At 38.8% G+C, this 66,777-nt stretch overlaps 5 gene segments (V, D, J or C); all 5 read left to right on the top strand.

Annotated features, from left to right (window-relative positions):
- The first annotated feature begins 10,659 nt into the window (after window positions 1–10,659).
- LOC127546368 (immunoglobulin kappa variable 1-39-like) lies at window positions 10,660–11,356 on the top strand. The segment is given in 2 exon segments: window positions 10,660–10,725; window positions 10,899–11,356. Coding segments are annotated over 2 exon segments (507 nt in total).
- An 11,557-nt stretch (window positions 11,357–22,913) lies between these two features.
- LOC127547561 (immunoglobulin kappa variable 3-11-like) lies at window positions 22,914–24,073 on the top strand. The segment is given in 2 exon segments: window positions 22,914–23,008; window positions 23,229–24,073. Coding segments are annotated over 2 exon segments (552 nt in total).
- Window positions 24,074–39,287: 15,214 nt separating this feature from the next.
- Window positions 39,288–40,022, top strand: LOC127547547 (immunoglobulin kappa variable 1-6-like). The segment is given in 2 exon segments: window positions 39,288–39,368; window positions 39,545–40,022. Coding segments are annotated over 2 exon segments (513 nt in total).
- Window positions 40,023–44,832: 4,810 nt separating this feature from the next.
- On the top strand, window positions 44,833–45,597 carry LOC127546369 (immunoglobulin kappa variable 3-15-like). The segment is given in 2 exon segments: window positions 44,833–44,996; window positions 45,197–45,597. Coding segments are annotated over 2 exon segments (456 nt in total).
- A 12,920-nt stretch (window positions 45,598–58,517) lies between these two features.
- LOC127546370 (immunoglobulin kappa variable 3-11-like) lies at window positions 58,518–59,182 on the top strand. The segment is given in 2 exon segments: window positions 58,518–58,599; window positions 58,800–59,182. Coding segments are annotated over 2 exon segments (438 nt in total).
- The last annotated feature ends 7,595 nt before the right edge of the window (window positions 59,183–66,777 follow it).

Below are 66,777 nucleotides of genomic sequence, written 5' to 3' on the forward strand. Positions count from 1 at the left end.
AACCTATTATATCTGAGAGAAAGAATGGAGGGGGATGAATATAGTGGGTATCTTACTGCCTTCAGAATTGGCTTTAAGTGAAAAATCTTAAGACATATTCAATCTATGGTGAAACTTCTCCCATCTCATTGAAAAGTGAGAAGGGAAAAGTGGAAAGGGAAGGAATAAGCTAAGCGGAAGGGAATACGGGAACTGGGAGGGAAAGGGGTAAGATAGGGGGAGGAACTCTAAGGCGGGGGAGGGACACTAAAAAGGGAGGGCTGTGAGAAGCAAGGGGTGCTCACAAGCTTAATACTTGGAAGGGGGGGGAAAGGGGAAAGAAGGGAGGAAAGCATAAACGGGGTTAACAAGATGGCAAGTAATACAGAATTGGTCATTCTAACCATAAACGTGAACGGGGTTAAACTCCCCCATAAAGAGGAAGCGGTTAGCAGAATGGATTAAAAGCCAGAATCCTACAATATGTTGTTTACAGGAAACACACCTGAAGCGGGGAGATACATGCAGGTTAAAGGTAAAAGGTTGGAGCAAAATCTACTATGCTTCAGGTGAAGTCAAAAAAGCAGGGGTAGCCATCCTGATCTCAGATCAAGCTAAAGCAAAAATTGACCTAATTAAAAGAGATAAGGAAGGACACTATATCTTGCTAAAGGGTAGCATGGATAATGAAGCACTATCTATATTAAACATATATGCACCAAGTGGGGTAGCATCTAAATTCTTAAAAGAGAAACTAAGAGAGCTGCAAGAAGAAATAGACAGTAAAACTATAATAGTGGGAGATCTTAACCTTGCACTCTCAGAATTAGATAAATCAAACCAGAAAATAAATAAGAAAGAAGTCAAAGAGGTAAACAGAATACTAGAAAAGCTAGATATGATAGATCTCTGGAGAAAATGTAATGGAGACAGAAAGGAATACACTTTCTTTTCAGCAGTTCATGGAACCTATACAAAAATTGATCATATATTAGGACATAAAAACCTCAAACTCAAATGTAGTAAGGCAGAAATAGTAAATGCATCCTTTTCAGACCACGATGCAATGAAAATTACATTCAACAAAAAAGCAGGGGAAGTAGACCAAAAAATAATTGGAAACTAAATAATCTCATACTAAAGAATGATTGGGTAAAACAGCAAATCATAGACATAATTAATAACTTCACCCAAGAAAACGATAATAATGAGACATCATACCAAAATGTATGGGATGCAGCCAAAGCAGTAATAAGGGGAAATTTCATATCTAGAGGCCTATTTGTATAAAATAGAGAAAGAGAAGGTCAATGAATTGGGTTTGCAATTAAAAATGCTAGAAAAGGAACAAATTAAAAACCCCCAGTCAAACACTAAACTTGAAATTCTAAAAGTAAAAGGTGAGATCAATAAAATTGAAAGTAAAAAAAACTATTCAATTGATTAATAAAACTAAGAGTTGGTTCTATGAAAAAACCAACAAAATAGACAAACCCTTAGTAAATCTGATTAAAAAAAGGAAAGAGGAAAATCAAATTGTTAGTCTTAAAAATGAAAAGGGAGAACTCACCACTAACGAAGAGGAAATTAGAGCAATAATTAGGAGTTACTTTGCCCAACTTTATGCCAATAAATTCGACAACTTAAATGAAATAGAAAAATACCTCCAAAAATACAGCTTGCCCAAACTAACAGAGGAAGAAGTAAATATCCTAAACAGTCCCATCTCAGAAAAAGAAATAGAACAAACTATCAATCAACTCCCTAAGAAAAAATCCCCAGGACCAGATGGATTTACATGTGAATTCTACCAAACATTTAAAGAACAATTAACTCCAATGTTATATAAACTATTTGAAAAAATAGGGATTGAAGGAGTCCTACCAAACTCCTTTTATGACACAGATATGGTACTGATACCTAAACCAGGTAGGCTGAAAACAGAGAAAGAAAATTATAGACCAATCTCCCTAATGAATATTGATGCTAAAATCTTAAATAAAATATTAGCAAAAAGATTACAGAAAATTGTCACCAGAATAATACACTATGACCAAGTAGGATTTATACCAGGAATGCAGGGCTGGTTCAATATTAGGAAAACTATTAGCATAATTGACTATATCAATAACCAAACAAACAAAAACGACATGATCATCTCAATAGATGCAGAAAAAGCATTTGATAAAATCCAACATCCATTCCTAATAAAAACACTTGAGAGCATAGGAATAAATGGACTTTTCCTTAAAATAGTCAGGAGCATATATTTAAAACCATCAGTAAGCATCATATGCAATGGGGAAAAACTGGAACCTTTCCCAGTAAGATCTGGAGTGAAGCAAGGTTGCCCACTATCACCATTATTATTTAATATCGTATTAGAAACACTAGCCTCGGCAATAAGAGTCGAGAAAGATATAAAAGGAATTAGAGTAGGCAATGAGGAAACCAAACTATCACTCTTTGCAGATGATATGATGGTATACCTAGAGACCCCAGAGATTCTACCAAAAAGCTATTGGAAATAATTCATAATTTTAGCAAAGTAGCTGGCTACAAAATAAATCCCCATAAATCCTCAGCATTTTTATACATCACCAACAAAACCCAACAGCAAGAGATACAAAGAGAAATTCCATTCAGAATAACTGTTGATACCATAAAATATTTGGGAATCTATCTACCAAAGGAAAGTCAGGAATTATATGAGCAAAATTATAAAAAAGTCTCCACACAAATAAAGTCAGACTTAAATAATTGGAAAAATATTAAGTGCTCTTGGATCGGCCGAGCGAACATAATAAAGATGACAATACTCCCTAAACTAATCTATTTATTTAGTGCTATACCAATCAGACTTCCAAGAAAATATTTTATTGATCTAGAAAAAATAACAACAAAATTCATATGGAACAATAAAAAGTTGAGAATCTCAAGGGAATTAATGAAAAAAAAATCAAATGAAGGTGGCCTAGCTGTACCTGATCTAAAATTATATTATAAAGCAGCAGTCACCAAAACCATTTGGTATTGGCTAAGAAATAGATTAGTGGATCAGTGGAAAAGGCTAGGCTCACAAGACAGAATAGTCAATTATAGCAATCTAGTGTTTGACAAACCCAAAGCCCCTAACTTCTGGGAAAAGAATTCATTATTTGATAAAAACTGCTGGGATAATTGGAAATTAGTATGGCAGAAATTAGGCATGGACCCACACTTAACACCATATACCAAGATAAGATCAAAATGGGTCTATGACCTAGGCATAAAGAACGAGATTATAAATAAATTAGAGGAACATAGAATAGTTTATCTCTCAGACTTGTGGAGGAGAAAGAAATTTGTGACCAAAGATGAACTAGAGACCATTACTGATCACAGAATAGAAAATTTCGATTACATCAAATTAAAAAGCCTTTGTACAAATAAAACTAATGCAAACAAGATTAGAAGGGAAGCAACAAACTGGGAAAACATTTTCACAGTTAAAGGTTCTGATAAAGGCCTCATTTCCAAAATATATAGAGAACTGACTCAAATTTATAAGAAATCAAGCCATTCTCCAATTGATAAATGGTCAAAGGATATGAACAGACAATTTTCAGAGGATGAGATTGAAACTATTACCACTCATATGAAAGAGTGTTCCAAATCATTATTGATCAGAGAAATGCAAATTAAGACAACTCTGAGATACCACTACACACCTGTCAGATTGGCTAAGATGACAGGAAAAAATAATGATGAATGTTGGAGGGGATGCGGGAAAACTGGGACACTAATGCATTGTTGGTGGAGTTGTGAACGAATCCAACCATTCTGGAGAGCAATCTGGAATTATGCCCAAAAAATTATCAAATTGTGCATACCCTTTGATCCAGCAGTGTTTCTATTGGGCTTATATCCCAAAGAAATACTAAAGAAGGGAAAGGGACCTGTATGTGCCAAAATGTTTGTGGCAGCCCTGTTTGTAGTGGCTAGAAACTGGAAAATGAATGGATGCCCATCAATTGGAGAATGGCTGGGTAAATTGTGGTATATGAATGTTATGGAATATTATTGTTCTGTAAGAAATGACCAGCAGGATGAATACAGAGAGGACTGGCGAGACTTACATGAACTGATGCTAAGTGAAATGAGCAGAACCAGGAGATCATTATACACTTCGACAACGATATTGTATGAGGACATATTTTGATGGAAGTGGATTTCCTTGACAAAGAGACCTGAGTTTCAATTGATAAATGACGGACAAAAGCAGCTACACCCAAAGAAAGAACACTGGGAAACGAATGTAAACTATCTGCATTTTTGTTTTTCTTCCCGGATTATTTATACCTTCTGAATCCAATTCTCCCTACGCAACAAGAGAACTGTTCGGTTCTGCAAACATATATTGTATCTAGGATATACTGCAACATATCCAACATATAAAGGACTGCTTGCCATCTAGGGGAGGGGGTGGAGGGAGGGAGGGGGAAAAAAATCGGAACAGAAACGAGTGTCAATATAATGTAATTATTAAATAAAAAATTTAAAAAAAAATAAAAAAATAAAAAAATAAAAAAATAAAAAAAAAGAAATTATTTAGTTCCCAATTATTTTTTGGTCTACTTTCCCCTGGCTTTTTGTTGAATTAATTTTCATTGCATCATGGTTAAAAAAGATGCATTTACTATTTCTGCCTTACTGCATTTGAGTTTAAGGTTTTTATGTCCTAATATATGGTCAATTTTTGTATAGGCTCCATGAACTGCTGAGAAGAAAGTGTACTCCTTTCTGTCTCCATTTACTTTTCTCCAGAGATCTATCATATCTAACTCTTCTAGTATTCTATTTACTTCTTTGACTTCTTTCTTATTTATTATGTGGTTTGATTTATCTAATTCTGAGAGTGCAAGGTTGAGATCTCCCACTATTATAGTTTTGCTCTCTATTTCTTCTTGCAGCTCTCAATTTCTCTTTTAAGAATTTAGCTCCTACACCACTTGGTGCATATATGTTTAATATAGATATTGCTTCATTATCTATATTACCCTTTAGCAAGATATAATGCCCTTCCTTATCTCTTTTAATTAGCTCAATTTTTGCTTTTGCTTGATCTGAGATCAGGATGGCTACCCCTGCTTTTTTGACTTCACCTGAGGCATAGTAGATTCTGCTCTAACCTTTTACCTTTATTCTGTATGTATTGCCCTGCTTCACTTGTGTTTCCTGTAAACAACATATTGTAAGATTCTGGTTTTAATCCAGTCTGCTAACCGCTTCCTCTTTATGGAGGAGTTTACCCCATTCACATTTATGGTTAAAATGACCAATTCTGTATTACTTGACATCTTGTTAACTCCTGTTTATGCTTTTCTCCTTTCCTTCCCCCTCAGCCCTCTCCCCAAAATTAAACTTGTGAGTACCACTTGCTTCTCCCAGCCCAATCCCCACCTTAAATTTCCTCCCCCTATCTTATTCTTTTCGTCACAATTTCTGTATTCTCTTCCATTTAGCTTATTCCTTTCCTTTTCACTTTTCCCCTCCCACTTTTCAATGAGGTGGTAGAAGTTTCACTATAAATTGAATATGTCTAAAATTTTTCTCTTTAAGCCAATTCTGATGGCAATAATATACACACTATGTTCATTCCCCTCCATTCTTTCTCTCAGATATAATAGATTTCCTTTGCCTCTTTATGAGATGTAGTATCCCCACTTTACTCTTTTCCGGGTACAATTTCCTTTCTACCTCTAGTTTCTAGAACAAGGTATCCATGTATTCTTTATTATCTCTATAGCAGAAATATAGTTCCCAAAATTTCTTTTTCCCTTTTTAGGTTTCTTTTGAGTTCTATATTTGTAGATCAAAGTTTTCGGTAAGTTCTCATTTTTTCACCAAAAATTGGTGAAATTCGCTTATTTCGTTGAATGTCCATCTTCTTCCCTGGAAAAAGATGCTCATTTTGGCTGGGTAAGTTATTTTTGGTTGCATATCAAGTTCCTTAGCCTTTTGGAATATCATATTCCAGACCTTTCAATCCTTTAATGTGGACACTGCTAGGTCTTGAGTAATCCTTATTTTGGCTCTTCTATATTTGAATTGATTTTTTCTAGCAGCTTGCAGTATTTTTTTTTAAGATTTCAAAGTAATGGAAGCTCTTTGCCCCTAAAATTTGTGCTTTAAAAAACTATTCAAAATTTGAAATAAGAAAGATCATTTCCATATAATCCAATAGTACATACACTTTAAAAATGTACATTTTCTGAATCTCCATTTGATACACTTTGATTTCAAAAAATTATATGATAAATTTGAATCACTTAATTTTCTATTTGTCACAATTTTTTGTACTCTCTTCTAAAGTGCCTTCTTTGTTCTTTAGTACTTTTTTGATTTTTTTTTTAGAACTCTACCTAAATTAATCTATTTATTCAGTTCCCTAACAATAAAACTGCCAAAAGATGTTATTATACAGGTATTATACAGGTAAAAAAAAAATTAATCTGGAATGACAAAAAATCAAGGAAATTAATGAAAATAAATTCAAAGGTAGATGGCCTAGTCATACTAACTCTAAAGCTATTATAAAGGAGTGGTGATCAAAACCATTTGGTACTGGCTAAGAATTAGAATAGTATATCAGTAGAATAGAGTAGATACACAAAACAATTCAATTACTATAGTAATTCTCAGAGTCTTATCCTCTCCAAGTTAAACATTCACATGCAAAAAAGTGGTGTCACCAAAATAAGATTATTATCACAAGATTAAAAGTCATCAGATTCAAGCAGGACTTCTCTAGTGAGAACAGTTTGTTGCTAATTGGGAAAGAAAGCAAAGTCAACACGTTGTTGACAATAGTGTAGCAGAATTGGAATGGACAATTTTCAGAGATTTTGTGTACAGCACCACATTTATTCCTCTGAGCCAGAACTCTCCCAAACTCAAGATCAATTGGACATAAATGATGGATAAATGCAGAATTTGTTAAACGAGAAACAAGAATTCCAAAGTATTTTCCAGTAGAATAGGTCATATGTCTCTACAAAAGAGTATTTCCCTTTATCAAAATTAAAGTGCAAGCAAAGCTTATTCATGGCTCAGTAAGAAGGCAGATGAAATTCAGTTTTACACTGACAGTAATAAACCAAAGAGCTTTTGTGGAACCCTGAAAACTATTTACAGCCAAAAATTTACAATGCCTCTCAATTACTCATGGCTCTTGGAGCCATCTGGGCCTAATGACAAGATATAGAATAAAATGACTGGAAATGGCTCTGAATGCAGTGAGAGAACTTGACTTTTTAAGCAAAGGTCTTTAACAGATTTCAGTATGACTGGAACAGTGCCCAATCAATTAGTAAGTCTAGGTAAGAAATGAGGCAGAGAGTGACCTCTTTTACCTTTTCAAAAAGAAAAAGTTTCAAAGCTCCCAAGTTAAGGAGAAAATATTGGAAGCAACATAAAAAAAAATAAATATCATGGCGGTACAATAAAGATTTCACAAGACTTAGCAGCTATTACCTTGAAGGACCATAGGTCTTGAAACACTGTATGCCATAGAGCAAAATAACAGGAGTTATAACCAAGAGTAACTTACCAAGCAAGGTAACATATAATTGTGAATGGAAAAAATAAGTTAACATTTGATGAACTGAAAAAATTTAGGTTTTTGTAGCCAAAATCCCAGAACTTAAGAGAAAAGTTGATCTATCACTTTCAAGAAATTTGAAGATAAACATTAAAGACTAAATATAAGAGACTCAATAAGGTTAAATTGTTTACCTCATATATATGAAAATATTTGCAGTACTTTAATGAATGCCATTATTATTTGGGTAGCTTGAAAGTAAGGCTAGGATTGAGCTAAGGATGATGGGGTGATCCTTAAAGAAATACACCTGTATAGCAAGAGATAATAGAAGTCATAAACAATAAGAAGTAATTATCTCATAAAATGAGGCCTAAAAGGATAAAACTAGTAAGGAGGAGAGCAGGTAGTGAACTACCTGTATGCATATTATATGTATATGCTGGGAGTGTACACATAATATACAAACATATTGTGTATTCACATATATACACATACATATCTGTGTATATATGCATATATGTGTGTGTATGTGTACATATATGTGTAAATATCTTCTACATTCAGGAAGAAACAAAAGGCCACAGGATGCAGTCAGGGGAATAAAGGAGAGACATTTAGAGCAGTGATCAGGTTAAGGAATAAGAGGACAAGGTAGTAGCAAGTAAAACAGAGGAGTGAGGAGAGATAGGAGAAGAGTATTAAGAAAAAGCAGGAAAGAGGAAAATATACAAGTAATTGTAACTTAGAATATGAATGGAACAAATTTACCATAATATAGAAATGGATAGCAGATTCAAAATTTGAATTTCACAATGTTGCTTCTAGGAATAGTATAAAATTATTTTAAAATAATTAATAATATTAAATTATTTTTCTTTTTTACAATTATAATAATAATAATGCAGTTCATTTGGAAGAGCAAAAGGTCAAGAACTTCAAAGAAGCCAGGAATAAAAGATATAAAGGAAGTAGATTCAGCAGACTAAGATCATATCTTATATTATAAAGGAGATCTTTGTTGAAGTGTAAAAAGGATAATTTCAATTATTTTGAACTAAAATTTGTAATATAAATGAAATATATGTGGTCAAGAATAGGAGAACTACAGAAAATTGAGGAGAAAATGTTCACAGCCAATCCCTCACATCAGATGAGATGGAGTTAGGATACTGCTGTGGTGTAGGAAATGATACATTTAGAAATATGGAAAGACTTTGACCTATGAAGGAAGATGCTACCCATCCTTTAAGAAACAGATGAAAGGTAGAAATAAGCAGAGTATGGCTATATATATATATATATGTTTATATGTATATGTGTGCGTGTGTGTATAATTGCAGCCTTCTTTAGAAAAGAAAAGAAAAAGGAGAGAAAAAAATAATGCAGCAAAGTACACAACAGAGAGCAAAAGAAAATCCACAAAGAAGCAAAGAAAACATCGGCTGCTCTGAAAAAAATATAAAGTACATATAACATAGATTTTCTTGTCATGAAAATTTATTGATTTATATTGAATCTTCTATAGATTACTGTGTTCATGGCAAGGTTTTTCTTTTTTTCTTCATCATTTTGTATTTAAGTTTAAAATAAAAAGAATTATTGAAAAATCCCAGGATTAATCTAATTCTACTTCTTCTATGTAAATTGAGGTGTATTCTAACATTCAATCTAAGTTTTTGAGCTTTTGCTCTTCCAAATACTATTAATAATTGTAAAGAGTTATAAGACTACAAGTAATTCCCCAATTGATAAGTTGTCAAAGATAGGAACAGGCATTTTTTCAATGAAGCAGTAAAAGTATACAGTCACATAACAAAAATGCTCTAATTCACTATTGACTAAGAGAAATAGAAATTAAAACAACTTTGAGTTATCAGCAAATCTCTTTCAGAGTAGCTAACATGATAGAAAGGGAAATGACAAGTGTTGGAGGGCAGGGAGTGGGGGGAAATTGGAACCTGATTTACTACTGGAGGAACAATAAAGTGATCCAAGAATTTTGGACAGCCATCTGGAAATGTGCCCAAGAAATTATAAAACTATGTAAACATTTTGAGCCAGCAGTGCTTCTCTTAGATCTATTTACCAAGGTAATAAGGAAAAAAGGAAAAGATCTGTAAAAGCTAAAATATAGTAGTACCTGTCTTTGTGGTGATAAAGAACTAAAGATTGAAGATATGTCCAATGACGGAATCATGGCTCAGTGAGTTATGATAGAAGATTTTGGTGGAATGTTACTGTCTTATAAGACATGATGAGTCAGATGATCCTAGGAAAATATGGAAAGACTTCTTTGAAATGATGAAGAATGAAATGACTAGAAGAAAGAAAATATTGTCCATTGTACAAGGAATAATGTTCTATAGAAAACTTCGAATGACTAAGACTTTTGAGTATTATGAATACTCATGTAGGCAACAAAGAAGCTATAAAAGAAAACATTATTCATATATAAAAATAACTAATAATCATAAATATGTATACTGTTGTGTGACATATGAATATATACTTATATATACATAATTATGTTTAATGGTAGCTTTCTATAGACTGAGTTAGGAAGAGAAGGAGAAAAATGTGAAATGAAAAGCAAAGAACAAAAGAAAACTTAGAAGAAAATGCAGAAAAACAGGATAACTTTGAAAACAATATTTATTATACTTTCAAAAAAAGGAAATGGTTTGAAAGGGAAATTCATGTATTGAATCTTGTTTTCATGATGTGTCCCATACATAGAAATGTTCCTTTTTGTGTCTCTCTAAATTAAAGTTCAAAATTAGTAAAAGCTTAAAAAAGGAAAACAGAATTAACAAAAATTACAATAAAACATTGATAACAAAACTAAATCAATATATAGCGCAAAGGGGATTTTAGTCTGATACCACTGTTTGGGGGAATAGACAGGATAATATATCTTTTATGAGTTGAATTTATCAATAGTCTAGCTATTTGAAAGGAAAGCTCTTAAAATCATTCTGTCTTTCTACTTCCTCTTGCCTACATCTGTTGATTTGCATGTCTCCCCAGGGACAGTCACAATTGCTAGGACCCAGATAAATGCCAGCTCATGGGTGAGGTCTCTGCTCAGCAGCATCCAAGGCCAGGGGAGGAGATGGGGGCCCAAGCTCAGCTCCTCTGCTCTCTGCTGCTCTGGATCTCAGGTGAGGGATCCTGCACATGCTCATTGCTTTCTGACCTTCTCTGGGATGTGTCTGGGGCAGGTTAGGAGAGAGGAAGAAAATTTGCTTTTTCCCTGTGTTTATTCATTCTGAATTGAAAGTCCAGGATAATGAAGACATATGGATGGTGTTTTATCTTTTCTTTTTGATTCCAGGTTCCAGAGGGGCCATTGTGGTGACTCAGTCTCCAGAATTTTTGTCAGTGTCTCCAGGAGAGAAAGTCATCATTAAGTGCAAGACCAGCTCGAGTGTTAGTAATTACATAAATTGGTACCAACAGAAGCCAGGAGAGGCTCCCAAACTCTTAATTTATCGTTCAACCACCCTGCAGTCCGGGGTCCCTGCCCGGTTCAGTGGCAGTGGCTCTGGGACAGATTTCTCCCTCACAATCAGCAAAGTGGAGGCTGAGGACGCTGCAGTCTATCACTGTCAGCAGTGGTATAGCGATCCTCCCACAGTGATACAGCCCCGAACAAAAACCTGCCCAGCAGATGCTGAGGGAGGTATCACTGCCCCAGGGGCATCTCCTTCCCCTCAGCTGGGATGGGGGCATCTTGTCTGGGCTGCCTCGGGGGAGGTTTCTAGGTCTCAGAGGAAGATGCTGGGGCTGTGAGAGTTCTGACCTTGTTTCTTTTTCAGACAAGAATCACAGAGTGACATAAAACTAATAAGTGGATGACACCCAAAGGTGGCTTCTCTGACCCAGACCTGAGCAATAATTCTGTTTCCAAATCCCCACACATGTTCTTATAGCCTTTGTTTGAAGACTTCCAGTTCAGGGGGACAAGGGAGTTACGTGGGGCAATAGACAGAGTGGTACTGTCAGTAAGAGCTGAATTCAAAGCCAGTCTCAGACACTTTCTGGCTGTGTGATGCTGGGCAAGTCACTTCGCTTTGTTTCAATTTTATTATCTGTAAAATGGGAATCTTAATAGCATCTACTTCCTGGGGTGGTTGTGAGGATCAAGTGAGGTAATAAATGTACAACATGTAGCAGTGTGCCTCGAAGTAAGCACTTTAGGAATGTTACTTATTATTATTACCATCATCATCATCATTACTCCCTCCAATACTGGGTCATCAGTTACTCTTCTAGACAGTTCTCATTGCCAAAGAGTCTGTTCTTACGTCCAAACTCTGCCTCTCTGCACCTACCCCCTTTATTCACATTTCTGGCCTTTGGTGCTGGGCAGAACAAGTCCCACCCCCATCCTCGTCACAGCCCTTTGGATACCTGCAGACAGTTATTCTATACCCCATGTTGGGCCTTCTCCAAGCTCAGCCTCCCCTGGCTCCTTCAGACAAACTTCCTGCCTCTGAGCCTCTGGCCCTTTCCCCATCCTGGCTGCCTCCCTCTGCCTGGACACAGCCTGTCTCAGGCCATGCTCCCACGGGGCAGCCAGGGGGGAAAGCAGGATTCCAGGAAGCTCTGAACAGGACAAGCCTAGAACAGCTGGGAACCTAGAAGGGTGTTACCGGCCTCCTACGGATGGTTACAAAGGAGAGACACACGTCAGGCACGACTACTCTGCAGATTCAGTTTGTTGGACTCTGTTTGTGGTTTCATTAAAACCGAACACCAAGAAAGTGTCACAGTCTGTCAGACACTCGCTGCAGTCTGGGCCTTCCATTTCAGCCGTTCTTGTCCATGCAGTGAGACCCCTTTAGTCACATCCTTCCTAAGTTCTTTGGGAGGGTTCCACCCAAACCACTGGGGCACTTCTCTATTTTTCTAGACATCATCAGTCACAGTTGAGCTTTAGAATCATTCAACAATTTTGCTTTTCTCTTGTCACCTGCCATATTTGTGAGCTCACATTTTGGATAAGATACTTAATTCTTCCCTTTCTTAAGAATTCTTTGTTTCCATTTGTTCTTCTCTGTCATATGTCTCTTCTTTGACTCTCTAAGCACCACTAGGAAAATATGAAATATAAGTGCTGCAATGATGTAAATGAAAACAAAAAACATCCCAACAAAGCTGAATGCTTCATTCTTGCAATTATTCTAACTTAGGAGAGGAGGTGAGAAATTGACTCTTACCCTTTTGTGTTATATTGTGCTAATTTACTTGTTGATTTTTATTGAACTATGTCTCCTGTATTATTTTTTAGTATTTGTCATACTCCTTTGATTATAGGACTACCCAGAGATACATGTGTAAACAAATTTAAAAAGAAAAGATATAAATAAATTTAAGTCAGAATATATTACTCATAATATGGAATTTATGGATATAGCTATGTCTTCATTGAAAAAAATTTATAACTCTGCCCACAATTTTTCTTTAGTATTTGTTTTCAGAGGAGTCTTAGAAGAATTGGATGGGATTTCCTTTTGAATTAATATAAAAAATTTAGCAAAACATAAATCTAGAAATATTTTTAAAACTCAGAATAAGCAAAATTACCATCTAATAGAATTTATAAGTAATTATAATGCCACCTTTTGAAAAAAATCCTACTACCCGTATACATTGTATAAATGAAAAAGCCAAATGAGAATGTCAAAATACCTCTATAAAGCATTTGAAAGAGAAATGTGATTTAAGGATACAAGTGTTCATGATTTCAACAGCACCTGAGTGACATTTATACATATCATGTGAGGTCTGGTTCAAAGTAATGGAAGATCTCTGCATATAAATAGGGCTATCTCTTTTGTATATGTACATGTCAATTTAATATTTCATTCCCTTCTTGTTGCATGCAAAACAATTTTTTTTTCACATTTGTTTTTAAAACTTTGAGTTCCAATTCTCTCCCTTCCTCCCTCTTCACCACCATCCCTCTTATTACAAGGGCACATATGAAGTTAATGCAAAACATTTCCATAAAAGTCATGTTGTTAAAGAAAACATATACTCCCCATCCTCTTAAAAACTGAAGAAAAATAAAAATTGCAAAAGTTTATTTTAATTTGTATTCAGACACAGTAAATTCTTTCTCTAAGTATGGATATCATTTTCATCATGGGTCATTGTATTGTTAAGAATAGCAAAGTCATTACCAGCAGATACTCTTATATTATTCCTGTTAACTTTGTACATAGTAAATGTCACTTTGCATTTCTAGGTTTTTCTTTGAGGATCCTGCTCATCATTTCTCATTGCCCCAAAGAACTCTGTCTTAATCACATACCACAATTTATTCAGCCATTCTCCAGTTAATGGGTTTTTTGACCTGGGGGAAATGGTACTGTAAATATTTGTATTTATACAAATCTACATTTCTTCATGTAGATCTTTTTCTTCTCTTTCGTTTTTAATTATCTCTTTTGTGATACATGCCTAGTAGTGTTATTGTTGTATACATGGTTTTATACCCCTTTGGGCATAGTTCCAAATTTATCTACAGACTGGTGGACTCATTTCACAATTCCACCAACAATGCCTTACAGTCTCATTTTTCCTATATTTCCTCCAATACATGTCATTTTCCTTTCTGCCTTTTTTAAAATAATTTTTTATTGATAGAATCCATGCCAGGGTAATTTTTTACAGCATTATCCCTTGCACTCACTTCTGTTCCGATTTTTCCCCTCCCTCCCTCCACCCCCTCCCCCAGATGGTAAGCAGTCCTTTACATATTGAATAGGTTACAGTATATCCTAGATACAATATATGTGTGCAGAACCGAACAGTTCTCTTGTTGCACAGGGAGAATTGGATTCAGAAGGTAGAAATAACCCGGGAAGAAAAACAGAAATGCAAGCAATTTATATTCATTTCCCAGTGTTCTTTCTTTGAGTGTAGCTGCTTCTGTCCATCCTTGATCAATTGAAACTGAATTAGCTCTCTTTGTCGAAGAGAACCACTTCCATCAGAGTACATCTTTAAACAGTATCGTTGTTGAGATATATAATGATCTCCTGGTTCTGCTCATTTCACTCAGCATCAGTTCATGTAAGTCTCGCCAGTCCTCCCTGTATTTGTCCTGCTGGTCATTCCTTGCAGAACAATAATATTCCATAACTTTCATATAGCACAATTTACTCAACCATTCTCCAATTGATGGGCATCCATTCATTTTCCAGCTTCTAGCCACTACAAACAGGGCTGCCACAACCATTTTGGCACATACAGGTCCCTTTCCTTTCTTTAGTATCTCTTTGGGGCATAAACCCAGTAGAAACACTGCTGGATCAAAGGGTATGCACAGTTTGATAACTTTTGGGGCATGGTTCCAAATTGCTCTCCAGAATGGCTGGATGTGTTCACAATTCCACCAACAGTGTATCAGTGTCCCTGTTTTCCCACATCCCCTCCAACATTCCACATTATTTCCTTTCTGTCTTACTAGGAAAGCTGTACTTTAAAAAAGAAATCTAAACTTGAACATAGGAAAAATGATTTTCATACATTCTAAAAAAAAAACAAAAATAATATATTCTACATGAAATGCTGAATCTCCCTTTCATACTCCTAGATTTGAGAGCAATTTGAAACTATGCTCAAAAAGTTATCAATCTGTGCATACCCTTTGATCCAGCAGTATTTCTATTGGTTCTATATTCCAAAGAGATCTTAAAGGAAATAAAGGGATCCACATGTTCAAAATGTTTGTGGAAGCCCTTTTTGTAGTGGCAAGAAACTGGAACCTGAATGGGTGTCCATCAGTTGGAGAATGGCTGAATAAGTTATGGTATATAAATGTCACAGAATATTATTTTCCTATAAGAAATGATCAGGGGGCAGCTAGGTGGCACACTGGATAGAGCACCAGTCCTGAAGTCAGGAGGACCTGAGTTCAAATCTGGTCTCAATCATTTAACACTTCCTAAATGTGTGACTTTAGGCAAGTCACATAACCCCAATTGCCTCAACATAAAAAAGAAAGAAAGAAAGAAAAGAAAAGAAAAAGAAATGATCAGGAAGATTTTAGAGAGGCCTGGAGAGACTTACATGAACTGATGCTACGTGAAATGAACAGAACCAGGAGATCATTGTACACCACAGCATCAATATTACATGACGATCAATTCTGATGATGAAAGTCCTGTGGCTTTCAAACAATGGGATGACTGCTGTCAGTTCTAATAATCTTGTGACAAAGAGAACCATCTCCACCCAGAGAGACAACTGTGGGAACAGAATGTGGATCACACAATAACATTCACTCTCTCTTTGTTGTTGTTGTCTTCCACAATTTATTAGACCATTCCCCAATTGATACACATATCCTCAACTGGAAATGCATGTGTTTCCCTCCTCTCATCTTTGTTTAAACTAAGCAATATTCTGACGATCCAAAAAAATGATGCAGGCATGCGTCTTACATCAGTAATGAACAATTTTTAGTCTAGGATAAAATGATCAATATCTTCTTTGTGTGACTTTATTTAGTGCTTATCATGTCCAGCTCTTCCTAAGTCTTTTCTTTTTTAAATGTATTTATCTATTTCTTTAAAATTGAGGGGGGCCCTCTCTTAGTTGTTGTTGACAAGATTCTTGCCAGAGTCCTCCATAATAGGCTGGTCCTTCACCTGGAAAATAGTCATCTACCTGAGAGCCAGTGTGGCTTTAGCAGGGACTTATTATTAAAAAGTAAAAGAATTCATCAGTGGAAAAATAAATAAAGTATTCATTATCTGGAATGTGTTGCTTTGTGGCCGTATAAATGGAATTTATATGGTGCTTTAAAGTTTGGAAAGTGTTTTTAAAATATTAACCCTTCATCCATACAGCTGCACTGAGAGTTAGATGCTATTTTTATGCCCAAATTAGAACTGAGGAAGCTGAAATAGATAGAGGATATGTGACTAGGCCAGGCTTTCAGAGCTAATAAGGGTTGGAGGCTGCATTTGAACTCAGACCTTCTGCTTCCAGATCCAGCACGTTATTCACTGCACTACCTGGCCATCACAAGGCAGATATGGTTGACAAGTGAAGATTTCAAAATAATGGAAATTCTCTTTTCTGAGGGCACGTGTCTCATCTATAATTCAGCCTCTGTTCTTGCAAATATCCAGCTGTGCAATAGGTATTCTCTTGGAGCAGGAGAGAAAATACCACCCGGAGGCTATGGAGGACATAAGGATGGGAGCCAGGGATCAGGGTCTGGCTCTGGGACAGTAACGCTCATAGTCTGTGAGAGGGATGGGCCATGTGCAAGGGGAGGGGCAAAAACAGGACATGGTCATGGGAAGGAACAATGGGGGACAGCAGCAGAGCACAGCCAGGACCCTGCCCCAGTAACAAGTGATAGGCCACAGGGAGCCCCTGGAATTCATTAGGTAGGAAGGATGACACAGTCAGACCTGAGTTTCTGAAAATACTCACAGTGTTAGCTGAATGGAGGATGGATTAGGGTGGGGAAAGGATGCGCAGGCAGCTTCTTCAGCAGCTCTGGCCATCTTGATGGTGACAGGGCAGAGGAGAAAGAATATCCATGAGATATTGCAAAGGGGAAATTAATAGGTTTTGGTGACAGCTTGACCCGTCCAGCAGGTCACTTACATGTGGGTCTCGAGGTGGACAATGCCTGTAAGGCTAATGCCTGTAAAGGAATGGGGTTAGAAATGAGGAGGGAGACGAGTTGAGGTGGAGCAAGGTCTCTCATTTATTGAACGAAAAGGGTCTTAGTTACATATGATTTCTGGGTGGGGGGTTGCAATGTAAAGAGAAGAATGTCAGACCACATGTGTGGCTGACATCCTGGGGCATACTCGTTATCTAGTTCCTGGGCGGAGATGACTGATTTCCTGGGACACACATCTTATCTCAGGAATTTAGGGTGTTTGCTAACCGTATCAGAGTTTACGCACAGGTAGTCACGTTCTTCTTGGCTTCTTTGTTTCCTGGGGTGCCCGTAGGCACTAAGGTATAGGAGAGTCTTTTATGCATGGTTTCTAGCATGTCCCCCTTTTTATTTATATATGGGTGGGAGGCCTGTCTTAGGCTATGTGGCCGGTGTCCATATTCAGTACCCAAATAATCCGACCTTAAAGGCCAGAAAAAAGGCAGGACCCCTGTCTTAGGCTATGTGGGCGGCATCCATCCCAGCACCCCAGCATCAAACTTCCGGGGTGTGCTTCTGGAGAACGGGCCCACAATAATCCCGTCATTGGCTCACCCACGGCCGGCACAGCGGGACTTCAACCGAGTCCACAATCTGCGATACCAGGGGTCATTCATAACCATGGTAGAAAATTGTAAAGCTGCACCAGGCTCGTTGATGTTGAGGTTTTCATAAGAATCTGCCTTAGGAAGGCATTGATAGTAGATTTGAACTTTCTTCTGAACAGCTGCATCAACCTGACACTTAACAAAACCAGTTAACTTAGCAAACAGCCAAGGTCCTAAAGAAATAAGAAGAATAGCCACGAACGGTCCCGGAAGAGTAGGAAGAAGGGTTGTCAGCCAGGGGGATTTTAACAAAATAAGGGATTCTAAAACTAAAGCATCCAACTTCAATCTGAACTAGTAAGATAGGGGGTGGGGCAAAAGTGCTTAAGGCAAAGTGAATAGGAGCTAGGCGTTCCCATTCTTTCAGGTATTTTGAAAAAAATATACCAGTTTCCCAATGTTCTATCTCTATCTCCCCTTTTTTTCTCACAGAAAGGAATTATCAAATGACCATTCCCCATATAAATCCCAAGAGCAAATCAAAATCCCTATACATAACAGACTAATACAGTAGCATTTCCTAAAAAGGCCTAAAAAGCCCTCAAACATAACAGCAATAATTACACAATTTTAACAAATCCCATCCCAAGTCTTAAACACACAGTAATAGATGATCCAGGCAAGGTTTAACAGTCAGTCATCAACCATTCCCAAAGTCCCTCATATCAGTCCAAAGTACACTCGATGCAGGGTCCAGTCCATGGTCTCATGTACAAACTGCTGCTTCAGGCTGTGAAGTGATAGGAGGTTCTCATTCCTTGCAGAGTGGGTGTGTGCCGTGGTGACAATCAAAGCTGATCAAAGCTGATCCAGGTTCCAGAAGCAAGCCAACATCTGTAATTTGACCAAAATCTAGAACAAAAACACAAATCTAGCAAATAAAGATTAGATCAGTCTCAGATAGACTCAGTTCACCAAACTGCTGCAAAACATGAGGAGGCCAAAATAAATTGGCCAGCAGTTTCCTATGTGAAGAGATGAGTTTGCTTTACAGGCCAAGCAAATGGCTGCAGTCTTACAGACCTCTGTTAATTGTCCACTTATCATGTAGAAACCTTAAAGGAACAAAACACCAATATCCAGTAACAGACAGATGACCAGGCGAAATACTCAGTTGCCCAAGCATTTAGGATGCAATGATTACATATTGCCAGACTGAAAATAGCAAGGCATAACATAATTGAATTGCATTAACAGTTCTACTGACCATTGCTCTGATCAGAGAGATCAGTTACAGAAGGAAAAATGCAAGAACATAACTATAACATAACATAAGCAGTTGAGTTTTAACAGCTTATCAATCAATTGTCCCAGTAACTGTCAGAGGGTGGAGCTTTAAAACTCCCAAATAGCATTAACTAATTAACTCTAAGCCCCAAAACTTTTACCTCCAATAACAGATGTCATTAATCAAATTTCTGATAAATCTTAAACAAAGATTTATCATAACTTTACAGTAATAACAGAAAGAAATTTTGTCTCAATAAGTTCACAACTTAGAACAATTATCATATCTGAGTAGATGTTACATAAGTGAACATTATACATACAAATCATTTTGCTTTTAAAATACCCAATACATAGAAAAAGATCCCAAATTGCATATTGTCCATAACAGAAACATTTTCAAAAGGACAAAAAAAAAAAACTATTATGTTCAGAGGCTCTTTAAATAACCTCAGGATGACCCAATACAATCAATTTAAACTTATACAAAAGACCCAATTCCACAAAAAAAAAAATTCAAGGTTTTTTTTTTAACATAGCAATTAAACTCTTAGAAATATTTCTACCAAAATATGGATCACATTTATGACCATATCTCTTAAAATATTTGTATCAAGAAACAAATATTCAATCAATTAACCTAAAAGTAAGCATGTCCTTAAAAATCACAGGTTGCTGCACTGTCGCAATCAGATAAGAAAAAAACGGCAGGAACACACTTTAGAGGGGTGAGGGGAGAAGAGGATTCCATGTGGCCACCCTTCCTCCACTCTGACCCCCTAGAAAAAAAATTTCCCTCAGGTTCCCCACTCGATTTCCTACATGGGGATCCTTTTCAAGATTTAACCCATCAGTTTTCCAATATCAGGTTTCTTCCCAAATCCACCCATTTCCAACTTTCTCTTTCCTTCTGACTACATACTTAAACAAACAATCTCCTTAAAGAACTTTCCTTCCCAGATGCTCCTTTGGTAAAGTAGCAGAAGGCAGTGGGGGTGGGAGGCTCCCTCCCCCATCTCTTCACCTACTCCCAAAAGTCTTCCTTTCACCTTCCTAAAACCATGCAAACCTCTAATTTCCCCTACAAATCAGTCCTTCCTAAATCACCTGCATTCCTCTTTCCTTTTCCCTTCAAAAACTTGTAAGATTCACACTATAGTGAATAACCCAAACCTCCACAAAAACTCACACATGTCCAGCAGGGCTGGTTTTAAAGTAATAACTTATGTTAACAAATAACTCAATATATTTCAGAAGGTAACAAACTGAATCAAACTAAGACAGTTAAAAAGTTTTTCTTCTACCACATTCCTTCTAACAACTATTAGCATCTTATTTCCAGAGCTTTTTATTGCCCAGGCCAGGGTAAGTTTGAATTTTATTGCTCTTTACTCTAGTAAGCTTTGTTTCAAGGGGGAAAAAAAACCTTTTCTGTCCTTAAAATAGCTAAATTCCATGTACTTACAAAATTAGTACAACAGGTTAAAAGTTTTTAAATCACAAGCAAATTTTCAAACAACCAATTCCCAAATTTCTTAATCATTGTTCTTAAAACTTAACAAAGCTTTTAAATCAGCAAAAACAAACTAGGGGCTTTTTCCAGGATTCCCCACCCTCAGAGAGAAGTTTGTTTCCCTTTTTCCCTTCCAGAATCCAAAGGGGCTTCTGTGAACTTCCAAGCCCATTTAGTGCTTTACTCTGCCTTCACAGAGAATGCCTAGATATTCCATTCAAACGTCTTTCCTTTAAATGTTAGCATAATGCTGTATATTAACTTTCCAAACTTTCAAATCCCTTTCAATCTATTTTTTTTTCTTTTTATTTCTTCCTTTCTCTCCCTTTTCTCCCTTTTTCTCACAGGCTGCTGCAGTCAGCCAGAGACAGAAGAGAGAGAAGATTTTTCAAACTTCTTGATATTTTCTAAGCCTGCACACAGAGGCTGAATCCTTATCTCTTACAAGCTTGCTACCTTTTAACACAGACACACACAGACAAACATGGAGCTCCATTTAAAAAAATTTTTCCAACCAATAAAACAGACAAATCACACAGAACATAGAACACACATCACACAGACTACACAGTTACAACATTAAACAAACATATAACACATAACATACCCAGAGGATATTTTCCAGCGTCCCAGAAAATACCCGTCTCAGAATTTTTAAACCTGTCGGTATTTAGAAGGTTTTTTACTTTTTCAGTTAAGTCTTGCTTAGCTGTGGTGAGGTCAATGACCGGGGCAACAGGGGGGTTAAGTATCGGGGCAGTAAGAAGGGGCAAGCTGTAAGGAGGTGGAATATACCCTGCGGCCTTGCTTTCTAATTCAGCAACGTCTGAGGCGCTAAGGGCATCCTGAGTTTCACTTTCATTTTTCACAGGGAGTTTAGGTTCGGCGGCTGGGAAGACGGGGTATGCGAGATTGCTTTCTACGGGGGGAGTCCCTTCTTTGGGAAGTGGGGGGTAGATAGACTTGACGGAAGGGATCTCAATGATCCCTGACGGAGGTCGTGAAGACGGCTTCCCTGTTTTTTGGAGAGACTGGATGGATGCCGCACGGAACAAAGAGGAGACAGGACTCTGCAGAAATGAGTAACTGTCGTGTACCCCCGTCAAGGGAGGCATATTCTACAATGTCATTAATCAGATTCCAATAGGAAAGAACATGAATGGGTCCAGATTCGGGCCCTTCGGTTTTCAACTTGTTATTAAGATCCCGTCCCACCTTTTGCCACTTAGCAGGGTGGATTTCAGGGCCATTGACAATGAACCAGGGACAGACATCATCAATGAAAAGGAAAAACCGAACAAGATCCTTTTTCTTAATTTTTACTCCTCTTTCTCTAAGGCTACTCTTAAGGTCCTTAATAAAAGCCTGTTCTTTAGTTAAGTTAGTCCCCATGAATGCGGCAGATGATTACTCACCTTTCAGTTGCGGGGCTCTCCGTGGAGCGGTCTCGTAGCAGGTCCGGACGAATGGGCTTCTTCCTAATCTGCCGGGCAAGTGTCCAACCTCGGGGCCCCCACGTTGGGCGCCAGATGACCCATCAGCAGGTCACTTACATGTGGGTCTCGAGGTGGACAATGCCTGTAAGGCTAATGCCTGTAAAGGAATGGGGTTAGAAATGAGGAGGGAGACGAGTTGAGGTGGAGCAAGATCTCTCATTTATTGAACGAAAAGGGTCTTAGTTATATATGATTTCTGGGTGGGGGGTTGCAATGTAAAGAGAAGAATGTCAGACCACATGTGTGGCTGACATCCTGGGGCATACTCATTATCTAGTTCCTGGGCGGAGATGACTGATTTCCTGGGACACACATTATCTTATCTCAGGAATTTAGGGTGTTTGCTAACCGTATCAGAGTTTACGCACAGATAGTCACGTTCTTCTTGGCTTCTTTGTTTCCTGGGGTGCCCGTAGGCACTAAGGTATAGGAGAGTCTTTTATGCATGGTTTCTAGCAACAGCTCATCTTGGGGGTCAAAGGGGACCCAAGGAACAAAGTTTAGTATAATTGCATTGCCAAATAAAGGAGGCTAGGTTCCAAAAGAAGTTGGCAAAAAAAAAAAAATGGAGCAAAAAAGTAAATGTTTAGGAAAAAGTGGGAGGGACCTGGTATTTCATGTGACTGATATCCTATAATTTTATGGTTTAGAGGTGGAGTTGAGGAGAGCTCTGCTTCTGACTTTGTGCACCAGCCAAGAGGGGAGATCACTGGGCCCTGCCTCTGGGCAGCAGCCTCCCTCCCTGGGCTGTTTTGCATGGCTCACTGCCAGCCCAGGAAGCTCCTGCTGAGAGTAGCTATAAAAAGGCAGCTGGGGAGGCAGGGGCTGGGCAGCTCAGACTCAGGCACATAGAGATGGGGTCCCAGGCTCAGATGCTCTTTCTCCTGTTGTTCTGGCTCCCAGGTGAGTGAGGAAGAGCAGAGACAGGCCTGTATTTTGTCCCCCTGAGCAGGAGGGGAAGTGTGGGATTCTGAGGGTCAGAGAGAAAATATGGCTCTGAACTGGTGATCATGGGGGCAGGACCCAGCACTGAAAGTTTAATTCACCACAGTCAGAGAGATTCTCCTGCTGGGAAGATGGCCCCGCGCTGTTCTCACTATTTCTCTTGTGTTTGTGATTCCAGATGCCCGAGGGGCCGTTGTGCTGACCCAGTCTCCAGCCTCCCTGGCTGCATCTCCAGGAGAGAGAGTCACCATGTCCTGCAGGGCCAGTCAGGGTATTAGCACTTACCTGAACTGGTACCAACAGAAACCAGGCCAGGCCCCCAGGCTCCTCATCTACGATGTTTCTAACCTGGCATCCGGGGTCCCTGCCCGGTTCAGCGGCAGTGGGTATGGGACAGATTTCTCCCTCACAATCAGCAACATGGAGGCTGAGGACGCTGCTGTCTATTACTGTCAGCGTGGCTATTACAATGCTCCCACAGTGATACAGCCCCAAACAAAAACCTCCCCCGCAGCTGCTGAGGGAGCATCAGGGCCCCAGGGGCCTCTCCTTCCCCTCGGCTGGGCTGGGGGCAGCTTGTCTGGGCTGCCTCGGGGGAGGTTTCTGGGTCTCAGAGGAAGATGCTGGGGCTGTGAGAATACTGCCCTGATTTATTTTCCAGCCAAGAATCCACCAAAATGAATCCACAGAGTAGCTGGTCCTGAAATAGGAGTCTCGTCCCCCATGTCCATCACTTCTCTGCCAGGAGGGGGCAGCACACTTCATCATTGGTCCCCTGGAGAGAAATGATTGGTCATTTTAGGGTCAGGATTTCTCCCTCATCTCTGCTGGATCCTTCCCCAGATCCTGCCCTCTAACTGTAGGTGTCCCTCGGGGCTCTATCTCGGCCCCCATTCTCTTCTCCTCTATATCACTTCCCTTGGTGACATCATCAGCTCCCATGGATTGAATTTTCATTGCTTTGCTGAGAAGTCACAGATCTCCCTCTCTTGCCCCATCTCTCTCCCACCCTCCAAGCTGGCATTTTAGACAACACAGATTGGAAACCCAGTAGACATTTTAACCTCACTGGGTCTGAAACAGCACTTGCTCTCTTTCTGACTTAAGCTTCCCCTTCTGCAACTTTTCCCTGTCAATGAGCAAATAACAATCTTTGAAATAATCGCAGACTCCTACTGAACTCCCCACTGTCTCTCACTGCCCCCGCCCACCCCACATCTGAGTTCTGTGCTGTAGCTTCTAGGGCAGGTATAGCAATAATCCCTAAGCCCCCCCACCTGGGGAGTGATTTAGTTAAAAATGACGCACTGTTATGTGACCGGGATGCTGAGCCCACAAACACTGCTGACTCTCAGATCTGTGATCAACTAATGAGCAATAATAATGAGATGCTTAAAATTGTCCCAGGTTAAGAAAAAATTCGGTGCCCACCACTTGACCCATTGATGTTCCAGGCCTAAAAACACACCTCCAGAAGATTCTCCATGAGCTCTGTCCAAAGAATCATGGGTATTGCCCCTGTGCACAAAGTCAGAAGCAGAGCACTCCTTAACTCCGCCTCTAAGCCATAAAATTATAGGATATCAATCACATGAAGCAGCTGGTCCTTCTCACTTTCCCTAAACATTTACTTTCTAGCTCCGTTTTTTTTTTTTTTTTTTTGCCAAAATCTTTTGGAAACTAGCCTCCTTTATTTGGCAATGCAATTATAATAAACTTTCTTCCTTGGGTCCCCTTTGTACACCAAGCTGAGCTGTCACCAAAACCTATTAATTTCCCCTTTGCAATCTCTCTCAGATATTCCTTCACCTCTCCTCTGACACAGCCGATGTCTGGTGGCCAGAGCTGCTGAGGAAGCTGCCTGCTCATCCTTTCCCCACCCTAATCCATCCTCCATTCAGCTAACACTGTGAGTTTTTTCAGAAGCTCTGGTCTGACTGTGTCATCCTTCCTATCCAATGAATTCCAGGGGGCTCCATGTGCCCTCCAGAATCAAACACCAGGGTTTATGTTTGATATTCAAGGACTTTGATGACCTTTTATATAACTTTCCAGTCTTTCTTCACCCTGATGTTCTAGCACTTAATCTTCATTTCAATGATACCCGCCTCCTAGATGAGCCACAAGCAAGACCCATTTGCTTTGGGTTTCCTTTATGTCTAGAAAACCCTCCCTCCTTTTTTTCCATTTATTGATTTCTTTTGTGTTAATTAAGATCTCATTTTTACAGAAAGCCTTTCCCAACACCTCTTCATTATGGTGCTTTCCCTCTGTTAATTATTTCTATTGATCCTATACATAACTTGTTTGCATGTATCACTTGCCTATTGTCTCTCCATTAGATTGTAAGCTCCTTGAAGGCAGGCACTGTTTTTTGACTCTTCCAAGCCTCCTATCCATGGAACAAAGGCAATCTCTTCTAATATCATTCTATCCCATATCAATTCAGAGCCTTCCTTCCTCTCAAAGATCTACTGTGACCATTTAAAACTGCCTTTTGTTGAACCCAAATATCCTAACTTTTGGGACAAGAATTCATTATTTGACAAAAACTGCTGGGATAACTGGAAATTAGTATGGCAGAAATTAGGCATAGACCCATACTTAACACTGTATACCAAGATAAGATCAAAATGGGAACATGATTTAGGCATAAAGAATGAGATTATAAATAAATTAGAGGAACATAGGATAGTTTATCTCTCAGACTTGTGGAGGAGGAAGGAATTTGTGACCAAAGAAGAACTAGAGATCATTGCTGATCACAAAATAGAAAATTTTGATTACATCAAATTAAAAAGCCTTTGTACAAACAAAACTAATGCAAACAAGATTAAAAGGGAAGCAACAAACTGGGAAAACATCTTCACAGTTAAAAGTTCTGATAAAGGCCTCATTTCCAAAATATATAGGGAATTGACTCTAATTTATAAGAAATCAAGGCATTCTCCAATTGATAAATGGTCAAAGGATATAAACAGACAATTTTCAGATGATGAAATTGAAACTATTTACACTCATATGATAGAGTGTTCCAAAACACTATTGATCAGAGAAATGCAAATTAAGACAACTCTGAGATACCACTACACACCTGTCAGATTGGCTAAGATGACAGGGAAAAATAATGATAAATGTTGGAGGGGATGCGGGAAAACTGGGACACTGATGCATTATAGGTGGAGTTGTGAACCAATCCAGCCCTTCTGGAGAGCAATCTGGAATTATGCCCCAAAAGTTATCAAACTGTGCACACCTTTAAACTTATCTGGCTTGCTTCTTGGGAGAGGTTTCCATGTGTCAGAGGGAGATGCTGTGACTTTTGATAATTTCTTGATTTTCTTTCCAGTTACTTACAAAGGAGTGACACAATCTAAGTAATTAGTTCATACCCCAAAAGTAATTTTCTCTATTCCATACCTGACCAAACACGCCCTCTCCAAATCCTTAGAAGAACTCTTATAGTCTTTGATAGGAGACCTCTGGTGCATGGGAACAGACTCCCATAGGAGCAGTGGACAGAGACAGGCATGTGGTCAGGAAGGCCCAAGTTCAAATAAGCTACTTCCTAGTAGTATGATTCTGGGCAAATTAGTTAACATTTGTTTCAATTTTTTATTTGTAAAATGGCAATTGTAATAGCATCTGCCTCCTAGGGTGGTTGTGAGAATCAAGTGAGAAAGTGATTGTGAAATGTTTGGTAGTGTTCCTGGCAATTAGTAAGAGTCATAGGAATGGTAGGTGTTATTATTGTCACTATTTACAGTAATGGATTATTACCTTTCTACATAGTTCTCACTCCCAGGGAGTCTGTTCTTAGGTAAGTCTAAAATCAGCTTCTCTGCACTTTTCCCATTCTGCTCAACTTTCTGTGATTTGGTACAAGGCAAGTCATCCCTTCATCCTTGTCACATCCCTTTTGATAGTTGAAGGCAGTTTCTACATGTCCCATGTTGATCCTGCCCCAAGCTCAGCCTCCCTGATCCTTCAGATGACTTTCCCGTCTCTTGGCCTCTGGCCCTTTCCCCATCTTGGCTGCCTCCCTCTCTCTGGACACCAGCCAGCTTCAGGCCATTTTCCAACCCAGGAGGGAAAGCAGGATCCTATGGGAACTCTGACCAGGGCAAACCTAGAACAGCTTGGGACCTAGGAGGGAGTTACTGGCATTCTGACAGAAAAGAGATGGACACAAAGGACAGAGCCCTATATTTCAAGCATGGCTCCTGTGCGAATTTATTTTATTAGACTTTTATTTGTGGTTTCACTAAGACTGAACATCAGGAAAGCATAACAGTCTGTCACACACTGACTGGAGTCTGGGTCTTTCAGCTCTGCAGATGTCAACTCAGCCATGCATGGCGATGATGTGAGGAAAAACGTGAAATAATATGTTTCAATCTGGATTCAGACTCTATAGTTCTTTCTCTCTGTATGGATAGCATTTTCCAGCATGATTCTTTTGGAATTTCCTTGATCAATTTTTTGCTGAGAAGATTTATGTCTATGAAATTTGATCATTGCCAAATGTTGTTGTTGTTGTGGACAATGTTCTCCCGGTTCTGTTCACTCCACCTAGCTTCAGTTCATATATGTCCTTCCAGGTTTTCTGTCATCTGTCAGTGCTCTTATAGCACAACAGTATTTCATTCCACTCATATACCAAAATTTGTTCAGTCATTCTCCAATTAATGAACATCTCAACTTCTAATCCTTGCTATCACAAAAAGAGCTGCTTTAAATATTTTTGTACATGTGGGACCTGTTCCATTATTTCTGATCTATTTGGGAGATAGATTTAGTAGTGATGTTTTAGGGTATGTGTAGATTTATGCTCCTTTAATCATAATTCCAAAGTGATCCCCAGAATGATTGGATCTGGGTAAAGAATCAAGATGGCACAGTGAAAGTAGGGTTTCCCTCAGTCCTCCTCTAGACCTCTTCAAATATCTTTAAATAACAATATTATTTATATAATATGTAAATATATATATACACATATATGTATACACACACATATATATACATACATATATGTATACACACACACACACATATATCTTTAAATAAAAAATTTGGTCAAATTGGAAAGTAGTTACAAAAACCCATTGAGGAATATAATTCCTTAAAAATTAGAATTGAATAAATGGAAGCTAATGATTTTAGGAGAAATCAAGATACAATAAAGCAAGTCCAAAAAGAATGAAAATATGAAAAATAATATCAAATATCTCACTGGAAAAACAACTGACCTGGAAAATAGATCCAAGAGAGATAATCTAAGAATTTTTGTTCTACCTGAAAGCCAGGATCCAAAAACAAAAAGCCTAGACATCATCTTTCAAGAAATAGTCAAGGAAAACCCTTTTGATTCTAGAACCAGAGGGCAAGTTAGAAATTAAAAGAATTCACTGATGAAAAATATCCCAGAATAAAAACTCCCAAGAATATTATAGACAAATTCATATTGTAAGCTTCTGGAAAGAAACAATTCAAATATAGAGGTGCCACAGTCAGAATAAGATAAAATTTAGCAACATCTACATTAAGAATCAAAGGACTTGGAATATGATATTCTGGAAAGAAATGGAGCTAGAATTGCAACCAAGTATCACCAACTTTGTAAAATGCAGTGTGATATGTCAGGGGAAAAGATAAACATTCAAGGAAATAGAAGATTTTCAAGCATTTGTGATGAAATGACTGTAAATGAAGAGAATGGTTACATCAGTTCAAAACTGCACCAACAATGCATTGGTTTTCCAATTTTTTTCACCTCCTCTCCAAAATATATCAACCATCTTTTCTATTATATTAGCCAACCTATTATTTTGCATTTCTCTAATCAATAATGTCGGACCATTTCTTGTTTTGACATAGCTTTAATTTTGTTACCTGAAAATTATCTTTTTTTTAAAACAATTTATTAATTTAACAATTGGGAATAAGTTGTATTCTTACAAATTTGATTCCTCTTTATATTTTTGAAGTGAGGATGTTATCAGACACGCTAGCAGCAAAAATTGTTTCCGCAATTTTGGCTTGCCTTTTAATTTTGGTTGCCTTGACTTTGTGCAAATCTTCCTAAATTTAATGTAATCAAAATTATCCATTTAGCTTTTCATAATGTTCTCTATCTCTTGTTTGCTTATAATTTTTGCCCTTTTTCCACAGATCTGACACATAAACAATAGTTTATTGCACTTCTAATTTGTTTATGGAATCATCCTTTATGTTGAAATCCTCTACTTATTTAGACCTATTCTCAGTATATGTTGTAAAATGGTGGGCTTTGTCTAGTTTCTGCTTCACTATTTTCTAGTTTTCCCAGAAGTTTTCTTAATAGTGAGTTTGTGGGTTTCTCAAACAGTAGATTACTATAGTAATTGATTACTGTGTCTTGTTCCACCTATTCCACTGATCCATCACTCTACTTCTTAGCCACTACCAAAAAGTGATGATGATTTCTGTTTTACAATTTAGTTTAAATATGGTACAGCTAGACAATCTTGCTTTGAATTTTCTTGAATACTTTCCTTGTTATTCTTGACTTTTTATTTTTCCAGATGAGTTTTTAGTTAAAATTTTTCTAACACTATAAAGTATTTTTTGATAATTTGATTCAAATGGCACTGAAGAAAATTAATTAATTAAATAATAATAATAAATTAATTTATCTAGAATTATCTCTTTCCTTATATTAGCTCAGCCTATCCATGACCAACTGATAATTTCCCATTTATTTGGATCTGACTTTATTTGTGTCAAAGCGTTTGGTAATTATAAAGTTCCTGGATTTTTCTTGGCCTGTAGACTCCCAAGTATTTCTATACTGTCTATAATCAATTTAAATGGAATTTCTCTTTCTATATATTGTTGCTGGACTTTGTTGGTAATATATAGAAAGCAAATAATTTATATAGGTTTATTTTATATCCTGCAACATTGCTAAAATTATTGATTACTTTTTAAATTGTTCTCTAGGATTCATATGCAATGAATGATATAGTGATAATAACAGAATTTCCTAATTCTTTCCATTTCTTTTTCTTTCCTTATTGCTAAAGTTAACACTTTTAGTACTACATTGAATAATAGTGGTGATAATGGACATCCTTGCTTCACCCTGGGAAGACTTCTAGTTTATGCCCATTACAATGAGAGATTTTCAAGATAAACAACAACAATTTTTTTTTAATGATTTATTACAAGGGCAACTCCCAACAGACAAGATATCAGTATAGGAATGCTAAGTACAAACTTCAAAACACAAGATTAAATAGAGCCTAAACACAGAAGGCCCCGCCCCACCTGACTTTTTCTCCTATTGTCTGGGGAAGTCCAAGTTTACACTTTAAACATGGAAATCTATGCCAGAGACAAAAGGATACTAGTAAATAAGAAACTCGATTTAAATTTCCCTAGAGATCTGTTCTGTTATACAAGCAGATGTTCTTGGATGAGAGAATTTTATTATCTGAATTTCCAAAATCATGATTGTTTTTAAAAGAAGTACTTAAATGCTAATTAAGAGCTAGGAGGAAAAGATGAAGGGAAATGTTCATGCAAGACAATGGAACATCTATAACTTTTTAGCTATAGCTCAATTCGTTATTGCAAAGTCTCAAGTCACTCTTAAGACATAGTTCAAGCTACATTGCCAGGAAAGGTCTTCACTCATTTATCCCATTCAAATTCATTAAAGTTAGCTCAATATCATAAGTGCCAAGTTTTATTTGGAGTTTTTCCTCTGTGGAAACAAAACTTTACAAATAGACTTACTTTTCACAGTTTCTACAGAGTTATGAAAATTGAATTGGAAAAATGAAACTTAAATTAGAAAATTGAAACCTAAGAAATGAGAGGCTGAATTCCACAAGGAAATCAAGGAGGGTAATCAGGGCTAGGGGGTTTAGATTTGAAAAGGAACCTTCTCCACTTTGCCCTATTCCTTTTTTCTATTTCCTTTATGTGTTATCTTCTACTCAAAGAATAAGCTCCTTGAGTGCAGACACTGGTTTACCTAATCAAGGGGAGAGAATTACAATAGGAGACATTTAGGAAATTTAATGGGGGAGGGGGTAGAGATTCACACTCTGTAATGTAGAGGGCTGGAACTCTGAAAAGGTCTGTTGGAATCTAAGACAGAAGAGCACTTAAGGCTAATTACTTACTCAAGGTGTGATAATGATTCTATAAATATGGGGATGTGATGTCTCTCTTCAAGACTGGCTGAATGTGTTGTAATGAGGTAACCAGAGGCAAAGATTGAAAGGCTGAGGGAAAAGGTCAGAGCCCACAGCCCTCTGAGGAGAGAGGACTTCAGGCTCCAAATTCCAGAGTCCAGGATTCATCTTTGGCAAGCCTTGTAGCAGCTTGCCTGCCTCTTTCACTTCTCCTCCTAAAAACCAAGGACTTTGACTGATCCTGATTCTGACTGATTCTGAGGCCCTCCAGAGAGCTAGCCCAGGCATTATACTGTAACACCAAAACTTTCCTACTGAGTTGTTCTTGGCCTCTGTGGGTTGAAAGGTCAATTTGAATGGAGATGCCATGTATCATTGAGAAGAAGGAGTACTGTGCTAATCGTGTCACTAGGGAGAGTGATTGCACAAGGCCATTAACTCTCTCTTTCTGCTTTTAAAGATAGGTTTTGATGTTCAGGTGCCTGCACTGAATAATCACTTGACCTTGTGAGATGTGAGGAATGACCAAAACAGAAGGAAGTACAAAATGTGTGAAAATCAGAAGAAGCATATACAGGACCATTGTCTGTCTTAAGAGAGGCTGGGCCGTCCAAGGTTGGAAAAGTGTGGAGAAAATGAGCTTTGACCACCACAGTGTTCTGAGAACTGTGTGCAGAGGCAAAAGTGAAAGAGGAATCGGTGTTTATAGAGACATGGACATAATGAAGGCAACTAAACATAGAAATGTGAGCAACACCGCTTTGCCAGAGATCATTAAGGAAATGACCTTGGGAGTTAAAAGAGGAAAAGAGAGGAGGCTGGGAGAAGTTAAAGGTGGATCTCCTGGGAGTGTCATAAAAGGGCTTCAACTGAGCATTTGTTAATGGCAATCTTGTGCATAACCACTGGATGTCACCCAAGAGCTTTTGATAGTCATTAAGAGTAAATTGATCTGTCCTCCTGTGGTTCTGATCACCACTGTCATGAGTCTGGCAAAGAAATCGCTGAAGGACTCAGTGGGTCCTTGTTTGATCTGTGTGAAAGAGAAATTCCTATCTTTTGCAGAGGGTAGCTTTTGCCAGGTCCTTAAGGCACAGACAGCAATCTGCAGGTATGCTTGCATGGTACAGTACCATTGCCCCTCTAATTGAGTGTACTGACCCATCTCAGCTGGTTGCTCCTGAGTGATGTTTACATTATTAGCCTGGTTGTCCAGTGGCTTAAATCTGCATTGCTCCCCCAAAACTGTGGAGTAATTAGAAAATCCCCTGGATCTAGGCAGATACAAGCAAGTGTGTACCATTCATGAGGGTAGGGGAGATAGTAAGACAGAGTCTTGAACCCATTATTAAAAGAATCAACATACGCAGACATAGGACCATAATTCTTTGATGCAGCCTTTAAGTTCTTAAAGATACTCCTGGGTAAATAGGTGTACTCTTGTCCAGCCTGTCCTGGATTGTTAGGATCAGGGATTTCTATGAAGGGAAAAGTCCCAAAAAGAGCATCTGTTGTGATTGCCCCTGAATGTGATTGTAACGTCTTTTGTAGAGAGGTGAGAAGCTGTTGCCTTTGCCTTAAGGTAGAATCAGGAGGCTCCTCTTTGATGGATAAAGAGGGCATTCCATCAGGATCTGTTTAGAATGAGGAAAAAGACTAGTATGTCTCTTAAAATACCAATGTGAATGAACAGAGAATTGATAAAGAACAGTTTTAGCATATGTAAAATCAAATTGTATTTCTCCATTGAACAAAAATGTATTTTTTTTGTCTTTCAAATTCTCAACACAAAAAATAAAGGAAAACAAGACCTTTGAAACAAATCAAAAAGTTTCTAACATGATTTATGACTAAAACTTTGTTTTATTTTTCACCTTAGTCCTCTTGATGCCTTTGTGTCATGGTTAGTAATGTTTTCATCAGAATTCTTACAATTTTTATGTATAGTATAAGATTTTAATGCAACTTTCTGGATGCAACCTTACAGCAAATACTGACGCTTAATGGATTATATGATTGTAAGGATGTGAGAGTAACAAAAATGATGTGGAGTGCACAATGCTAGACCATTCATAGTCTTATCTTCTCCAAGCCCAACATTCACATGCAGCAAAAGTGATGTCAAAATGATAAGATTACTACTAAAAGACTTGAAGTCAGTAGGTTCTCTAGTGAGAATAGTTGCTCACTTGGAGGGAAAGCAACGTCAATACACTGTTGGCAATAATGCAGCAGAAATGGAGTGGGCAGCTTTCTGAGATCTGATGTACAGAACCACGCTTATTTCTGTAAGGCAGAACTCTCCCAAAACTCAAGATTGGTTTCACCAAATGATGTGTAAATGTAGAAGTTGTTAAATAAGAAACAAGAATTCCACAGGGTTTACCAGCAGAATGAGTCATTTTTGTCTACAAAAGAGGTATTTAAATCTATGCAAAACTCAGAGAGATGAGGATTTTCCATTAAGTAAGAAGGTAGATGAAATTCAATTTTACACTGACAGTAATGAACTAGATTGCCTTTATGGTACTCTAAAACTCATTTATAACCAAAACTGTACACTGTCTCTCAATTACTCCTTGCTCATGGAACCATATTCAGCCATAATGGGGTTATGAATGGGATTAGGGAAAAAAAACCTGAGAAAGAAAACAAAATGCAAGCAAACAACAGAAAGAGTATAAATATTATGTTTTGGTCCACACTCAGTTCCCACCATCTACTCTCTGGGTATAAATGGCTCTCTTCATCACTGAACAATTGAAACTGTTTTGAGTCATCTCATGGTTGAAGAGAGCCCTTTCTATCAGAATTGATCATCATATAGTCTTGTTGCTAGCATTTCTAATACAATATGGCAATAGTGGCCAACCTTGTTTCACCCCTGATTTTATTGTGAATGGTTCCAGTTTATTCCCATTACATATGATGCTTACTGATGATTTTAAATAGATGCTAATGATATTTTAAGCAAAAGTCCATTTTTTCCTATACACTCTAGTATTTTAATAAGAATGGATGTTGGATGTTATCAAATACTTTTTCTGCATGTATTGAGATAATCATATTTTTTGTTAATTTGGTTATTGATATGGTCAATTATGTTAGTAGTTCTCCTAATATTGATCCAGCCCTGTATTCCTGCTATAAATCCTACTTGGTCATGATGTATTGTACTGGGGATGATTTTTTGTAATCTTTTTGCTAATATTTCATTTAAAATTTTTGTATCAATATTCATTAGGGAGATTGGTCTATAATTTTCTTTCTCTGTTTATATTCTACCTGGTTTAGGTATCAGTACCATGTTTGTGCTATAAAAGGAATTTGGTAGGAGTCCTTCATTCCCTAATTTGTCAAATAATTTATATAGTATTGAGTTAATTGTTCTTTAAATGTTTGGTAGAATTCACATGTAAATCCATCTGATCCTGGGGATGTTTTCTTAGCGAGTTGATTAATAACTTGTTGTATTTCTTTTTCTAAAATGGGACTATTTAAGTAATTTATTTCCTCTTCTGTTAATCTGGGCAACCTATATTTTTATAGGTATTCTTCCCACTTGACTTATCAAATGTATTGGCATAAAGTTGGGCAAAGGATCTCCTAATTGCTGCTCTAATTTCCTCTTCATTGGTGAAAAGTTCTAGGAGAACAATTTTTGAGTCCCTGAGACAAAGAGAATTTTTTCTTGCTGAGGTAATTGGGGTTAAGTGATTTGCCCAGGATCACACAGCTAGGAAGTATTAAGTGTATGAGATCAGATTTGAACTGAGGTCCTCCTGAATTCAGGGCTGATGCTCTATCCACTGTGCCACCTAGCTATCCCAAGAGAACATTTTGAGGCAAAATATGGATGATCTACATAACATTAAATTAGCAAGATTTTGTACAAGTAAAATCAATGTAGCCAAGATTGGAAGGAAAACAGAAAATCAGGAGAAAAATTCTATAAACTATTTTTCAAATAAAGGTCTCATATGTCAAGTATATAAGGAACTTTGTCAGAGTTAGAAGAATGTGGAGGGTTCTCGGAAGATGTCAGAGTAGGTCAGAAAACCTTTTTGACTTTCTATATTTCCAAACTCAAAAGAATTTTTAAAAATAGAAAAAAAAAGAAAATTTCTCCTCTGAAAAACAACTGGATCTGGAGAACAGATTGAGGAGAAATTATTCAAAAATAGTCAATTTTAAATCAATAGTAAATAACAATTTAAAAAAGAATCTTGACAAAATATTCCATCAAATTTTTGACCAAGAATGTCAAACAGAAATAAAAGAAAAATTTTGCATATATATTTATGTATATATCACCTGAAAAAGATCCTAGGGAGGAAGCTTACAGGAATTTTGGTCATCATTGTTTGTTAGTTGTTGAAGAGGACCATGACATCACATAAGTAATACATGAGTGAATTACAGTGAGTGAGGTTCTCACTTTCTCCTCCAAAGTCATCTGGATCTAATGGTATGATATAGATCAGAATAACTAGAGATGGCTCTTGGATGAAGTGAGAGACTTTGGCTTTTTTATGCTAAGATCTTTAACAGATTTCAGTCTAACTGAGTCAATGCCCAATAAATCATTGTCTAGGTAAGAAATGATGCAGAAAGTGGCCTCTTTTACCTAGTCAAAAAAAAGTTTCAAAGCACCCAAGTTAATGAGAAAATATTGGAAACAATCTTAAAAAATTTGAATATCATGGAGCTACATTAAAGATTATACAAGACTCAGTCACTATTACATTGACAGACCATAGATCTTAGAATACTATATATTGTAGAACAAAAGAATGAATAGGAGTTATGACCAAGATTAACTTACCTAGCAAGATAACATATAATTGTTAATGGAAAAAACAAATTTTCATTTAATGAATTGAAAGAGTATTAGTTTTTTGTAGTGAAAACTCCAGAATGTATGGGAAAATTTGACAGGTAACTTTATGTAAATTTATGTGAACTTAGAAAATTTAAGGTAAGCATAAAGGACTAATTAGAATGGATTCAATAAGGTTAAATTGCTTACTTCATATACATGAAAATATTTGCAACATTGTTATCACTATTTAGGTAGTTTTAAAGAAAGGCTAGTATTGAGCTGATTGGGTGTTGTAAAAACAAATACACCTGTATAGGAAGAATTAATAAAGAGTAATCATCTCAGAAATGAGGCCTAAAAAGAAAAACTGATACAGAAGAGGTTAGTAGTGGGGAGGGCAAGTAGTACTAAAATCTTATCCTCATTAGGAATGGGTTATGTGATATGAATATTCATAATAATCAAAATGTTTGTTCAAAGTTTCCCCTATAATATTATTGCTGTTACAATGGACATGTGTTATATGTGTACACATATTATACATGTGTATTATATATACGCGTATATATAATACACATGTATAATATGTGTACACACATCACGTGTATATATTATACACATGTATAATATGTGTACACACATCACACATGTCCATTGTAACAGCAATAATATTTATGTGCGCACATATAGACACATATATGTATATGTGTGCATACATATATGTATATGTGTGCATACATATATGTATATATGCGTGTATGTGTAAAAGTCTTCTACATTCAGGAAGAAACAAGAGGGCCAGGGGATGGGATGGTAGATAAGAGAAAGACTTTTAGTGTCAGGTTAAGAAATAGGAGGGCAAGATAGTGGGTGAGTAAAACAGAGGATTGAAGAGAGATAGGGTAAATGGAGAGAGAAGGATACTAAGGAAAAACAGGAAAGAGAAAAATATACACGTAATTGTAGCTTAAAATATGAATGGGACACATTCACCATAAAGTAGAAATGATGGCAGATTCAAAATTTGAATATAATGATAAATTGCTTTCAGGAACATTATAAAATTATTTTAAAATAACAATTTAAAAAGTATAATAATTTTAAATTTATTTTCAAATTATTTTTACTGATTTACAAAAAAAAAAACAAAAAACAAAGCTCATTTGGAAGAGCAGAACTTCAAAGAAGCCAGGAATAAAATATATAATCACTACTATAAGACTATAAACTATAGTATAACAAACATCATTACTGAAGGGTAAAGAGGATCATTTCAATTATTTTAAACTAAAATTTTGTAGTGTAAATAAAATCTATGTAGACAAAAATAGAAGGACTGCAGAAAATTGAGTAAAAAATGTTCACAGTCAATCTCTCAGATCAGATGAGACTGGGTTGGAATAATGCTATGGTGTAGGAAGTGATGAGTTGATTGATTTAGAAACATGGAAAGTCTTGAATCTGTGAGGGAAGATAGTACTCAGCCTCTGAAAGACAGATGGAAATAAGCAAAGTATATATACATACATGTATATGATTGCACATGAATATGTATGCATATGTTTATAAATATCTATATGTAATTGTAGCTTTCTTTAGGAAAGGGGGTGAAAAAGAGAGGGAAAAAGTAAAGTAAAAAGTGCAGAGCAGAGAATAAAAAAAAAAAAAAAAACTCCACAAAGAAGAAAAGAAAGCATGGGCCATTCTGGAAAAATAGTTTTTCTTGGCTTGAAAATTTATTGTTTAGATTTGAGTCTTCTATGCATTTCTGTGTAAATGGCAAGGTTTTTCTTTTATCTTTGCCATTTTGTAATTAAGTTTAAAATTAAAAAGTCATTTTAAAAATTACCCCAGGGATAATCTAATTCCACGTCTTCATTTTACAGATAACTAAATTGAGGTCCACTCTATAATTCTAGATGACAAATACTATTGGTGATTAAAAAAACAAATTTATAATATAGTAATTCCCCAACTGATAATTTATCAAAATATGAATAGGCATTTTTAATGAAGCAATAAAAACATGCATAGTCATATAATGTAAATGCTCTAAATCACTATAAATTAAAGAAGTACAAATTAAAACAACTTTGAGTTATTAACAATTAACTTTTAGATTGACTAACCTGATAGAAAAGGACATGATAAATGCTGGAAGGAATGAGGAAAATTGGAACACTGATTTACTGTTGATGGAACAATAAACTGACCAATCAGTTTTGGACGGCGGTCTGGAAGTGTGCCCAAGAAGTTATAAAATTATGGAGACACTTTGAACCAGCAATTCCTCTCTTTGATATGTTTACCAGGGTAATAAGGGGAAAAGGAAAAGAAAGTTAAAATAAAATATGAAAATATAGCAGCAGCTGTCTTTGTGCTGGCAAAGAACTGGAAGTTGAGGAGATACCCAACAAGTAAATCATAGTTCAGTAAGTTGTGATATATGATTTTGCTGGAATACTACTGGACTATAAGAAATGATTCCAGAAAACTATTGAAAGACTTGTTTGAAATGAAGAAGCGTGAAATGACAAGAATCAAGTGAATATTGTCCATTGTAACAGCAATAGTATTATAGGGGAAACTTTGAACAAACAATCTGAGTATTATGAATATTCATATCAACTGCAAAGTCCATGAAGGAAGATGTTATCCATATGTAGACAAAGAAATGATAAACATAGTGTGGTTTAACATGTATAAATGTAAACTTACATACACATAATTTTATTTAATGGTAGTTTTCTGTACAACAAGTTAGAGAGGGAAGAAGAAAAAAATTGCTAAATGCAAAGAACAAAAAAGTTTCCAAAAAAAAAAGAAAGAAACAGTATGAAAGGAAAATTTGTGTTATTATATTGAATCTTGTTTTCATGATGTGTATCATACAGAGTAATGTTTCTTTTTTGTTTCTTTTTGGATTAAAATTAATATGAATAAAATTTTAAAAAAGAAAAACATAATTAACAAAAATTACAATAGAACATTGATAACAAAACTAAGTGAACACACAGTTCGTGGGGGACTTTGATCTGAGTCCCCAGTGTTTTGGGAAGTGGACAGGATTATACTGTCTTTTATGAGTTAAAATGATTATAATACAGATACTAGAAAGCAAAGCTCTTAAAATCAATGTGCCTTTCCACTTCCCCCTGTTGATTTGCCTGTTTCCTCAGGGTCAGCCCCAGTTGCTAGGACCCAGATAAATGCCAGCTCACGGGTGAGGTCTCTGTTCAGCAGCATCCACGGTCAGGGGAGGAGATGGGGTTCCAGGCTCAGCTCCTCTGTTCTCTGTTGCTCTGGATCTCAGGTGAGGGATTCCTCCTGCATGCATTACATTATTTGGCCATCCCTGGAATATGTCTGGGGGAGATTGGGAGAGAGAAGGAAATTTGGGCTATTCAGTTTCCCTTATTCATTCTTAATTGAAAATCCAGGACAGTGAAGTCATTGGGATCATGTTGTGTCTTTTCTTTTTGATTCCAGGTGCGAGAGGGGCCATTGTGGTGACTCAGTCTCCAGAATTTTTGTCAGTGTCTCCAGGAGAGAGGGTCACCATTAACTGTAAGACCAGCTCGGGTGTTAGTAATGAATTAAATTGGTACCAGCAGAAGAAGCCAGGGGAGGCTCCCAAGCTCCTAATTTATTATACAAACAACCTGCAAACTGGGGTCCCTGCGCGGTTCAGCGGCAGTGGCTCTGGGACAGATTTCTCCCTCACAATCAGCAGAGTGGAGGAAGAGGATGCTGCAGTCTATTACTGTCTGCAGCACTATGGCTCTCCCACAGTGATACAGCCCAGAACAAAAACCTGCCCAGCAGCTGCTGAGGGAGGTGTCAATGCCCCAGGGGCTTCTCCTTTCCCTCAGCTGGGATGGGGACAGTGTGTCTGGGCTGCCTTGGGGGGTGGAGGTTTCCAGGTCTCAGAGGAAGGTGCTGAGGCTATGTAAGTGCCAACCTTGATTTCTTTCCCACAGTACACAATTAAATAATCAGTTCACACCCCAAACGTGGATACCCATGTCCCATACCTGACTAAGAGCTCCCTTTCCAAATCCTTAGAAATGCTCTTTGCTAGGAGACCTCCGGTACAGGGGGAATAGCTACCACAGGAGCAGTGGATGGAGCCAGACATGTGGCCAGGAAGGCCTGAGTTCAAATCAGCCACTTCTTAGCTGTATGATATGGGACGAGTCACTTAACCTTTGTTTTCTTTTTCTTGTCTGTAAAATGGGGATCACTATAACAGCTGCCTTCTGGGGTGTTAGTGAGGATCAAGTAAGAAAATAATTGTGAATTGTTTAGCACTGTAGCTGTCACTCAGGAAGCACTGTAGGAATGTTAGCTATTATTATTATTATTATTATTATTATTATTATTATTATTATCATTAAGGCCTCTAGTCCTGGATCATTATCTTTGCCAAGGAGGCTGTTCTGAGATTAATTAAAAACTCGTCCTCTCTGTTCCTTCCCCACTTTGCTCACATTTCTGGGCTTTGGTGCTGGGCTGAACAAGTCACACTCTCATCCTTGTCTCAGCCCCTCGAATGCTTGCAGGCAGGTACTACATGCCCCATGTTGGGCCTCCCCCAAGCTCAGCCTCCCTAGTCCCTCAGACAACCTTCCTGTCTCTGTGTCTCTGGCCCTTTTCCCATCCTGGCTATGTCCCTCTTCCTGGACTCCAACCTGCCTCAGGCCATTCTCTCATGGGGTACCCAGGAGGGAAAGCCTGATTCCAGGGGAGCTCTGAACAGGCTAGAATAAGGCAAGGCTAGAACAGCTTGGGACCAAGGAGGGAGTTCCCGACCTCCTGACAGAGAAGGGATGGAGACAAAGGACAAAGACACACTTCAGGCAAGGCTACTCTGCAGATTCAGTTTGTTGGACTCTGTTTATTTGTGGTTTCACTGAGGCAGAACATCAGGAGAGTGTCACAGTCTTAGATACTCACTGGAGTCTGAGCCTTCCAGTTGCAGATGCCAACTCAGCCATAGATGCCCATGCTGAGACCCCCTTTGGTCACATCCTTCCTAAATTCACTGGTTCACCCAAACCAGTGGGGCCCTTCTCCATTTTTCTGACCATCATCAGAAAAATGATTAACATAGGATCATCCAACAGTTGTCCAATACTTCTGAGCTTAGTTTTAGAGGATGTACTTTATTCTACTCCTTCCTAAGAATTTTGTTTCCATTTATTCTTCTCTTCCATATGTCTTTTTTTTTTTTTACTTCTCTAAGCACCCTTAGGAAAACAAGAAATATAAGGATTGTACTGATGTAAATGGAAAGAGAAGCATCAGAACAAAATGAAATGCTTCATCCCTGCAATGACCAAGCTTGATCTGGGAGAGGAGTTGAGAAATTGGACGTTCCCTACTTTGTGTTATGTTGCATTTATTTACCACTTGGTTTCATTGAACTGTTCCCCCCCCCACTTTTTATTTTATAGTATTTGTTAAATTCCTTTAACTATAAGTGCATGCAGAGGTATATTTATGAATTAAAGTTTAAAAAAATAAATAAATTTAAGTCAAAATAAAGTAGTATAATATAGAAGTTATGGATGGATGTACTTCTTTTTGAGAAAAAAAATCTCCATACATTTCCTCCTCTTCCTTTCCTTTGGTTTTGTTTTAAGAGTGGTGTTACTGTGTATAAGAATGGGATGAAATTTGTTTGTGAATAAATATGACATTTAATAAAAAAATCAACCTAAAATAATTTTCAATCAAAAGAAGGAAAGAAATCATATTATAGAATTTATAAATACCTGTATACATTTTTGGGAAACAAATAACTTCCCCCAGGCAAAACAGTTCTTAGGGGAAATTTTATATCTCTGGATGGTTATATGACTTAAATAGAGAAAGAGGAGAGCATACAACTAAAAAGATAGAAATAGAACAAATTTAGAACCTCAATTAAATGCCAAATAAGATATTCTGAAAATAAAAAGAGAGATTAAGAAAATGAAGGTAAGAAAACCATTGAACTACTAAATAAAATTGAATTGGTTAAACCTTTTGTAAATATGGCTAGAAAAAGGAAAGAAAAAACCAAATTACCAGTCTCAAAAATGAAAAGGGTGAACTCACTACCAATGAAGAGAAATTGAAGCAATACTTAGGAGCTATTTTGCTTAAATGAATGCCAATTAATCTGATAACCTAAATGAAATTGATGAATTTCACAAAAATATACATTACCCAGCTTAAGGAAGAGCAAATCAAATACTCAGATGATCTCATTTTCGTGGGGAAATTTTGAATAAGCCATCAATGAACTACCTGAGAAAAAATCTAGTTGCTGAGAAAATTGAAAAATGTATGGTAGAAACCAGGTATCGACCAACATGTAACACCCAATACTAAGAGAAGGTCAGAATGGGTTCATGATTTAGATACAAAAAGTGATACTATCAGCAAATTAGTAGAGGATGACCATGAATTGGTTGTCAAATTTTCCTTGTGAACATTTCCAGCTCAAATATCAGCAAATACTCAAAATCAGTGCTTAATTTAATGTTTTCTTGGTAGTCTAGATGTGAGAAAGTGACGAACAAACTGCTAATAATGACAATTGCACATGAAAGTGGCTACATTTCTTAAGGCTACTTAATAGACATTTTTCAGCATAACACTATTATATTTATCATCAACCCTCCAGTTTCTCTAGTGTTGGGAAACAATGTTTCTTTAGTATCTTATTATATATTACATATGATGTGAGAACTGTGCCCTGTTCAGTTTTTTTGCATTGTTTTTTCTCCTTTTAAAAAAAAATCTTTGCGACAATGGAGATCTTGGTGACCTGAAGAGGCAATAAGGATGTAGTTGCATGTAAATATAATTTTAAAGCAAAAGAAAACAATCAAATTATCTGAAGTCAAAATAAATAAAATATTTGTGACCTAGAGTTTGTTTTACATGCACTTTTTTGAAAATAACAACGAGGGGGACATTTATAAAGTGCTTTAAAATGTAGAAAGTGTTTTCTAAAATATCTTTTTTCAGGCACACAACTACACTAGGATGTGAGGGACATTTTAATGCCAAATTTAGAGGTGAAGAAGCTGGAATAAATGGAAATGGATAAATGACCTGGTCAGGCTTTCACAGCTATTAAGCGTTGGGAGCTGGATTTGAATTCAGAGTCTCTCCATTCCAAGTCCAATTCCCTATCCACTGAACAACCCGGGCATCTCTAGTCAGGCTTGGTTGAGACAACCCTCTATGGTGACTGTTATCCCAGTTTTGCAATAGATCTGATGCCGAAGCAGGAGAGAAAATACAATCTGGAGGCTGCAGAGGGCAGGAGGGCTGAAGCCAGGGGCCAGGGTCCTTCTTTGGGACGGCGATGCTCATTGCCTGGGAGCTGAGGACAGGGACTGCCCGGGGGGAACAGGGAGAGGACACAGTGATGGGGAGGAGCAATGTGGGACAGCTGCTAAGCACAGCCAAGACCCTAACCCAGTGAACCCCTGAGGGGCCAGCACAGGAACAAGGGTGGAGAGAAGTTGGGCTAGCATGGGAGGGAGGGGGGGATATCGGGAAAGGCAGAGCTTGCAGGTGTCTCTGAGGAGGGGGCTGTGGATTGATGGGAAATGTCCTAGTCTAGGGCTGAGAAGTTTCTTTTCACTTCTGTAACAAATTCTAGATTGGGAATCATGTTGGGATGTTGTGTGTTTTTTGTTTGTTGTTTGTTTGCTTTGTTTTGTTTTGAAGTCAGTCAGGGTTATTATTATTATTATTATTTTGCCCAGGGATTTGCCCAGGGACACACAGCTAATAAATGACAGAGATCACATTTTAACTCAGGTCCTCCTGACTCCAGGGCTGGTACTTTATCCATAATGTGACGTTTGGACCCTCCATCCCCCACTAGTTGCTTTTTAAAGAATGCTGGGGCTATCCGTTTGCATGGGAGTTCATGTCTCTAAATTCCCAGATCATCCCTGTGAAGTAAATGAAGAGGAGAGGGGTTTCCCTTACTTTCCAAGAAAGTATGATTTCTTATGCTGACATTTTCATGAATGAGGAAATTAATGAATAAAACAATGCTGATTGGGCACTTATCATGGACCAAACTCTGTGCTAAGAGCTGGAGACACGAGGGGAACAGTAGGATGGTTCCTGTTCCCTCAGAGCTGACAGAGGAATAGGGGGAGATTTCCACTGGAGGTTGGACTTTAAACCACCATATATTCCTCCTGGTACAACAATAAAATGAGGGTAATTCCTCTTCATTAATGTAATTTCTTCTAATCAAACCAGGTGGATTTCTGACATGAGCTATTTGCATTTTCCAGGGATTTCAGTAGCAGGAACTTTCTTCAATAGCTGCGGGATGCTGCAAAAACAAATAAATCACTACAGCAGTATTTATAGTAACATTAAGAAATGACTCCCCCTATTGTACCAATTCCAAGGATTACAAAGTCTTTCTTTATGAACAGACAGTCACAGTAATCACTGAAAACTCCAGGAAAATATGATAAAAATCTGGAGTGATGGGCAGGTGCTTTAGGTTAGAATGGAGGGTGACCCCCTTGAGTCACTGACCATATATGCGAATCTCTTCCAGGCTGGTCCCATGCAGCTCCTGAGCTTTCTTGGCAGCTCTGAGGCTAATGGAGGCAAGGTAGGGTCTACCCCACTGGGATATCCCCATCCCAGAGTACCAGAAGGGGACTGCTGCAGTGCTACAGCTCGGGGTTCTGGGCTAGCCAGGAGGGGAGATCACTGGACCTGCCTCTGAGCAGAAGCCTCCCTCCCTGGGCTGTTTTGCATGGCTCACTCCCAGCCCAGGAAGCTCCTGCTGAGAGCAGCTATAAAAAGGCAGCTGGGGAGGCAGGGGCTGGGCAGCTCAGACTCAGGCACATGGAGATGGGGTCCCAGGCTCAGATGCTCTTTCTCCTGTTGTTCTGGATCCCAGGTGAGTGAGGAAGAGCAGAGACAAGCCTGTCTTTTGTCCCTTTGACAGTACAGGGAGGGTCAGAGAGCAAATGTGTCTCTGCACTGGGGATCATGGGACAGGACTGAAGGTTTAATTCACCACAGTGTCAGAGACATGTCTCTTTTTGTGAATACCCCCCGGCGCTGTTCTCACTGTTTCTCTTGTGTTTGTGATTCCAGATGCCCGAGGGGTCATTGTGATGACCCAGACTCCAGCCTCCCTGGCTGCGTCTCCAGGAGAGAGAGTCACCATGTCCTGCAGGGCCAGTCAGGGTATTAGCAACGACCTACACTGGTACCAACAGAAACCAGGCCAGGCCCCCAGGCTCCTCATCTACTATGCTAAAAGCCTGGCATCCGGGGTTCCCGCCCGGTTCAGCGGCAGTGGGTATGGGACAGATTTCTCCCTCACAATCAGCAACGTGGAGGCTGAGGACGCTGCAGTCTATTACTGTCAGCAGAGTAATAACTGGCCTCCCACAGTGATACAGCCCCAAACAAAAACCTGCCCAGCAGCTGCTGAGGGAGCATCAGGGCCCCAGGGGCCTCTCCTTCCCCTCGGCTGGGACTGGGGGCAGTGAGTCTGGGCTGCCTCGGGGGAGGTTTCTGGGTCTCAGAGGAAGATGCTGGGGCTGTGAGAATTCTCCCTGATTTATTTTCTAGCCAAGAATCCACCAAAATGAATCCACAGAGTAGCTGACCCTGAAATTAAGTCTCATCCCCCGTGTCCATCACTTCTCTGCCAGGAGGGGGCAGCACATTTACTTCAACATTGGTCCCCTGGAGCGAAATGATTGGTCATTTTAGGGTCAGGATTTCTCCCCCATCTCTGCTGGATCCTTCCCCAGATCCTGCCCTCTAACTGTAGGTGCCCCTCGGGGCTCTATCTCGGCCCCCATTCTCTTCTCCTCTATATCACTTCCCTTGGTGACATCATCAGCTCCCATGGATTGAATTTCCTTTGCTTTGCTGAGAAGTCACAGATCTCCCTCTCCTGCCCCCTTCTCTCTCCCACCCTCCAAGCTGGCATTTTAGACAACACAGATTGGAAACCCAGTAGACATTTTAACCTCGCTGGGTCCAAAACAGCACTTGCTCTCTTTCTGACTTAAGCTTCCCCTTCTGCAACTTTTCCCTGTCAATGGGCAAATAATAGTCTTTGAAATAATTTCAGACTCCTACTGATCTCCCCACTGTCTCCCACTGCCTCTGCCTCTGAGTTCTGTGCTGTAGCTTCTAGGGATGATATAGCAATAACCCCTAAGCACCGCCCATCTTGGGAGTGATTTAGTTAAAAATGACACACTAGAATGTGACTGGGATGCGGAGCCCACAAACACTGCTGACTCTCAGATCTGTGATCAACTAAGAAGCAATAATAACGAGGTGCTTAAAGTTGTCCCAGGTTCAGAACAAAATTCGATGCCCACCACTTGACCTATTGATGTTCCAGGCCTAAAAACACATCTCTAGCAGATTCCCCATGAGCTCTGCCCAAAGAATTATGGGTATTACCCCTGTGCACAAAGTCAGAAGCAGAGCACTCCTCAACTCCACCTTTGAGCCATAAAATTATAGGATATCAGTCACATGAAGCAGCTGGTCCTTCTCACTTTCCCCTAAACATTTACTTTCTAGCTCCGTTTTTTTTTTTTCCAAAATCTTTTGGAAACTAGCCTCCTTTATTTGGCAATGCAGTTATAATAAACTTTCTTCCTTGGGTCCCCTTTAACCCCCAAGGTGAGCTGTCACCAAAACCTATTAATTTCCCCTTTGCAATCTCTCTCGGATATTCCTTCTCCTCTCCTCTGACATGGCCAGTGTCTGGTGGCCAGAGCTGCTGAGGAAGCTGCCTGCTCATCCTTTCCCCATCCTAATCCATCCTCCATTCAGCTAACACTGGGAGTTTTTTCAGAAGCTCCGGTCTGACTGTGTCATCCTTCCTACCCAATGAATTCCAGGGGCTCCCTGTGGCCTCCAGAATGAAGCACCAGTGTTTATGTTTGATATTCAAGGACTTTGATGACCTTTCATATAACTTTCCAGGCTTCTTTCACCCTGATGTTCCAGCACTTAATCTTCATGGTCAATGATATCAGCCTCCTAGATGAGCCACAAGCAAGACCCTCCATCTGTTGGCTCTGACCATTTGCTTTGGGTGTCCTTTATGTCTAGAAAACCCTCCCTCCTTTTTTTTTCCATTTATTGATTTCTTTTGTGTTAATTAAGATCTCATTTTTACAGAAAGCCTTTCCCAACACCTCTTCATTATGGTGCTTTCCCTCTGTTGATTATTTCTATTGATCCTATACATAACTTGTTTGCATGTATCACTTGCCTATTGTCTCCCCATTAGATTGTAAGCTCCTTGAAGGCCGGCACTATTTTTTGACTCTTCGACGCCTCCTATCCATGGAACAAAGGCAATCTCTTCTAATATCATTCTATTCCATATCAATTCCGAGCCTTCCTTCCTCTAAAAGATCTACTGTGAACATTTAAAATTGTCTTTTGTTGAACCCAAAGATCCTAACTTTTGGGATAAGAATTCATTATTTGACAAAAACTGCTGGGATAACTGGAAATTAGTATGGCAGAAATTAGGCATAGACCCATACTTAACACCGTATACCAAGATAAGATCAAAATGGGTCCATGATTTAGGCATAAAGAACAAGATTATAAATAAATTAGAGGAACATAGGATAGTTTATCTGTCAGACTTGTGGAGGAGGAAGGAATTTGTGACCAAAGAAGAACTAGAGACCATTACTGATCACAAAATAGGAAATTTTGATTACATCGAATTAAAAATCCTTTGTACAAACCAAACTAATGCAAACAAGATTAGAAGGGAAGCAACAAACTGGGAAAACATCTTCACAGTTAAAGGTTCTGATAAAGGTCTTATTTCCAAAATATATAGAGAATTTACTCTAATTTATGAGAAATCAAGCCATTCTCCAGTTGATAAATGGTCAAAGGATATGAATAGACAATTTTCAGAGGATGAAATTGAAACTATTTGCACTCATATGAAAGAGTGTTCCAAATCACTATTGATCAGAGAAATGCAAATTAAGACAACTCTGAGATACCACTACACACCTGTCAGATTGGCTAAGATGATAGGGAAAAATAATGATGAATGTTGGAGGGGATGCGGGAAAACTGGGACACTGATGCATTGTTGGTGGAGTTGTGAACGAATCCAACCCTTCTGGAGAGCAGTCTGGAATTATGCTCAAAAAGTTATCAAACTGTGCACACCCTTAAACTTATCTGGCTTGCTTCTTGGGAGAGGTTTCCATGTGTCAGAGGAAGATGCTGTGATTTTGACAATTTCCTGATTTTCTTTCCAGTTACTTACAAAAGAGTGAAACAATCTAAGTAATTAGTTCACAACCCAAAAGTAATTTTCTCTCTTCCATACCTGACCAAACACGCCCTCTCCAAATCCTTAGAAAAACTCTTATAGTCTTTGATAGGAGACCTCTGGTGCATGGGAAGAGACTCCCATAGGAGCAGTGGACAGAGCCAGGCATGTGGTCAGGAAGGCCCAAGTTCAAATAAGCTACTTCCTAGTAGTATGATTCTGGGCAAATTAGTTAACATTTGTTTCAATTTTTTATTTGTAAAATGGCACTTATAGTAGCATCTGCCTCCTAGGGTGGTTGTGAAAATCAAGTGAGAAAGTGATTGTGAAATGTTTAGTAGTGTTCTTGGCACTTAGTAGGAGTCATAGGAATGGTAGGTGTTATTATTGTCACTATTTACAGTAATGGATTATTACCTTTCTACATAGTTCTCACTCCCAGGGAGTCTGTTCTTAGGATAAATCTAAAATCAGCTTCTCTGCACTTTTCCCACTCTGCTCAACTTTCTGTGATTTGGTACAAGACAAGTCAAACCTTCATCCTTGTCACATCCCTTTTGATAGTTGAAGGCAGTTTCTACATGTCCCATGTTGATCCTGCCCCAAGCTCAGCCTCCCTGATCCTTCAGATGACTTTCCCTTCTCTTGGCCTCTGGCCCTTTTCCCATCCTGGCTGCCTCCCTCTCTCTGGACACCAGCCAGCTTCAGGCCATTTTCCAACCCAGGAGGGAAAGCAGGATTCTAGGGGAGCTCTGACCAGGGCAAACCAAGAACAGCTTGGGACCTAGGAGGGAGTTACTGGCCTCCTGACAGAGAAGGGATGGACACAAAGGACAGAGCCCTATATTTCAAGCATGGCTCCTGTGCGAATTTATTTTGTTGGACTTTTATTTGTGGTTTCACTAAGGCTGAACATCAGGAAAGCATAACAGTCTGTCACACACTGACTGGAGTCTGGGTCTTTCAGCTCTGCAGATGTCAATTCAGCCATGCATGGTGATGATGTGAGAAAAAGGTGAACTAATATGCTTCAATCTGGATTCAGGCTCTAGAGTTCTTTCTCTCTATATGGATAGCATTTTCCAGCATGATTCTTTTGGAATTTCCTTGGATCAATTTTTTGCTGAGAAGATTTATATCTATGAAATTTGATCATTGCCAAATGTTGTTGTTTTTGTGAACAATGTTCTCCTGGTTCTGTTTGCTTCACCTAGCATCAGTTCATATATGTCCTTCCAGGTTTTCTATCATCTGTCAGCACAACAGTGCTCTTATAGCACAACAGTATTTCATTCCACTCATCTACCAAAATTTGTTCAGTCATTCTCTGATTAATGAAAATCTCAACTTCTAATCCTGGCTATCACAAAAAGAGCTGCTTTAAATATTTTTGTACAAGTGGGACCAGTTCCATTATTTATGATCTATTTGGGAGATAGATTTAGTAGTGGTGTTTTAGGGTATGTGTAGATTTATGCTCCTTTAGTCATAGTTCCAAACTGATCCCCAGAATGATTGGATCTGGGTAAAGAATCAAGATGGCAAAGTGAAGGCAGGGTTTCCCTCAGTCCTCCTCTAGACCTCTTCAAATATCTTTAAATAATAATATTATACACACACACACACACACACATACATACATATATGTATACACACACTATCTATCTATCTATCTATCTATCTATCTCTCTCTCTATATATATATATATCTTTATCTTTTAATAACAAATTTGGTCAAATTGGAAAGTAGTTACAAAAACCCATTGAGGAATATAATTCCTTAAAAATTAGAATTGAATAAATGGAAGCTAATGATTTTAGGAGAAATCAAGATACAAGAAAACAAGTCCAAAAAGAATAAAAATATGAAAAATAATATAAAATATCTCACTGGAAAAACAACTGACCTGGAAAATAGATCCAAGAGAGATAATCTAAGAATTTTTGTTCTACCTGAAAGCCAGGATCCAAAAACAAAAAGTCTAGACATCATCTTTCATGAAATAGTCAAGGAAAACCCTTTTGATTCTAGAACCAAAGGGCAAGTTAGAAATTAAAAGAATTCACTGATGAAAAATATCCCAGAATAAAAACTCCCAAGAATATCATAGACAAATTCATATTGTAAGCTTCTGGAAAGAAACAATTCAAATATAGAGGTGCCACAGTCAGAATAAGATAAAATTTAGCAACATCTACATTAAGAATCAAAGGACTTGGAATATGATATTCTGGAAAGAAATGGAGCTAGAATTGCAACCAAGAATCACCAACTTTGTAAAATGCAGTGTGATATGTCAGGGGAAAAGATAAACATTCAAGGAAATAGAAGATTTTCAAGCATTTGTGATGAAATGACTGTAAATGAAGAGAATGGTTACATCAGTTCAAAACTGCACCAACAATATTTTATTTAAAATGTTTGCGTCAATATTGATTAGGGACATTGGTCTATAGTTTTCTTTCTCTGTTTATATTCTATCTGGTTTAGGTATCAGTACCATGTTTGTGCCATAAAAGGAATTTGTTAGGAGTCCTTCATTCCTTAATTTGTCAAATAATTTATACAGTATTGAGTTAATTGTTCTTTAAATATTTGGTAGAATTCACATGTAAATCTATCTGATCCTGGGGATGTTTTCTTAGGGAATTGATTAATAGCTTGTTGTATTGCTTTTTTCTAAAATGGGACTATTTAAGTAATTTATTTCCTCTTCTGTTAATCTGGGCAACCTATATTTTTGTAGGTATTCTTCCCACTTGAGTTACCAAATGTATTGGCATAAAGTTGGGCAAAGTATCTCCTAATTGCTGCTCTGATTTCCTCTTCATTGGTGAAAAGTTCTAGGAGAACAATTTTTGAGTCCCTGAGACAAAGAGAATTTTTCCTTGGCTGAGGTCATTGGGGTTAAGTGATTTGCCCAGGATCACACAGTTAGGAAGTATTAAGTGTATGAGATCAGATTTGAACTGAGGTCCTCCTGAATTCAGGGCTGATGCTCTATCCACTGTGCCACCTAGCTATCCCAAGAGAACATTTTGAGGCAAAATATGGATGATCTACATAACATTAAATTAGCAAGATTTTGTACAAGTAAAATCAATGTAGCCAAGATTGGAAGGAAAACAGAAAATCGGGAGAAAAATTCTATAAACTATTTCTCAAATAAAGGTCTCATATGTCAAGTATATAAAGAACTTTGTCAGAGTTAGAAGAATGTGGAGGGTTCTGGGAAGATGTCAGAGTAGGTCAGAAAACCTTTTTGACTTTCTATATTTCCAAACTCAAAAGAATTTTTAAAAAGAGAAAAAAAAAGGAAACTTCTCCTCTGAAAAACAACTGGATCTGGAGAACAGATTGAGGAGAAATTATTCAAAAAATTGCTAAACGCAAAGAAAAAAAAGTTTCCAAAAAAAAAAAAAAGGAAACAGTATGAAAGGAAAATTTGTGTTGTTATATTGAATCTTGTTTTCATGATGTGTACCATACAGAGAAATGTTTCTTTTTGGATTAAAATCAATATGAATAAAATTTTAAAAAAGAAAAACATAATTAACAAAAATTACAATAGAACATTGATAACAAAACTAAATGAAGATACAGTTCATGGGGGACTTTGATCCGACTCCCCAGGGTTTGGGTGAGTAGACAGGATTATACTCTCTTTTATGAGTTAAAATGATTGATAATACTCTTAAATTGATTGATAAAAGCTCTTAAAATCAATGTGCCTTTCCACTTCCCCCTGTTGATTTGCCTGTTTCCTCAGGGACAGCCCCAATTGCTAGGACCCAGATAAATGCCAGCTCATGGGTGAGGTCTCTGTTCAGTAGCATCCAAGGCCAGGGGAGGAGATGGGGTCCCAGGCTCACCTCCTCTGCTCTCTGTTGCTCTGGATCTCAGGTGAGGGATTCCTCCTGCATGCATTACATTGTTATTTGGCCATCCCTGGGATATGTCTGAGGGAGATTGGGAGAGAGAAGGAAATTTGGGCTATTCAGTTTCCCTTATTCATTCTTAATTGAAAATCCAGGACAGTGAAGTCATTGGGATCATGTTGTGTCTTTCTTTTTGATTCCAGGTGCGAGAGGGGCCATTGTGGTGACTCAGTCTCCAGAATTTTTGTCAGTGTCTCCAGGAGAGAGGGTCACTATTAACTGTAAGACCAGCTCGGGTGTTAGTAATGAATTAAATTGGTACCAACAGAAGCCAGGGGAGGCTCCCAAGCTCCTAATTTATTATACAAACAACCTGCAAACTGGGGTCCCTGCCCGGTTCAGCGGCAGTGGCTCTGGGACAGATTTCTCCCTCACAATCAGCAGAGTGGAGGCAGAGGATGCTGCAGTCTATTACTGTCAGCATGACTATGGCTATCCCCTCACAGTGATACAACCCAGAACAAAATCCTGCCCAGCAGCTGCTGAGGGAGGTGTCAGTGCCCCAGGGGCTTCTCCTTTCCCTCAGCTGGGATGGAGACAGTGTGTCTGGGCTGCCTTGGGGGGTGGAGGTTTCCAGGTCTCAGAGGAAGATGCTGAGGCTATGTAAGTGCCAACCTTGATTTCTTTCCCACAATACACAATCTAAATAGTCAGTTCACACCCCAAACGTGGATACCCATGTCCCATACCTGACTAAGAGCTCCCTTTCCAAATCCTTAGAAATGCTCTTTGCTAGGAGACCTCCGGTACAGGGGGAATAGCTACCACAGGAGCAGTGGATGGAGCCAGACATGTGGCCAAGAAGGCCTGAGTTCAAATCAGCCACTTCTTAGCTGTATGATGCAGGATGAGTCACTTAACCTTTGTTTTCTTTTTCTTGTCTGTAAAATGGGGATCACTATAGCAGCTGCCTTCTGGGGTGTTAGTGAGGATCAAGTAAGAAAATAATTGTGAATTGTTTAGCACTGTAGCTGTCACTCAGGAAGCACTGTAGGAATGTTAGCTATTATTATTATTATTATTTAGGCCTCCAGTCCTGGATCATTATCTTTGCCAAGGAGGCTGTTCTGAGATTAATTAAAAACTCGTCCTCTCTGTTCCTTCCCCGCTTTGCTCACATTTCTGGGCTTTGGTGCTGGGCTGAACAAGTCACACTCTCATCCTTGTCTCAGCCCCTCGAATGCTTGCAGGCAGGTACTACAAGCCCCATGTTGGTCCTCCCCCAAGTTCAGCCTCCCTAGTCCCTCAGACAACCTTCCTGTCACTGGGTCTCTGACCCTTTTCCCATCCTGGCTGTGTCCCTCTTCCTGGACGCCAACCTGCCTCAGGCCATTCTCTAATGGGGCACCCAGGAGGGAAAGCCTGATTCCAGGGGAGCTCTGAACAGGCTAGAATAAGGCAAGGCTAGAACAGCTTGGGACCAAGGAGGGAGTTCCTGACCTCCTGATAGAGAAGGGATGGAGACAAAGGACAAAGACACACTTCAGGCAAGACTACTCTGCAGATTCAGTTTGTTGGACCCTGTTTATTTGTGGTTTCACTGAGGCAGAACATCAGGAGAGTGTCACAGTCTGTCAGACACTCACTGGAGTCTGGGCCTTCCAGCTGTGCAGATGCCAACTCAGCCATGGATGCCCATGCTGAGACCCCTTTGGTCACATCCTTCCTAAATTCACTGGTTCACCCAAACCAGTGGGGCCCTTCTCCATTTCTCTGACCATCATCAGAAAAATGATTAACATAGGATCATCCAACAGTTGTCCAATACTTCTGAGCTTAGTTTTAGAGGATGTACTTTATTCTACTCCTTCCTAAGAATTTTGTTTCCATTTATTCTTCCCTTACATATGTCTTTTTTTTTTTTTTTTACTTCTCTAAGCACCCTTAGGAAAACAAGAAATATAAGGATTGTACTGATGTAAATGGAAATAGAAGCATCAGAACAAAATGAAATGCTTCATCCCTGCAATGACCAAGCTTGATCTGGGAGAGGAGTTGAGAAATTGGACATTTCATACTTTGTGTTATGTTGCATTTATTTACCAATTGGTTTCATTGAACTGTTCCCCCCCACACTTTTTATTTTGTAGAATTTGTTAAATTCCTTTAACTATAAGTGCATGCAGAGGTATATTTATGAATTAAAGTTTAAAAAAATAAATAAATTTAAGTCAAAATAAAGTAGTATAATATAAGAATAGTATAATATGGATGGATGTACTTCTTTTTGAGAAAAAAAATCTCCAAACATTTCCTCCTCTTCCTTTCCTTTGGTTTTGTTTTAAGAGTGGTGTTACTGTGTATAAGAATGGGTTGAAATTTGTTTGTGAATAAATATGACATTTAATAAAAAATCAACCTAAAATAATTTTTAATCAAAAGATGGAAAGCAATCCTATTATAGAATTTATAAATACCTGTATACATTTTTGGGAAACAAATAACTTCTCCCAGGCAAAACAGTTCTTAGGGGAAATTTTATATCTTTGGATGGTTATATGACTTAAATAGAGAAAGAGGAGAGCATACAACTAAAAAGATAGAAATAAAACAAATTTAGAACCTCAATTAAATGCCAAAAAGATATTCTGAAAATAAAAGGAGAGATCAAGAAAATGAAGGTAAGGAAACTATTGAACTACTAACTAAAACTGAATTGGTTAAACCTTTAGTAAATATGGCTAGAAAAAGAAAAGAAAAAACCAAATTACCAGTCTCAAAAATGAAAAGGGTGAACTTACCACAAATCAAGAGAAATTAAAGCAATACCACTATTTTGCTTAAATGAATGCCAATTAATCTGATAACCTAAATGAAATTGATGAATTTCACAAAAATATACATTACCCAGCTTAAGGAAGAGCAAATCAAATACTCAAATGATCTCATTTTAGTGGGGAAATTTTGAATAAGCCATCAATGAACTACCTGAGAAAAAAAATCTCCAAACATTTCCTCCTCTTCCTTTCCTTTGGTTTTGTTTTAAGAGTGGTGTTACTGTGTATAAGAATGGGTTGAAATTTGTTTGTGAATAAATATGACATTTAATAAAAAATCAACCTAAAATAATTTTTAATCAAAAGATGGAAAGCAATCCTATTATAGAATTTATAAATACCTGTATACATTTTTGGGAAACAAATAACTTCTCCCAGGCAAAACAGTTCTTAGGGGAAATTTTATATCTTTGGATGGTTATATGACTTAAATAGAGAAAGAGGAGAGCATACAACTAAAAAGATAGAAATAAAACAAATTTAGAACCTCAATTAAATGCCAAAAAGATATTCTGAAAATAAAAGCAGAGATCAAGAAAATGAAGGTAAGGAAACTATTGAACTACTAACTAAAACTGAATTGGTTAAACCTTTAGTAAATATGGCTAGAAAAAGAAAAGAAAAAACCAAATTACCAGTCTCAAAAATGAAAAGGGTGAACTTACCACAAATCAAGAGAAATTAAAGCAATACCACTATTTTGCTTAAATGAATGCCAATTAATCTGATAACCTAAATGAAATTGATGAATTTCACAAAAATATACATTACCCAGCTTAAGGAAGAGCAAATCAAATACTCAAATGATCTCATTTTAGTGGGGAAATTTTGAATAAGCCATCAATGAACTACCTGAGAAAAAAATCTAGTTGCTGAGAAAATTGAAAAATGAATGGTAGAAACTAGGTATAGAAGAACATGTAACACCCAATACTAAGAGAAGGTCAGAATGGGTTCATGATTTAGACATAAAGGATGATACTATGAGCAAATAAGTAGAGGATGACAATGAATTGGTTGTCAAATTTTCCTTGTGAACATTTCCAGCTCAAATATCAGCAAATACTCAAAATCAGTGCTTAATTTAATGTTTTCTTGGTAGTCTAGATGTGAGAAAGTGACGAACAAACTACTAATAGTGACAATTGCACATGAAAGTGGCTACATTTCTTAAGGCTACTTAATAGACATTTTTCAGCATAACACTATTATATTTATCATCAACCCTCCAGTTTCTCTAGTGTTGGGAAACAATGTTTCTTTAGTATCTTATTATATATTACATATGATGTGAGAACTGTGCCCTGTTCAGTTTTTTTTTGCATTGTTTTTTCTCCTTTTTTTAAAAAAATCTTTGCGACAAGGGAGATCTTGGTGACCTGAAGAGGCAATAAGGATGTAGTTGCATGTAAATATAATTTTAAAGCAAAAGAAAACAATCAAATTATCTGAAGTCAAAATAAATAAAATATTTGTGCCCTGGAGTTTGTTCTACATGCACTTTTTTGAAAATAACAACGAGGAGAACATTTATAAAGTGCTTTAAAATTTAGAAAGTGTTTTCTAAAATATCTTTTTTCAGGCACACAACTACACTAGGATGTGAGGGACATTTTAATGCCAAATTTAGAGGTGAAGAAGCTGGAATAAATGGAAATGGATAAATGACCTGGTCAGGCTTTCACAGCTAGTAAGTGTTGGGAGCTGTATTTGAATTCAGAGTCTCCCCATTCCAAGTCCAATTCCCTATCCACTGAACAACCCGGTCATCTCTAGTCAGGTTTGGTTGAGACAACTCTCTATGGTGACTATTATCCCAGTTTTGCAACAGATCTGATGCCGAAGCAGGAGAGAAAATACAATCTGGAGGCTGCGGAGGGCAGGAGGGCTGAAGCCAGGGACCAGGGTCCTTTTTTGGTACAGCGATGCTCCATTGCCTGGGAGCTGAGGACAGGGACTGCCCGGGGGGAACAGGGAGAGGACACAGTGATGGGGACAGCTGCTGAGCACAGCCAAGACTCTAACCCAGTGAACCCCTGAGGGGCCGGCACAGGAGCAAGGATGGAGAAAAGTTGGGCTAGCATGGGAGGGAGTGGGGGATATCGGGCAAAGGCAGAGCTTGCAGGTGTCTCTGAGGAGGGGGCTGTGGATTGATGGGAAATGTCCTAGTCTAGGGCTGAGAAGTTTCTTTTCATTTCTGTAACAAATTCTAGATTGGGAATCATGTTGGGATGTTGTGTGTTTTTTGGTTGTTGTTTGTTTGTTTTGTTTTGTTTTGAAGTCAGTCAGGGTTATTATTATTATTATTATTTTGCTCAGGGATTTGCCCAGGGACACACAGCTAAGAAATCGCAGAGATCACATTTCAGCTCAGGTCCTCCTGACTCCAGGGCCGGTACTTTATCCACAATGTGACATTTGGACACTCCATCCCCCCACTAGGTGCTTTCTAAAGAATGCTGGGGCTATCCCGTTTGCCTGGGAGTTCATGTCTCCAAATTCCCAGATCATCCCTGTGAAGTAAATGAAGAGGAGAGGGGTTTCCCCTACTTTCCAAGAAAGCTTGGTTTCTCATGCTGACATTTTAATGAATGAGTACATTAATGAATAAAACAATGCTGATTAGGCACTTATCATGGACCAAACCCTGGGCTAAGAGCTGCAGACACTAAGGGAACAGTAAGATGGTCCCTGTTCCCTCAGAGCTGACAGAGGAATAGGGGGAGATTTCCACTGGAGGTTGGACTTTAAACCACCATATATTCCTCTGGGTACAACAATAAAATGAGGGTAATTGCTCTTCATTAATGTAATTTCTTCTAATCAAACCAAGTGGATTTCTGACATGAGCTATTTGCATTGTCCAGGGATTTTAATAGCAGGAACTTTCTTCAATAGCTGCGGGATGCTGCAAAAACAAATAACTACAGCAGTATTTATAGTAACATTAAGAAATGTCTCCCCTCTATTGTACCAATTCCAAAGATTATAAAGTCTTTCTTTATGAATATACAGTCACAGTAATCACTGAAAACTCTGGGAAAATGTGAGAAAAATCTGGAGTGATGGGTAGGTGCTTTAGGTTAGAATGGAGGGTGACCCCCTTGAGTCACTGACCATATATGTGAATCTCTTCCAGGCTGATCCCATCCAGCTCCTGAGCTTTCTTGGCAGCTTTGAGGCTAATGGATGCAAGGTAGGGTTTACCCCACTGGGATATCCCCATCCCAGAGTACCAGAAGGGGACTGCTGCAGTGCTACAGCTCGGGGTTCTGGGCTAGCCAGGAGGGGAGATCACTGGGCCTGCCTCTGAGTAGAAGCCTCTCTCCCTGGGCTGTTTTGCATGGCTCACTCCCAGCCCAGGAAGCTCCCTACTGAGAACAGCTATAAAAAGGGATCTGGGGAGGAAGGTGCTGGGCAGCTCAGACTCAGGCACATGGAGATGGGGTCCCAGGCTCAGATGCTCTTTCTCCTGTTCTTCTGGATCCCAGGTGAGTGAGGAAGAGCTGAGACAGGCCTGTCTTTTGTCCCTTTGACAGTACAGGGAGGGTCAGAGAGCAAATGTGTCTCTGCACTAGGGATCATGGGACAGGACTGAAGGTTTAATTCACCACAGTGTCAGAGACATGTCTCTTTTTGTGAATACGACCCGGCGCTGTTCTCACTATTTCTCTTGTGTTTGTGATTCCAGATGCCCGAGGGGCCATTGTGCTGACCCAGTCTCCAGCCTCCCTGGCTGCATCTCCAGGAGAGAGAGTCACCATGTCCTGCAGGGCCAGTCAGGGTATTAGCACCAGCCTACACTGGTACCAACAGAAACCAGGCCAGGCCCCCAGGCTCCTCATCTATGGTGCTTCTAACCTGGCATCCGGGGTCCCTCCCCGATTCAGTGGCAGTGGCTCTGGGACAGATTTCTCCCTCACAATCAGCAACGTGGAGGCTGAGGACGCTGCAGTCTATTACTGTCAGAGTAGTTACCTTCCTCCCACAGTGATACAGCCCCGAACAAAAACCTGCCCAGCAGCTGCTGAGGGAGCATCAGGGCCCCGGGGGCTTCTCCTTCCCCTTGGCTAGGACTAGGCAGTGAGTCTGGGCTGCCTCGGGGGAGGTATTTAAGTCCCAGAGGAAGATGCTGGGACTGCAAGGAGTTCAGCCAAGAATCATGGAGTGACACGATCTAAATGATTGGATGACACCCAAGGATGGGGTCCTCTGACCCAGACCTGAGCAATAGTCCACTTTCCCAATCCTCAGTTGTTTCAGTCTTTGTTTGAAGACATCCCGTGCAGCAGGACTGGCTATTGAGGGAATGACGTGGTGCAGAGAATAGAACCATGGGGGAAGGAGGAAGTGAGTTCAAATCCCCCTCAAGTAATTCCTAGTTGTGTGATGCTGGGCAAGCCGTTTAACCTTTGTCTCTGTTTCCAGGGTTGTTGAGAAGATCAAGTGAGCTAAAGATTATAAAGTGCTTAGCAGTGTGTAGGGCCCGAAGTAAGCGTTCTGGGAATGTTGGCTGTTATTATTATTCCTGCCTCCAGTAAAACGTCCTACATAGTTCTCACTGCCAGGGAGTCTGGTCTTAGTTTAAGTCTAAACTTACCCTCTGGGCACCTTTCCCCTTTGCTCACATTTCTACCAGACAAGTCCCATCCCCATCCTTGTCACATCCCCTTGAATGCTTGCAGGCAGGTACTACAAGCCCCATGTTGCTCCTTCCTCAAGCTCAGCCTCCCTGACTCCTTCAGACAACCTTCCTGCCTCTGGGCCTCTGGCCCTTTCCCCATCCTGGCTGCCTCCCTCTGCCTGGGCACAGCCTCTCTCAGGCCATTCTCCCACGGGGCAGACAGGAGGGAAAGCAGGATTCCAGGGAAGCTCTGACCCGGGCAAGCCTAGAACAGCCTGGGACCCCCTGACAGAGAAGGGATGGGCACAAGGAACAGAGACCTATATGTCAGACACGGCTCCTCTGTGGATTCAGTTTCATAGACTCTACTTATTTGTGGTTTCACTGAGATCGAGCATCAGGAGAACATCACAGTCTGTCAGACACTCACCAGAGTCTGGGCCTTCCAGCTCAGCCATGCCCGCCCATGCTGTGAGACCCCTTTTGTCACGTGCTTCCTAAGTGTACTGGGAGGGCTCCACCCAAAACAAAGGTGCCCTTCTCCATTTTTCTGTGACATCATCACAAGAGTAAGGAGCACGGGATGATCCAATAATTGCTCTGTTCCCTTGCCACCTGCCGTATTTGTGAGCTCACATTTTGGGTAACACACTTTGTTCTCCCCCTTTTTAAGAATTCTTTTGTTTCCATTTGTTTTTCTCTGCCATGTGCCTCTTCTTTGACTTCTCTGCTCATCTCTCAGGGTTGATAGCCTTGCTGAAGATTAAGAAAACTGCCAAGGCTACAAATTACAGGGAGTTGACAATAGCTCCAGGAAAAGAGGGGAGCTGTTTGTTGCCCAACCCCTGACATTCTTATTGTTTTTATGGGCTGTGCTGTATACAGTAATTATCAGATTTAATTTTAACATGATAATAATAGCTCCAATTAACTTACTTAACAATTTTAGATTTTTCCTAAGTAATAACCAAATAGTTTTAGTTGTCATTTCTACTTAATTTTCTAGTGTCAGTGAAAATACCCTAAATTACATTTACAAAATAATGTAAAACAGTATTAGCAAAGCTTAATAAACTTTCCATCTTCTTTTATTTGACAAATCTATTCTGCTCCAAACTGTTGAGCTGGGAAGTTCTCAGGGAGGATTTCCATTCCCTTAAACAATTTCCCTTTTTGTTTTAGGGAGAAAACAAGACAATTATTTTTTTTAAAAATTGAGATAGAATAGATTTTATTTTTTATTAAAGCTTTTTATTTACAAAACATATGCATGGGTAATTTTTCAACACTGACCCTTGCAAAACCCTTAGTTCCAAATTTCCCCCCCTTTCTCCTACCCCCTCCCCTAGATGGCAAGTGGTCCAATAAATGTTAAATATGTTAAAATATATGTTAATTACAATATATGTATTCATATCTATACAGTTATCTTGCTGTACAAGAAAAATCAGATCAAGAAGGAAGAAAAAACTGAGAAAGAAAACAAAACACAAGCAAACAACAGTAGAGAGAGTGAGAATGCTATGTTATGGTCCCAGTTCCCACAGTGCTCTCTCCGGGTATAAATGGCTCTCTTCATCAAAAGATCATTGGAATTGATTTGAATCATCTCATTGCTGAAGAGGGCCCTGTCCATCAGAATTGATCATCTAATAGTCTTCTTGTTCCCGTATATAATGATCTCCTGGCTCTGCTCATTTCACTTAGCATTAGTTCATGTAAGTCTCTTCAAGCCTCTCTGAAACATAGGACAGATTTTTAAATTTTATTTAACTTTAGTTTATGAGATTTTTCTAAATTTCAATACAATGTTCCAGACAACTTGAATTGTTACTTGAATATTTTCCAATTCACACAAATCATTTCTCTTTTGTGTGCCAGAAAAGAGGTAAGGGGTCAATTTTTTAAAACTAGGCCCTAAGAAATCTGACTCCAGATAACGCAAAAGTAGGCTGTTTTTTTGGTTTTTTTGGTTTTTTTTTTTTTTTTGTGGCAGTTTTTAAGTAGCCATGATCTATTTTTTTCTGTTTTCCTAAATTTAGTACAAATAGATTATATTTTATATATCCCTTTAGTGGGTGTTATGGGCCAGAACTCTGAACTTGAAACAAGGAGCTAAACCAGTGGAATTGAGGAGATAATGTAACCATGTAGTTTAGTATGGTTCAGAATGATTGATTTAATCCTACAACAAATAATAGTTTCCTAGTGATAGAATGATTGGTTTATACTCAATGTGGAGCACATAAGCTCAGACAAACTCAGCCAGAATCAGAACTAGGGAAGACAGAGACCATGGTGGTGGTCCTCCTCCTCCTTTCCCCACAAAAACCAAGAAACATTCAGGGGGACCTCAAAAAAAACTGGCCCAGGCCCCAGGCAAGGAGATAGTAAAGAATTTGGACTTTAACCCCTGGCTATCCCTATGGTGATTACAGAACTGAAAGAAAGGCTGCCCCCAGAGAACCCAAGGAAACCAAACCAAGGAGAACATTACAAGTGAGCTTCGAAAAACTGCTTTTACTATCATATCCCAAATAACTAATTTTACTGAATGATATATTTTTTTCTTTCTCTCTTACCCCTTCTGTCAGGGAAGGAGGGAAGGAAGAAGAAGGAGAAAGATCCTATGCACTATTCTCCTAAGTTTGGTGAGGGCTTAATTTAGTTGAATTTGCTTAAGTTAATTTACACAGACCCAAAAATTATTTATCACACATTGGCATTGTATGTTGGTCACATCTAAAAAGCCATAAAGTTATCAAATATGAAGCAATTTTATCCAATAAAGCAGTTAACATTCATATAGCTTTTGGTTTTTGCTAAGCACTTTCATATTTATATGATCTTCACAAGGAAAATCATTATTTATCTTTACAAATGAGAAAGCTGAGCAGAGATAAAATAATTTGCTATAAATCACACAGCTAATACATTTCTGTAACTGAAACACAGAATAGTAGGTTTACTGAAAACAGAGGTTGAGTGGCTTTTTCACATCACACTGCCATGCCGGGTGCTGCCAGGGGCCCTCAGATTCTTCTCAAGCAGTTTCTGGACAAAACCCGATGAAGGCTGATGAGCCTCTCCAGGCAACAACACCTACATAGCCACACCTGCTTAGCTGCAGGATTCCATGTTATCTTGGCCTGGCTTGGAATCCCCCTTAAACCTCTTTAAAATATCAATCAGCAGACCAGCAAAGACTGAGAAGAATTAAGAATGGGTGTATTGGGCATGTATCATTAATCAGGGTGGCAAGAGGGTGACCCTGTTTCTATAGAGAATGCCTAGTTTCTACCAGTATACAAAACATTGTCCCTTCATGCCCCTTTATCTACTTTATGGTTCTTTATGTTTCCTTAGTAATTTTGCAGTTTGAAGGCTTAAATATGGAGAACCTTGACACAGTAAATGGAGGGTCTTGTCTTGACTATCTACACTGGTGTTTCCTGCCTTTTCTTGCTTTCATGGTCTCCGTGAGAGAGTGATCTGTTATTAGCGTTTCACAGACTGGAGTAACTGGTACCAGGAATTCTCGTTGATGGTAGTTTCAGGTTCCAGGGGTCAGGGAATGACAGACAGACAGAGAGGGAGACAGACAGACAGAGAAAATACAGAGAGACAGAGAAGCAGGCAGAAAGAGACAGAGACAGAGAGGGAGAGAAAGAGAGAGAGAAAAGAGAGTGAGAATGAGAGAGAAAGAGAAAGAAGAGAGAGAGAGAAAAGGAGAGAGAGAGAAAGAGAGAGAGAGAGAGAGACAAAGACAGGGAAATACAAAGAGAGATTTTCAGAAGAGGATAAGGCTATTTGTCTGCTTAAAGTATGACAAATTTAAAAAATTAAAATTCATTACAGGAAGAAAAATTGTACTTCTCAGCCATTTCCTATGCCAGAATACTAATATAGCTATTTATCAAATTTATTCAACTCAGGTCCTCCTGACTCCAGGGCTGGTACTTTATCCATAATGTGACGTTTGGACCCTCCACCCCACACTAGGTGCTTTCTAAAGAATGCTGTGGCTATCCCGTTTGCATGGGAGTTCATGTCTCCAAATTCCCAGATCATCCCTGTGAAGTAAATGAAGAGGAGAGGGGTTTCCCTTACTTTCCAAGAAAGCTTGGTTTCTCATGCTGACATTTTAATGAATGAGGAAATTAATGAATAAAACAATGCTGATTAGGCACTTATTATGGACCAAACCCTGTGCTAAGAGCTGGAGACACGAGGGGAATAGTAAGATGGTTCCTGTTCCCTCAGAGCTCACCGAGGAATAGGGGGAGATTTCCGCTGGAGGTTCGATTTTAAACCACCATATATTCCTCTGGGTACAACAATAAAATGAGGGTAATTCCTCTTCATTAATGTAATTTCTTCTAATCAAACCAGGTGGATTTCTGACATGAGCTATTTGCATTGTCCAGGGATTTTAATAGCAGGAACTTTCTTCAATAGCTGCGGGATGCTGCAAAAACAAATAAATCACTACAGCAGTATTTATAGTAACATTAAGAAATGACTCCCCCTATTGTACCAATTCCAAGGATTACAAAGTCTTTCTTTATGAGCAGACAGTCACAGTAATCACTGAAAACTCTGGGAAAATGTGAGAAAAATCTGGAGTGATGGGCAGGTGCTTTAGGTTAGAATGGAGGGTGACCCCCTTGAGTCACTGACCATATATAGGAATCTCTTCCAGGCTGGTCCCATCCAGCTCCTGAGCTTTCTTGGCAGCTCTGAGGCTAATGGAGGCAAGGTAGGGTCTACCCCACTGGGATATCCCCATCCCACAGTACCAGAAGGGGACTGCTGCAGTGCTACAGCTCGAGGTTCTGGGCTAGCCAGGAGGGGAGATCACTGGGCCTGCCTCTGAGCAGAAGCCTCCCTCCCTGGGCTGTTTTGCATGGCTCACTCCCAGCCCAGGAAGCTCCTGCTGAGAGCAGCTATAAAAAGGCAGCTGGGGAGGCAGGGGCTGGGCAGCTCAGACTCAGGCCCCTCTTCTCTTCACCCTCTGGATCACTTTAGTAGGTGATCTCATCAGTTCCCACTTATTTAATTCATGTTACTTTGCTGACAATTTACAAATCTGCTTCTCCTGTCCCTCTCTCTGCCACCCTCCAAACTGGCATCTCCTACTGCCTTTCAGACAACTTAATTGGAAGTCCAGTAGATCTTAAAGTCAACATATCCAAAACAAAACTTATCTCCCCCCTCCCCTCAACCTTCCTCTTCTCCTACTTGTCTTAGTGCTGTAGAGGGCGAGAACTGCCTTTAAAATCTTTAAGACTCTGACCTAGGATTCATCCTGAACTCTTCCTATCTCTCAGGGCCTTCCCCCACCCCATATCTCAGCTGTGGCTAATAGGTAGAAAGAGATCTCAATGGCCTGCATCTCCTGGTAGAGAGATCACTGGTCTTGAGACTTATGAAATGGGTTCAGTCTAGTTCTGTTGCCTCTATGATCATAACCAAGGCTCTTAAACTATCTAAATTTAATATTAATAATAATATTAATGAGAAATTGTATTGTATTTTAATGTTTGCAAAGCACTTTATACATGCAAATCATTTAATTTCTATTCTATTTATCCAAAATACTTGACAGTTTTCTATCTCATTAAAGAACTTTTTTATTCTCTGTATGCTTATGCTCAAATGGCAGGGTAAGAGAAAAGATCCAGGAACCTCATGCTAAAACTCTTGTCATATATAGGACAGAGAAAAATCTGGCAAAACCCCAGAAAGAAGCATTTCAAGACACAAGGAATGACTCGATATCACAAAAGACTAGCAGCTTCTAGTAAACACCAGAGAAGATCTTGGAAAACAATATTCCATAATGCAATAATATTAAAATCAGGAATATCTTATTCTACCAGTCTTGAATTTAATCACACAGGGAACAAAACTGACCTTTAATGGAATAGAGAAGTTTGAAGCACTTTGGATGAAAGATATAACTGAGCCTTTTCCCCTGAGTTAGGATACAGATTTTCTGGGCTGCCTCACGTGAAGATTTCTCAGACCTCAGAGAAAGAGGCTAAATCCTGTTTTGATTTTATTTTCCATGAAGTTATGGGATGGAAATTTCACTGGAGTAGCACACTCCTGGATAAGAAAACATATGCTTTCTCCCCTTCCATTGCCCCTCTCTGTTCCAAGCTTTCCTATTACTTTCTGTTCTTACAATCTCCCAGAATCCCAACAGGACTATGAACCTTGATTATCTTCTCACACTCACAGTAGATAGCCCACTTGTTGCCAAGTCATTTATCCTTTAACAATGGATCTCCTATAAGCTACCTCCACATATCTTACCTGTAAATGTAGCCTCACTATTCTTCCCAATACCCAGCAGTGCAAAAGTTCTGATTCTGGAGGAAAAGAGAAAATACCACCCGCAGGCTGTGGAGGGCAGAAGGGCTGCAGCCAGAGCTCAGGGTCCATCTGTGGCACAGTGACTTATTTCCTATGAGCTGAGGGCAGGGACTGGCCATGTGCAGGGGAGGGCAGAGACAGGACACAGTGATGGGAAGGAGCAATGGGGGACAGCTGCCCAGCACAGCCGTGACCATACCTTAGTGACCCCTGAGGGAAGGAGCCGGGATGGAGAGAAGCTGGGCTGGCCCTGGTGGATCCAGACAAGGACAGAGCCTCTAGGTGTCTCTGGGGAGGGTGGGGGAACCATGATGGTCCAGGGAAGAGACATTTTCTTTCACTGCTGTATCAAGTTATAGCTTGGGAATCATTGGGCTTTTTTCAGGCAAAAGGGGCATCAGAGTTCAGGGACATGCCCAGTGTCCCACATCTACTAAAAGTCTGATATCATATTTGAACTCAGGTCTTCCTGTCATTAAGACTGGTCTGTATGCACTGAGCTGCCCAGCAGCTGCCTTTCCATTCTTCTTAAAGGATCCAGTGGCTACTCTATTTGAATGGGAATTCATACAAATTCCAAAGATGATCTGTGTGGAGCCATTGAGGAAGAAAAAGAAGTTTCTCTTGATGTAGAGGGGCCCCTCTAAAGCTTGATTTCTTATGC

The sequence above is a fragment of the Antechinus flavipes genome, chromosome 2, assembly GCF_016432865.1.
Source record: "Antechinus flavipes isolate AdamAnt ecotype Samford, QLD, Australia chromosome 2, AdamAnt_v2, whole genome shotgun sequence".
In the NCBI taxonomy this organism is placed as follows: Eukaryota; Metazoa; Chordata; class Mammalia; order Dasyuromorphia; family Dasyuridae; genus Antechinus; species Antechinus flavipes.